Raw genomic sequence first — 72,089 nt, 5'->3', positions numbered from 1 at the left:
GGATTCAGTCGCATGTTGAGTTTAAATATCTGAAACCCATCTAAAATTTTTAACCAAACCTAAAATATATGTTTTTACTATACTTTAAACAATAAGAAAATTTGATAAAGGGATCTTGCCCTTGATTCTCTCTTTCACGAGCTTAGTTCTAGTTGGCTAATGAATATTTGCGCTTAGGTAGGCCCCCTAGTGCTTAGTTTCATTGGAGCATTGTCATAAATAAGGCCTTGCATCATTCACTTTAAAAAAAATTGCTACATTTTTGGGTTAATCTATATTTTTGAGTTAAAGTTTTAGGGCATTACAGTGCCACCAGTGACTCAGACTCTTCCGACCGAAAAAGGGAGAGAAAAAGAGGAGAGAGGGTTAGAAAAAACTGAGGAATGGGAAGGAGCCGAAGGAGGGCCCACCATCGATGGAGGTTTCCACCACCAATTTGCCCCGTCTGGCGAAAACTCGATGGACGCAGGTGAGCTGATGGTGGGGACTCTCTCCCTTGCCTGCCGGTGATGATAGAAGGAAGCAGGGTGGCAGTGGGCTCACCGTCAATGGGTCAGGCTTCTGTTGGCAATCCCCATATGGTGCATGGTTGCTAGACTTGCTGGCGTCGATGGCTAGGTTTCAACCTGCTGAAAATCGATAGAAAGAAGAGGGAGAGGTAGCTAGGCTAGGAGGAACGACCGTTATCGGCTGAATCGCCCGCCAGTCATGAGTGGTTGATGGCAGGGAAAATGGATCCTGGTCGAGCTATCTGTCACTAGAATAAATGGAGTGGTGGTAGCTGGAGGATAAAGAAGAGTAAGGGGAGGTGGTGGTTTAAGGCAGGAAAATGCCATGCCCACTCTTTTTGTCTAAGTCGTCGAACAACAAAGGGTACTTGCCACCGACAAGGGAGGGTTCAATGAGTTGGTTAGTGGAAAAAGGCACGAGGAATAAGGTAGGGGAAGCTTCGGTTGGTGATGGAGGAGAAGACAAATGGGAAGAAGAAATGAATGAAGGTGGCAAAGACAAAGGGGCAAGTGACAGTGGAGGAAGGGTCACTGGTGATGGTGGTAGTGAGTTTTATGGCGGTGGTGATGGATTATGTGACCCAATAGGTGTCGATGTCATTAAATCACTCACTTGATTTATACTCTTATTGTCGCTCCCTAGGTTGCACTCTGACGACCATATAGTCCGATCTGAACATACACATCAATATCTTTACATGCATGATAGATGCAAAAAATGTTGCATTGATTCATCAAGTGCTGCCCTCAATTTTGAGAGGTTGTCCATTGTATGATCAATATCCAGCATCGTAAACATGATCAAGATTTCGGCTCTAATACCAATTGATATAAACTGACGCAACTTTGATACCAACTAATGTAAATTGAGAGGTCTTGATTCATGTAAAAACTACCAACTACGATTACCTCTACTATAGATCAAGGAAAAACTAAAAAAATCAAGAAATAACTGAAAAATAATGAAATAACTGAAAACTCAACAAGAAAGTAACTGAGATTCTCATATCAACTCTGAATTCTCAACTGCGAGCTCTCTATTCTATATATAGCACTACAAAATAAAGAGGTAATAGATACAAAGTATTAACTGCGGATGCTAAAAGTTGTAGTTAAAAATAGTTATTAACTTCTGTTTAAATAAAGAATGTGTTCTAAAACTTTTAATCATAATCCATTAACTATGACTTCAGGCCATAATTAATACTTCTGCCAATTTTTTTTCACAGTGGGTAAAAATGAAGTATTAACTACGGCTACTTGAAGCCCTAAAAGTCAAAGGCCGTAGTTAAAAGTCCTGCCAAATGTTTAACTACAGCTAGTTAATACTCCTGACAAAAAAAACTCGCCCATTGCCTTCGCGCGACAACCTTTTTTCTCTCTCTTCTCCTCCCTTAAGAAACCCTAGTGAATCCCCACACACGGTTAGGGTTTTCGGTTTCAAAGGAGAACCCTCGATCGACCATGGTGACGTCCAGAGACCCTCTCTCCTCCTAAAGGGAAGTTCTTGATTTTGCACTAAAGTTTTGTCTTTCCAGTCAATTTCATCTTTTTTAGATAGCCATCAACATTAGCTATCTTATTCCTTGTGGTGCATGGATCGTTTTCCTTCTATTTTCTCCTCCCTTTTTGGGATTTCTGAGGTTAACTTAAAAGTCTTTTTGCAGAAGATAGTTATGAGAAAGGACAAAGCTGATTTTAGAAAAAACAGATGTAATATCATTTCAATGAAATAATTTAATGATTTCTGCTACTGATAAGATTTCTAGAGCAGAAGAATATTTTCTACTTAACACAAAATGCTTTTAAATTCTATGTTTTCTTTTTCTTCTGTTTCTAATTTCTATGTATGTAGTGACTAGCTCTCCGTATGTATCTGTATAAACAAATGTTGTGTATACACATGCACAAATGGTGTTAATAAACAAATACTATTGAAATTGCTTTTCTTGTTCTATGCACATTAGACAAGCTGTGGTACTGGTCCTGGATGTTGACACAGATTTTTTACTATAACTCTGACACACATTTGCATATGTACCATGGATTCTGTCCCCAAGTGTTTACTTTTGTGCAAAACTTGTGTTTTTGTGGTCTGGCCTTGGTCCTGACATTTTTCCTTATTTTTTTGTGATTCTAGTTTCTACACTTTGGAAATGTGTTATATGGTAATTGTAGGAGACAAACATCATGATGGGTGTTGCCTGCAAAAGTTTTAGCTAACATAGTTTTGTTTCTGTAATGAATGTATTATTTTTTGCAAGGCTAAGCCATATTTTTATCTTTCACAAATGATTAATAAGTGAAAATAAAATAGCGATAAAACAAACAGATATTTTCAGCTTAGTATAGTGGAATACTGTAATCTTTGTATCCTACCAAGATATCTATTTTGCATGGTTAAGACTCCTTTATAGCCGGTTCTTTAACATGATCTGAAAGAAATGTTTGTAATTCTTTGGTAGTCAATTGAGTAATTTCCTTTGGGGTAGTGCATTAGTTTCCTCTTGGGAAGCCATGTGGAGAGAGAAGAATGTAGCTTGAGATGCATTTAGGGAACTTATCACTCAGTATATGGTCTATGCAATGTGAGATTATATTTAGGGGTGCCCCAATGCTTTTCCGTATGGGGGGCACCCCCTGCCTCTTTGGTTTTTCCGGTAGGGGATCGTTCCCCTGCATTTCCGACATGGGGTCGCCCCCCCTGGTTTTTCGGCAGGGGGTCGCCCCCTAATTTGCCACTAGGTGCTTGGGTGCTCGGCTTCTCAACGCCTCTATCGTGCTCATGTCTGTGTGCACGGTGTGTGTTTTTTGAGATCTTTGTGTTTGCTTTCCCTTTGTCGTAGCGGAATCGTGCCCTTACTCGGTGCTGACAGCTCAACTGCAAGGTTCCTTGTGCATCTTGCCAGAGGGCTTGACATGCGGTTTGGCAGACCACACTACACTGCATCGTTCTGTGAAACTGCGAATGACTCATTAAATCATTTATAGTTTGTTTGATGGTTCCTGCTACTCGGATAACTCTAGTAAAGCTAGAGCTAATACGTGCACCAAAGCTCGACTTTTGGAAGAGCCGCATTTTTTAGATAAAAGGCCAATGCAAGATTTTTTTATTTCAGCAGGCGGTGACTTCATTTTAACACATTGTCTCTTACAGATTTCTCAACGGATCTCGCTTGTGCCCCGCCACCCGTGGTAAGTAACTTATAAAATCAATGCAAATTGGGTGAATACCCGTGGTGAGTATGTGATGTAAGCGCATCACATGTTATTTAATTTATTGGATGCAACACTTTATTGTTCACACACTCACTTAGTTGTTGATATCTAGGATTGTTTTGTTGGAGTTTGGAGAACATGCTGAGCATGATTTAAATGTATGAGAATAGAAGTGTTCTTATTTTTGGAGTACGGATTCCATGCTAGGCATGGTAGTAGTTAGCAGGATATTGGAGTGTATTTGCTGCAGGTACATGTTTGACATTTTTTTTATATGAATATTTTCGATGTATTGCAATGTTAAATGTGATTGTATCCATGTTTGCATGTAGTTACTTTCAATTTATTTATTACTTACATGTGAAATTGTATAATGAAAGCATGCTTCAAGTGAAGGTATCGTTGAATGAATAGTTTGCACATGAAAATGTTAAGTTATCAATGCACGCATCATAATTCTTGTGATTGTATGACATCATATATTGCATGCTAAATTTGATATTTTCTTCATCATAATATTCTGAGGATTCTCTTTTAACTGGTTAGGATACGATTCGTAACATCATACAATAAAATGACTGCAAATCGTGACTGGATGTACTGTAGGATAGTTGACAATGAGTTATTGCATGAATATATGGATGGTGTTGAAAGTTTTATTGAATTTGCAACAACAAGTGTTAGTACAGTGGATCCTACAGGTCAAATTAGGTGTCCCTGCAAGATTTGTAAGAACAATCGATTTGTAGAACCTCATGGCATTAGACATCACCTATACAGAAAGGGTTTTGTGAGCGATTATCAGAATTAGATGTTTCATGGTGAAGAATTTAGAAACAATTTTGATGCACGGGTGAATGTTGTGCACGATAATTCATATATGGATTTGATATTTGATGCCGCAGAAACAGAACTGGGTTATGCCATGAGTCCTAGTGATGTAACAACTGCAGTAGATGAAGAATCACCAAACGATGCAGCTAGTAGATTTTATGATTTACTTAGAGATGCTGATGAGCCACTTTGGAATGGTTGTGACAGTCACACTATCTTATCTGCAGTTCTTCAACAATGAATTTAAAGTCTGAGTATAATTTGAGTCAATCATGTTTTGACCGTTTGTGCATGATTGTGAAGAGTATATTGCCCAAAGATGAGAAATTGCTACAAAATTTCTGTTGTGCAAAGGTTATGGTCAACGCTCTAGGTATGGGATATAAAAAGATAGATGCTTGTCCAAATCACTGCATGTTGTATTTCAAGGATCAGGAAAACAACATATCATGCCTGTCATGTGGGCATCCTCGATTCAAGCAAAAAACAAGAGGCAATGATAGCACGAGATCAAAAGAAGTTTCGTACAAGTTGCTCCGCTACTTTCCTAGTACTCATAAATTGCAATGATTGTATATGTCTTCAAGGATAGATAAACACATGAGATGACATGCAAATAAAGTTTGATATGATGAAGACAAGATCACGCATCCTGTTGATGCGAAAGCTTGGAAGCACTTTGATCGTACACATCAGAACTTCGCAATAGAAGTAAGAAATGTTAGACTCGGTCTATGTACAAATGGATTTAATCCATTTGGGGGTAGATCAACTCTATACTCATGGTGGCCAGTATTTGTAACTCCATACAACCTTCCACCAAGCTTGTGTATGAAGCATCCAAATCTTTTCTTGTCTCTATTGATCCCTGGTCCGACCTCACATGGCCAAAATCTTGATGTATATTTAAGGTCATTGATTGATGAACTTAAAATATTGTGGTATGACAGTGTTACCACGTATGATGCCCACAAAAAACAAAATTTTAATATGAAGGTCGTTGTTCTATGGACAATCAGTGACTTCCCTGCATATGGTATGTTATCTGGTTGGAGCACACATGGGAGGTTGGCATGTCCGTACTGCATGGAGGATACCAAAGCTTTTAGATTAATGCATGGAAGGAAGCCTTGTTGGTTTGAGTGTCATCGTCGATTTCCACCCAGCGACCATCCGTTCCGACGACAAATGAATGCGTTTAGAGCAGGCACAACTGAAATAGAAGGTCCATCCACAAGATTGTCTGACATAGAGATTTTAAGAAGATTGTGATACTTTCCATATGTATTAACAGATGCCGGCAGTCTGACACCCTTCCTTGGATTTGGGAAGGATCATAATTGGACAAAGAAATCTATTTTTTGGGAACTACCATATTGGCCGACCCTATTGATATGACATAATTTGGATGTGATGCATGTGGAGAAAAATGTAATTGATAATGTATTCAATACAGTAATGAATGTTAAAGGGAAAACGAAGGATAATTTGAAGGCCCGTATGAATTTAAAAGTAATAGGTAAATGACTAGAATTGGAACTCAAAGAGTATAATGGTAAATTACTGAAACCAAAGATAAAGTACGTGTTTAGACCTGATCAAATAAAGCATGTATGTCAATGGTTGAGACAATTGAGATTTCCAGATGGATATGTCTCTAACATTGCTCGGGCTGTGAAGATTTATGATGGACAGTTATATGGGTTGAAGAGCCATGATTTTCATATCTTTATGCAACGATTGACACCCCTAGCATTCCATGATATGTTAGACAAACCTATATGGGGGGTATTGTCTGAGTTGAGTAGATTTTTTAGAACATTGTACGCATCAGAAGTCGTAGTGTCTGATGTAAAGAATCTCGAGGACTCTGTCATCACTATTGTTTGTCTGCTAGAAAAGATTTTTTTGCCAGTATTTTTCGATGTTATGGAACATTTGATCATACACTTGCCATATGAACTAAGGGTTGGTGGCCCTATGCAATATCGATGGATGTACCCATTTGAAAGGTATATGTTTTCTTATATTTGTTTCTTCAATGACAGATATTTAAAATTTGAAATGTATATTTTTGACAGATGCATGTTTGACCTCAAAAAAAATGTTCGTAATAAAGAAAGAGTAGAAGACTCTATTTGTGAGGCGTACACTTTAGAAGAGATTTCAAATTTCTTATCTATGTACTTTGAACCTCACATTCCAATACGTTACACATGCTCACCTCGTAACGATAATGGAGAACAATTTACTGTAGCTGACAAGCTGTCGTTATTTCAACCACTTGGGCATGCATTTGGTAGTTGCCGATCAAGACTCTTAACAAATCGAGAGCAAGACACAACACATATTTATATTCTTTTTAATTGCTCAGTGATCGACCCATATATCAAGTAAATATATGTAGACGCAACACAATTATAAATCCTTTTATGTTCTATACGTGTATACATGGTTCACTAATATAAGTATTTGTGGTTTGCAGACGATTTGATCTGGAGTTGCGAAGAGAAGTTTCACATCTCACTGATGCAGAAGTACAAAAAGAACGTGAAACTAAGTTTGTGGAGTGGTTGAAATAGTTGGTAAGTGTTGAGAAACTATGTTTTGATGATACATGATAAATATGATATGCTTTCATGATGCATATATATGATACATGATAAATACATGATATGCTTTCATGAGATATGATAAATATGATATGCTTTCATATGTGAAACTGAATATGTTATATTATGACTGAATATGATGTGCTATGTATTTAACGAGTATTTAATGCAAGGTTATTTCACTTAAGAAGAGTGAAGACAACTTGATCAAGTGCAACTATTTGATGCAATCATACTACTCTGAAGAAAAAGCTTGATGGGCCATATGCATGTCATATCTCAATTGGTCGATGAAACATTCATAGAAGAATGTGATCCAAATGATATACCAAGTGGATGGGCAAACAATGAAGAAGAAGAAGAATATGAAAGTCAAACAAGTGATGAGCAAGAATTCTCAAGCTAGTGAGCAAAATCTTGTAATACAAACCTCTATTTGAATGTATTACAATACTTGATGTGAATGATTTGAATTATTTGAATGTGTTGTAATACTTGATGCAAATGATTTGAATGTATTGTGATACTTGATGTAAATAATTTGAATGTATTGCAATGATGTGAATGATTTGCAGGTATTCCAATGATTTGAATTATTTGAATATATTGTAATACTTGATGCGAATGATTTGAATGTATTGCAATACTTGATGTGAATGTATTGCAATGATGTGAATAATTTGCAGGTATTCTAATAATTTCAATGATTTGAATATATTGCAATACTTGATTTGAATTATTTGAATATATTGAAATGTATTGCATTGATGTGAATGATTTGGAACAATTTGAATGTATTGTATGACATTTTTTATTTGTTAGAATATGGTTCGTGGAGCTTACAGTGGTCGTTCATCCAGTAGTAGCCATGCCCGACCTTCATCTTCACGGGCTCCTGTGATAGGTATATCATTTAACTAATTGGATGCTTGATTAGTTGAAATGCACATTCTGAGAATTTCTAATGTATTTTTTTACAGATGATGTTTCACCTGTACATGACCCACTGTGATCATCGCAAATTTTTTTCCTCTCTTGGTATTCTCTTTCTTCCTTTCTCTTCTCCTTTCTAACCTATGTTCCCTTTTTGAAGGGGAATAAAAGATAGAAAAGAGGAGAGAATGAGAAAAAGAAGAAGAGAGAGGAACTCTTTTGCGGGGTCTCACTTGACCTTAATTTTGAAAATATTTTAGGAAATTACTCGTCTTCATTTTTGAAATATTTGCGGGAAAATTAGGAGACAGGATTCGCTCGTCGGTACGAGGTTCGACCATTCCTAGCGCCTTTACCAGGGATAATCGAACCAAGGGTCGAATTTATGCCTTTTTGTTTTGCTAAATGATTATCTAAGAATTTATTCTAAGTCCAAATGCACAAAGAATCATGCTTGTGCAATGCAAGGATGTATGCTCTTTTGAAAAGAATGATTTTGGAAATATGAGATTTTCCAAGTAAAAATGTGATGATGGAATGAAAAAATGATTTCTGAATAGTTGAATTTAACTTAGAGCTTTGAGATAGATCAGGAAAGAGTTTTGAGGTTCTAAGTCTTATGAAATAATCAGAGTTTGGGGAAATAAATCTTGATTTTGAAAAGAAATGATTTGAAACTGAGATAAAAAGAAAGGAAGTTTCAAAGTAAAAAATGGACTTTGAATTTTGAACCTGGATTTAGGAGAGGAAATGAAATTTAAAATGGAATTGAATTCCAGATTCAAAGTTTTGAAATCAGAATGGGGTTTGAGAAATTCAAATGGATTTTAAAGATAGAATTGGATTTAAGAAGGCCAGATGTGATTTGAAAGTGGAATTGGTTTCTGGAATTTTAGAAATCAAGATAGGATTTGAATCCAAAGTCTGAATTCTAAAGGGAATTTGGATCTGAAGTCTGAGATCCAAGATGGAGTTGGATCTGAAATCTAGAATCCTAAATGGAATTTGGATTCGAAGTCTGAGATCCAAAGTGAAGTTGAATTCTGGAATCCTAAATGGAATTGGATCCGAAGTCTGAGATCCCAGATGAAGTTGAATTCTGGATCTAGAATCATAAATGGGATTGAATCCGAAGTTTGGAAAAAAAATGGGATTGAATCCGAAGTCTGAGATCCTAAATAGAATTTGGATCCGAAGTCTGGAATCCAAAATGGAGTTGAATTCTGGAATCCTAAATGAAATTGGATCCGAAGTCTGGGATCCAAAATAAAGATTGGATTTTGGAATCAAAAGATGAATCAAAAACTTTAAATTGCACTTTGAAATTGATTTTGAGATATTTGAACTGAACTTGAATTTGCATTCTGAAAATGAATTTTGGCATTTCAAAGTTGAATTTGAACTTTGATTAGAATCTGAATTTTGAATATACAAATAAATTTCAAAGTCAAATTGGAACTTGAATTTGAAGTTTGAATTTGGAATCAGAAGATGAATTAGAAATTTCAAAGTTTAAATTGAACTTTGAAATTTGATCTGAGATGTTAAGTTGAATTTGAAATTGAATTCTGGAAATGAATTTGGAGTTGAGTTAAACTTTGAATTCTGATTTGGAATTTGAAGTGAAATTTTGAATATATAAAAATGGATTTGAAATTTTAAAGTCAAATTGGACTTTGCAATTGGGTTTTGGACTTTTGAAATGGGATAGAATTAATGAGTTTGAAATAGAAATTTGAAGAAAAGATATTCCAAATCACTTGGATTTTGAAAAAGAATTTTGAAAATATGATACAATTCTATCCTAAATGATGAATGAATTTAAAGAATTTGAAATTGGATTTTGAAAATCATATTTCATTCTTTAAATGAATGTAAATAAGATTGAGGATATAATACATTCCTGACTATGGGGATAGGGTAGGTGTAGTGAAATGCTGAAGTGATAGAGATTGAGTGGTGTTTGTGACACTATGTAACAGTGGGAAAGATAGATGGTATACATGTATTGGAAGTGCAAGAGAGGTGCACAAATGGAGTGTAGTGGTGACAATACAATCAGATTGCAGGAGTCTAACACAACTACTTGGTAGCAGCAATATGCAAGGTGAAAAAGGGGTGACTGGGTGATAACAGTGGTGAAGGCTGTGCTACAGGAAAAAAGGTGTAAGGTTATAGGTGTTGGTGACTTTTGTAAAACAGGTGGGGTGTAGCAGTTATAGGGACTGCTACAGATGTTGACAGTGATGTGACAGACTGAAAAATGACACAACCGGGTGAAGGATGTGGTATAATGTTTAAAACAGAGAATGAAAGGTGAATATATCAACATGAATGAGATGATTTATTGGAAGATGTGACAATGAACAAGGTGCTGCTAAAGAAGTATTAGTGAGTGAAGAGGCTGTGGTATGAATGAAATGAAGGCCACAACAGTGTTGGGCAAACACTACTATAGGCGTGTGGTAGCCTTGGCAATACCACCACTCCTAAACAACAGATGATCATTGAAGAAACTGTAACAAACCTCTGATTCGAGGCTCTCAGATGGAAACTGGATCCTTAGTGTTGGGAGAGTTCTTTAAGTGTCCCTTTCTCAAACACTTAAGAAAGATAAAGGAGACACAAGAGGATATCCTGAACAACTCTCCTCTGCCTCAATAGCATGCCTTGCTGCATTTTTTTTTAGATGCTGAACAAGAGTTTCTTCTGTTGTTAACTGACAGATCACCATTCATCAGGTACCAAAAGTATGCTGCCATTTAAGCCCCTTTAGTACAGGATTGTTATGGTGAGTTTTCTGAAATGAAAGTTTGTTAAAACACAATATCTGTATATAGAGAAGGGACCAACAATCAAGTGGGTCAATAGTTGGGCTTGATTATGATTTACACAGTGCTGACTGGAAACAAAATTTATTTCCTTTCTCTATTTTTAGTGGTATATCCCATTCCTGATGAAGCCATTATTACAAAAAAAAAATTACTATCATATACTATGAGTCGTAGCCATATCCACATGACAGGATTCATGAAAGATAGAGGAACAAGAGCCTCTCACACAGTTCTGCCGAAAATAAATCAACTGAGGAAATCATTACCTTTTCAAGCATTTGTTGTTGGTACTGCGAAGAATATCATGGATGCGATGAAGAAAGTCATTGCTTCATCATTGCCTCGATTACTATTCAAGAGCTTCTATTTTCACCCTGGGCTGGAGCTTCTTAATGTTAATATCACAAACAGGAAAATGAGGGGAAAGCTACAAATATCTCTCCGGGATGCAATGAAGAAGTTAAACTCGTCAAAAGATGCAATCGACATAAACAAAGCAACCAAGACATTATCAATATAAACCCTTCCCTAAATTTCATAGCAGCGGCACGCATCGATGTGAGGCACAACATCATGAGTATGATAAATTAAGAGCAGGACATTATATCAGTAGATACAACAGACGTCATTACAGGTTCTATCAGGAAAACACAGACGCAACATTATAACAGGGTGGGACAATGGTTCTGCTATATACACCACTGAAATATTGTTAAAACGATAGCAATGAAAATGGGATGCAGAAATGATATTGATGCTATATACAGGTGGGATGATACTGATTTAGACAGGATTAGGCCAAATACAAATGGGTAGATTGATGGTGATATAAGGGAAAACAAGATGGAACGGGGAATCAAATGTAAATCAAGAAATGGAATGAACATGAGAAATTAGATATGCAAATGCGTACTATATAATTGAAAAATAAGACAGAAGATCAGGTGTTCCAAATCTGTGAAAATCAGAGAGGTTCAGAAATGATAAACTGAGCTTCAGGGCAGTTACCTTTATCAATGAAAACATAGTAAAAAAAATGCTGAAGTATTAAACAAACTAAAACAAAAACAAAAACTGTAACGAGAGGAGAAAAGTGTTGGAATCGTTGGTATTGCTCTATGTAAGCTGATACTGCTACAAGCAGGTCAGCACCACGCATGGGACTTATTGTGTGATGGAAATCAAAGAATAAAAAAAAAATGAATGAAAGAGGAATGGCATGATGCGGAAGAAAATAAAACTGAGAATCCATTGTAAGTTGAAAATTAGAACAAACAAGAGAAACCAACGAGAAATACAGATAAGAAATTATATATGACTGGGTAATGAAGGTGGAAACTGAAATACAATATGTAAATGAATGAACCCAGATAATGGAAGGTTTTAACAGACACGCAGGGATAATGACCATATGCCGATAAAAGCAGAAATCTAACAGGAAGAAAATCTCCTATTAATGAAACAACATAACAAGTTAACAAAGCAATCCCCAGTAATCGTAAGTAGATATTAAAAGAATGACCAATTGTCAATGATACAACAAGCTACGGAAGAACATGAAAAGAAAATTAATAAAGAAGAAGAAAAAAATGATGGATAAGAAAAGAAAAGAACAGAGAAATTAATTTTTGTTGCAGGATGCAAATCGATAATGCCACTAAGCATATCAACATTGCATATTGTGCATTGTTGGTGCACGGACATGAAATCAGTGCTTTATGGAGGAAAAAAATGATAATAACTTATGCAGAAAATCAAAGGGGAGGAAGGAGACGAGGCACTTACCTTCTGCTGCCTTTGCTGGGAGCTGAAGGTCCTTCGATCCCTTGCTTCACAGAAATTCTGGAAAGGGGGGGGGGAGAGAGAGTCTTCTCTTTGCTTTGCTGATTGTTCGTGAATCAACAGAGGACCCGATTGTAGAAGGAGGTAGCTAATCTTTCGACGCTTTTGATTTTCTGTGAGTCGATCGAGAGGGAAGAGGCGTCACTCTGGATTTGTTGATTGAAGCAGGAGCTTTGAAGGAGAGATGAAGAAACGGTTTGATGTGGGGCTTTTGTGGTTTGATCGTTCAGGAGCCGATTGCTGCATGGGGTTGATCGACCTCCTTCTGTTGAATGGGCAAAACCAGAGGAAAGCGGAAGAAGAGGGGAAAAAACAAGAAGAAGAAGAAGAAGGAGATGCGTATGGGGAGGTGAAGACGGGTGAAGGAGAAGGCCTCTCGACAGTTGCTTAAATAAGAGGAAGCCGTTAGGCTAATTTTAAAAATTGGTTTTGTAATTTTAGGGATTTTCATAAAGAGAGCCTATTTTACAAGCTTTTGTCAAAATAGTGTAAATCTACAAATTTTGGAAATCTTTTTTGTATTTTTTTAAGAGAAATTCTAAAAATAAGAGGGAAATACGAGGAAAACTTGAGGATTTTCAAGAGATGTGATCCGGACGAAGCTTTTGAAAGATTTTTATAAAATATTTGTTTTGAAATTATAAGATTGTCTAAAAATCAGGTTTCTGGAAAATACCAGGTTAAATTTGGAAATTGGATTTCAGGGATAGATCCGGGTTCAGAAATTTCGATAGAACTTTAGAATTCAGATCTCGAATTGAGATCGGACCCTGAGTTTTGAGACAAACCTCTGAGAAAATATAAAGAAATCGATCTTTTTGATTTTTTGAGAAATAAGAAATTCAGGATCATAATTGGATCCAGATATCCGATTTGGATTAGAAATTGGGTCAGAAATGAAAATTGAGTCTGGATTCCAGCGAATTCGAGAAAGGAATGGAAATTTTGATTTAAAATTAACTTGATTTATTCAAAGAAAGGGACCCAGAAGCAAAAAGGGAATTTTTTTGAAAAATTTGGGGTGTTCACACCCACCTACACCAGTTGATCATACAAGTCAGAAGCCAACACAGGTTGCAGAGTTTTTTCAGTCTAGCACAAGAAGACTCATTCGAATAGTGTATATCGATAATCGACCGTAAGTATTTTGTTTTCACTTATTGCATATCTTATAAATATTTTATATTGATATTTATTGTATACCAATTCATGTGCAGCATGAGGTTTGAGCCACAAGAAGTAGTACGCGAGATTATAAATTCACTTCTTCAACATCTACCAGGACCCGTCGCTCAATGAAAAGAGTATCCAAAAGAGGTGATAGACAGATTGTGGTCCTTATTCACGGTATACAGTTGTTTGTCATAGTTAATGTGTTTCATATTTAATTTTTTGTTATAGTCATGTCTATAAACTTTCTAAAAATATATATAGGCTTTGAATCGCTTTGTGACTACGATGGAGGAACATGATGCAAGGAAGGTGTGGCAGAGGGTGACTGCCAATCGATTTGCAGATATACTGCACAATATGAAGACTGCAACAAAAAAAACATCTGGCGGAATAGATGATCCACTACAGTGGAAGGGCCATGACCCTATTACTATCAGGAGAGATTATTGGGAGGAAATGTGCGACAAGTGGGTGGAAGATGTATTTCGAAATCGCTCTGCGAAGGCTGCACAAAATCGAGCGAAAATGCCCGAAGCCCATCTATACACAGGTGAATCTAAGACTTTTGGGAGCCACCTGAAGAAAATAGTAACTCATCAATATATATATTGTCAATTTTAAAAATATTGTTGCAAACCTGTTAACTAAATCTTTTATCATTTAACTTCACAGGAAGCAGAAAAATGAGGCATTGTACCATATAAGGATGTGTTTGTTGAAACACATAAACAGAAAACCACAGGAGACTTTGTATCAGAGAAGACGAGAACGACAACGGTATGTATTTATTCTATTAATAATCATTGTAATATACAAGTTATCATAAACATTGTAATTCTTAATTATTAATGCATACTGTAAACATTATTTTGTAAGAGGCATATGAGCAACAGATGGTAGAGCGATATGGCGATGACTCTACTCAGCATCCATTATTTGATCTTGCAGCATGGGTGACTGCAGTAGGTGAACCCAAAAAGGGTCGTGTGTTCGGGTTTGGGAGTAATATGAACACCTCACCTGTCGTTGCTTCCTCCAATCATGGCTCACAGACTTCTCCCATCGACATCAGCTTCAAGCATCCTATTTTTTCTGGTGATGATGTACGCCAGATCATTAAGGACACAATGCATGACTACTTCCATGAAACTATCGTCGACGTTCTCCGAGCTGAGTTCAACAGTTTTTTGTTAAACAAAGAAACTTCGATTACAGGTGCCTCTCAGGTATGAAAGTTTCATGCGATATATTGCATGTCGTTAGATTTCATATAACTTTGATTGCCTTAACTTAGGTGCATTGGATATAATTTATTTCAGTATATTTTGTTTATCAATACTGACCTTTTATATAATATTTTAATATAATATTTTTACTACTTTTGAACACATATGGGCACGATAGAATCACATATACAGTGTTTTTACTGCCTTAGAACACATATGAGCATGATAAAATCACATATACAGTTTTTTTACTGCCTTTGAATGCATATGAGCATGATAGAATCACATATAAGTTTTTTTACTGCCTTTAGAATACATATGAGCATGATTGAATCACATATACAATTTTTTTACTGCCTTAGAACACACATGTGCATGGTAGAATCACATATACATTTTTTGGCCTGCCTTAAAACACATATGAGCATGATAGAATCACATATACATTTTTTTGCCTTCCTTAGAACACATATGAGCATGATATAATCACATATAAGTTTTTTTACTGCCTTTAGAATATATATGAGCACGATTGGATCACCTATACAACTTTTTTTACTGCCTTAAAGCATATATGAGCATGAAAGAATCACATATCATATACAGTTTTTTTGACTGCCTTAGAACACATATGAGCATGATATAATCACATATATAGTTTTTTGCCTGCTTTAGAACACATGTGAGCATGATAGAATCACATATACAGTTTTTTGACTGCCTTAGAGCATATATGAGCATGGTAGAATCACATATACAACCTTTTTGACTGCCTTAAAACACATATGCGCATGATATAATCACATATACAATTTTTTGCCTGCTTTAGAACACATGTGAGCATGATAGAATCACGTATACAGTTTTTTGACTGCCTTAGAGCACATAAGAGCATGATATAATCATATATAAAGTTTTTTTGACTGCCTTAGAAGACATATGAGCATGATATAATCACATATTTAGTTTTTTGCCTGCCTTAGAATACATATGAGCATGATAGAATCACATATACAGTTTTTTGACTACCTTAGAGCATATATGAGCATGGTAGAATCACATATACAATTTTTTTGACTGCTTTAGAACACATATGAGCATGATATAATCACATATACAGTTTTTTGCCTGCCTTAGAACACATATGAGCATGATTGAATCACATATAAAGTTTTTTGCCTGCCTTAGAGTACATATGAGCATGATAGAATCACATATAAAGTTTTTTTGACTGCCTTAGAACACATATGAGCATGATATAATCACATATTCAGTTTTTTGACTGCCTTAGAACACATATGAGCATGATAGAATCACATATACAATTTTTTGCCTACCTTAGAGCACATATAAACATGCTAGAATCACATATAGAGTTTTTCTGACTGCCTTAAAACACATATGAGCATGATATAATCACATATAGAGTTTTTTTACTGCCTTAGGACACACATCATTCATGATGGAATCACATATAGTGTATAATTTATTTCAATATATTTTGTTTATCAATACTGACCTTTCTTTTCTTGTGTAGGTTGCTGGCGATAATCAGCGTAGTGGAGCTGAAGGGACAGATCAAGGCAATGAAGAAAAAGACGTATAAAATCTTGGCGATGATTAGATTAATGTGTTGAATTTGTTCTACTTTCTTTTTGTTTCGAAAATGTAAATGGTGAATTGTAAATAATTAAAACTTGCGAATTTTAAAGTGGAATGATTAATTGTTTTAGTTTCCTTTTATATGTATTTTTATGTGTACTTTGTTTTTTATTCACATGAAATATAAATTGTACAAGAAATAAAATTGTAGCACGAGAAATTTTTTCTCGATATTTAATTTTCAAATAATTTTTTTTCCTTGTTTGTGATAGATTAGCGATGGATATATCTGCCACTATTTAATATTACCGTTGAAGGTAGCGACGGATTAGCGACAGCTATAAAGCCGTCGCCAAACCGAAGTCGTTGTTTAATAATGACGGTCTTGCGATGGATGTTGCATTCGTTATTCACGCAATTTAGTGACGGAACAGGCGACAGATACAGTATGTCGCTACTTAGCGACGGAATGGGCGATGGATATATTTCGTCGCTTATTAGCGTCGAAAAATTTACGATGGAAGATATCTGACGCTAAGTTGGTTAGCGACAGATTTAAGTCATCGCTAATCCACTGGATTAGCGACGACTTAAATCTGTCGCTAATCCACTGGTTTGTTGTAGTGCATATGTAGGGTCACGTTTGCAAAAACAACCAAAAAACACGTATTCACTAGTGGTAGTGGTAGGTTTAAAAAGTGGTTGGGAGCTAAAATTACATATAATTAAGATAATCAAATAAGTATTAAGAACAAGCACAACTACACAAGTTCAAGCTCTTACTAGACGTAAGCTTGATTTTACACAAAGACATTGCTAATTGCTTTAGTATGAGCAATTATAAAATAATACATAACAAAATATCTTTTCTACAATTGTGATGAAAAATGAGCTCTCATGTACAACTATAAAACCTTCAAAATGTCCATTGTGCTTAAAAAAACATGGATGAGAGCAAGAAAGAACAATTATGTAACATGGGTAAAATGGACAATAAAGTGAAACAAGGATATGAGATTTCTTATCATGTTCTTGGTTACCATGTCCTTGTTGGTGTGTCAATCCCAAACTCTATGAAGGTGAAGGAGTGTATATACTAGGCATCGGATCAACCCATAACTTTGTGTGTGAAGATCTTGTAAGTCATTGGATGTGTTAAGAAGCAACCCTACTTTAACATGATGGTTGGAGATGAGAGTTACCTCGTGCGTGAATGTATGCCATGACGTGGATATGATCTTTAAATATTCAAATTCAAAGTGGATCTTTAAGTTCATGAAAGGTGCGGATATGGTGCTAGGGATGAGTTGGCTTCAAACCTTGAAAAAAAGCCAAATAAATTTTTTATAAAATAGAGATATGTTTTAACAAAAACTGAAAAACAATTTGTCTCAATGGTCGTAAACCTAAGGAAGGCGATAAAGAAAGCTCAAGTTGAAGCTCTTTAAGTTTATAGAGCTACTCAAACGGCTTTCCTTTGCATGGTCAATGCTAAAGATCAAATGGGCGTAATAGAAATAGATGAAGTTCTTTTCAATACGAAGGAGATGGATCCCTACTAAGCATCGTCTTTCAAGTACCTTCAACTCTCTATACATCACCGACAACCCTGGTGCGTGCGTCTGTTGAAAACAACCACCCTTCTCTAACCATCTGATCCAGAGGGCCAATTCTCCTTGAAGATTATTATTTGGTTCAAAATTTGATAGGGAGACAATACCTGAGAGTGTTCGTTCATGACAGGGGAGCCAGTGCAAAGGACTTCTTCGAGGTCACCCATCATTTTTCTCACCTCACGTGTGCTGATTTTTTTGCAAGCACCAGGATTTAAACTCTCGTCATTCTGCGGTTTTCAACTGTGATTCATAAAATTAAGGAGCAAGTGTAGATACTTATAGCAGTGATTAACAAGGTTGGAAGGTCGACTTACATGAAATAAAACTCCATTGGAAACCCACCTGTGAAGTGAAGTGCTTCTTGGGTGAGGAAGCTGTGATGGTTGGAGGTACCAATCATAGTCATGCCATTAGGGCTGAAAACTATCCAGAATGGAAGCTTTGCATCCCACCTGAAGATCCGTTGATCAAGTGACATCTTACCTCTTCAGCCAGTCGGGCGTCTGGTCTTGAACAACATTAATGGCTCGGAAGTCATTATTCAGAAAACAAATTGCTTCAAATGAGTTTTCTCATATATACATACACTCAGACGAACTGTCTTCGACCAAATTATCTGATGCTTCTAGCAGATGCACAAAAAATGTGCACACCACAGTAATCACTATAATGGATTTCATGCATGGAAATGATGAAGCACCGACTTGGGAGATCAACTACAATCTTTAGCAAGGATTCTTTGGCTAGTTGATTAGGAAATTCTCAAGGATGACATGAATTCTCCTAATCCAAACTCAAATACCCAAATGATTGAACTGATGGGGCTCACTCAAATGGGGCCTTTCTTATTTTTGGAGCTAAAAAAAAAGTTGTGCATGTTATTTTATGAAGCCCTTAAAGATGAAAGAAAGTATACCAAAGATTTGGTCTATTTTTGGGATGCATGACTCGATAAATAGGCTAGTCCAAAAAGAGCTTAAGAAGATTTAGCCTAACCCTTTAAAAGATTTTATCTAGGATTTATGTATGCATTTAAAAATATTTTGTGATTTGTGTCTTTACGAAGCCCCCCTAGCTTATATATATATATATATATATATATATATATATATATATATATATATATATATATATATATATATATGCCTTGTTTTTTGACGTGAAAGATATAAAAAATTAAGTTGAATCCTCTTTAACTTTCTCTAAAATCTCGCGTCCTCTCTATCTATCTCTCTAAGGATGTCCTTTTCTATCTCTATTTTTCGCAAGGGCTTGGCTCTCTTACTCTCACTTTGATAAACAAGACCTCTAGCAGTTGAAGCTGCTACCCAAGGTCTAACCCAACAAAATGTGTGTCAACTTGAGTCTTGGCGGTTTGCTTCTTCCCCAATCAAACCCTGCTGGATCTGACCTCTACCAACCAATCCCAACCTTTGTAGATGACCCCGTCTAAGTTCCCCTGGCCCAAATAAGCCAGTCAAGTTTGTTGCCTATCGTAAACCTAGGTGTGAACCTTCCCAAACTCAATTCAGCCCATCTTGAATTATGTCAAACTTAGAAATTCATTAGATTTCTTGAATTTACCATCGTGAAGGATTTAAGTATGATTTTTGGACCCAATATTTTTTAGGTTGTCTAGAACTAAACCCCAAAATTTCAGAATTTATAGAGTTTCTAGCTTTGAGAATTTTATTTTTCAATTCAGGTATGTCAGTGCTCAAACCCAGTCTGTCCTGCATAATTCTGAAATTATTTGTCACTCCCAAAAATCAAATCTTCTTGCTCTCGTGTTATTTAATCCTGAAATTTTAACCAAACCTAATTTAGGGTGTTCAGAATCATCCCTCAAAATTTGACTTGAGAATTTTGATTTTTCTCTCAAAACCTGTCAAAACTAAATACCCTGTCCACCCGAATTAGCCAACTTGGACTTTGACTCAACCAAACCAAATCTACCCCCTTTCCCATTTTTCAAACGAATCCCAAGCACACGTCACCACACCACTATTTTAAGGGTGCCAAATAGAGCCATAGTTTCACCATCGTGATAGAAATTTGGACCTAGCCAGGTCCAATCCTAACTAGACCAGTCTTATGAAAAATCCAAACTGTATCACTAAGTCATACAAACACACTTAAGAGTGTACCTGGATTCGGTCCAACCCAGTTGGGCTGTTTCTGGATCCTTGGTTTGGACTAGAGGTTTGAACCCTCTCAGATCCAACCCTATTCAGGAGAGGTGTGATCAACATGTTGGGTTTGGTTCGGACCCAGGTGGAACCAGACTTGGACTCTATTTTCAGGTATGGACCCAAATCTAATCGGGACAAATATAAGAGAAACCATAATCGGACCCGACAAGAACTACATGAACCAGACTCGGACCATAATATTTTTTATCATTTTTACATTAAAAAATTGTGGGTCTTAATCAGAACTCAGGTCGGGCCCGAGTTTGGTTTAAAATTTCACAAACTATACCCGCATCCATCGGACCTTTGGGTCTGAACCCGGGTCTTCTTATTTATCACCATACCCGGACCCTATAAGGTTTAGTTCGGGTCGGGTCCGGGTAAACCCGACCCGTTGACATCCCTTACCACCAAGTGTTTTTGTCTTTTCCCAACAGCGCCATGCTGTTCCTCCGTCTCAAGATGAACGGTTCAACAAAGCGTTGAATAAAGAAATATAACACAATTTCTAATGAATAAAAAACAGTAGAAAATTCCACTCTTCTTCTTCTGCCATTTCTTTCCCTCTCTCTCTCTCTCTCGTTTTGGTGAAGAAAAAAACTGAAGAGAAAGAAGAAGATGCTAGAGAAGATAGGGTTGCCTGCAAAACCCTCCCTTCGGGGCAACAATTGGGTGGCCGATGCCTCTCATTGTCAGGGATGCTCTTCCCAATTCACCATGTTCAATCGCAAGGTATTCCTTTTTTCTCCCAAATTTCCTTCTCTGATTTGGCGATCGAAATTCCGTCGATTTCTTGCCTCGATTTAGATCTTCACGGATGTAGTTATCGACACAAAGAAACGATTGGCATCACGCTTGATGCCGCGCAACGTCGGAATTAGTTGCAAAGTGTTAGAAATTTCGGTGTAGTTCATTTCGATTTGATTAATTTTCGTTTTGGATCAATGGATTTGATGAAATGCCTCCGGAAATTTAGAGTTCTTGAGAAACTTTTTTTTTCGTGTTGAATTTGTGTTTGATTCTAGGGTTTAGAAGATCATATTGGAGGGTGAATTGGGGAGGTTTGTTTTTCGAGTTTCGAACCATGTTGCATTTGTATTCTTCGTTAAATTAATCAGTGAATATCAGTAATTTGTGAATCTGGTTGAGTATTCAAATATTGATTATCCATTGGATGTTTGCTGTTCGCTGATCGATATTATTCGTTCAACGCATATGGATCATAGGGATCTTTCCTAGTTTTTATGTTTCTCTGGGTTCAGCATCATTGTCGCAGGTGTGGAGGCCTATTTTGCAATAGTTGCACCCAACAGAGAATGTATTTACGAGGGCAAGGAGATTCACCTGTGAGAATATGTGATCCTTGCAAAAAACTTGAGGAAGCTGCACGATTGGAGGCTCGACAAGGGCGCAGAAATAGAGCTGAAAAAGGTAAGTTGGTTGGCTTATGGAAGAACAAACAACCCGGAACCTACTCTGACTCTTATTGACTATTCAAGTTTTATCTCAAGAGTATCCAAATACATCATCCCATTCCATGAAATATGAGCATAAAGTATACAGAAGTGTCAATTGGCATCCATTCTTTGGAACTATTTTTCAGTAAATAGATTAGATGTAAGAGACTCATTTCACAATAAGTTGTAGATGTTATTTTTTCTCATATAAGTCATTCTCAGCGCCTTTATGGGTTTTAAGGAGCGGGCGTATGCACATTTTGGAAATAAAAAATTGTTAAAAGACTCAAATCCTTTGGTATGATTTATTTTTTAGCTTTTAGTATGTAGATACTGGCCATGAAGCTTTAATTATTGAATCACTTCCCAATGGCATGTTCTGGGTTCACTTAGATAATGAAGACCTGGTTCTAGATTATGTTTGAGGACAGATACAATGCAGTTCTATGCCAACATAATTGAAGACCTGGTTCTAGATATATCTGAGGGCAGATACAATGCAGTTCTATACAAACAGTATTGAGAGAATACAAGTAAAAGATCTGGATAAAACCATCCTTTTTTATGGTTTTATTCTTGAGAACAAAGAAAAATTTATGTCTGAAAAGAAAATTTCCATAACTGCTGATATATAAAAAATTTGGCACCTTTTAGATGCATGTTTTGAACTTTACATGAAGATTAATATTTGTCTTAATGAAAGCATGAACACTGAACAAAGTGGGTGACAAAATTTTCATTTCTCCACTTAATAATTTTTCTAATGAAAATTATGCTGGAATATGCTAGTACTCTGTTAGATGTTTAACTCTCTTTTTTTTCAAGCCATTGATGTTCTGTACGATTATTGCTTTTCAAGTGCATCTGTTCTTTTACATAATTCTTGGGACAGGATGATGCACTGTCACAGGGATACTTTAACTTATACCTGTGTTGCGTCCCCATATAAAACTATTTCTAATGAAAAACTGCAGCAAAACAGTGTGTCCATGTCCATTTGGGCATTTCCATGTGACATACGACGCACATTAGTTGTACTAAATCTGGAATTGTAATTGACATGAAGACAGGCATTCACATGCATGCATGCACATGGGCATGTATATGTATAGACTTGTACATCCTATTTATCACAAGGTTGCCAGACTAAAAAGCGGAAGCGGGAAACGATACGGGAAGCAGAAGCGAGAATCGATGCATTTTAAAATTTATAGGAAGCACGAAGCGAGGAATAAAAAAAGAAATTTAAGAATTGAATGGGAATTAAAATGAAACACAAATAAAAAGTGACTAATATCAAATTTCATGATTTTTTAGTGTAAGAATTAAATTTTTAACAAAATCTAAAAATGATGACTACCAATTTAGAGAAGCACATGGAAGTGAGTGAGAAGAGTGAGAGAAAGCACATAAAAAACATGAAAAGTTGAGTAAGAGAACATATAAGAAGAATAAATGAAGTGTGTGGAAAGCATAGGAGAAGCGTGGGGGAATCAAGGTTCTCATCAAGTTTCGAAAGCGAAGAGTATCGAGCTTCCAAAGCGAACTTCCCACCTAATCTAAGAAGCTTCCAGTAACTCTGATTTATCATGCATCTATGTAGGTGGGTCGAGACCAGCAGCAAAACCAGAGGATGAATTGGATATCATCATTGGTGCTGATAGAAAGCAGAACTTATTGTTGGATCAAGAATCTGTCGAGGATATGGTTTCTGATATTCAAAGATTTGCAACTGGTGCTTCTTCTTCTTCTTTTACACAGAAAATTGATGCTACGACTGATAAGGAAGATGATCCCCATGGAAACAGCTCTACTGGCATTAGCGTAGATGAAATGGAGTCATCTAGCCCAGAGGAATTGCGCAAGAGAGCTCAGGAAGAAAAGAAAAAGTTCACTATTCTAAAACATGAAGGAAAATCTGATGAAGCACTCTGTGCCTTTAAGCGAGGAAAGGAGTTTGAGAGACAAGCTGCATCATTAGAACTTACATTGCGGAAGAGCAGCAAAAAGCCTTCTTCTGTGCCCAGTTCCTTTAGCTCTGTTAAAAAAAGCGATCATCCCTTAAATTCTGCAAGAAAGAGCAAGTTAGATAAACAAGGTAAAGAAACAGATGACCTCACATCTGAACTAAAAGAAATTGGATGGTCTGAAGCAGATTTGCATGATGTGGATAAGAAGCCAGCGGCAATGACTTTGGAGGGTGAGCTGATTAGTCTTGTTGGGGAAATTTCTCAAAAGTCAACTCCCAACAAAAAAATGAATGGTGTTGATAAGTCCCAAGTAATGGCTCACAAAAGAAATGCTGTAAAGCTCAAACGTGAAGGCAGGTTTGCAGAGGCAAAAGAAGAACTAAAGAAGGCTAAAATCTTAGAGAAGGAACTAGAAGAGAAAGAGTTTTTGGGCCATGATGAAGAATCTGATGATGAAATAGCTGCTCTTATCCGTAGTATGAATGATGACAACCAAGAAGAAATGACCATGGATTTCGACAGTGATGCTGGCTTTAACTTAAGCTACATTACAGACCAGGGGGATGAGATTGCTATTGATGGTAATTTTGAGGCAACAGATGATGATATGAATGATCCAGAGATAGCTGCAGCCTTGAAGTCATTTGGATGGGAAGAAGAAGCTGAAAAAGAACTTGCTGTGCCACCTTCTTCTCTAAAGCATGAAGCACTAAGAAATGAAGTTCTTTCTCTGAAAAGAGAAGCACTGAAACTAAAACGGGAAGGAAATGTTGCAGCAGCTATGGAACAGCTAAAGAAAGCGAAGTTACTTGAGAAGGACCTTCAAGATGTTGAGTCTGAAGGTAGCTCCAACATCCAAAGGGAGACTGATGTATTAAAATCTTCAGAGGATGACCATGAACTCAGAGTTTATGCTGAAGCTACTAAAGCTGCAAAAGATCTTGGTCTCACACGGCCAACGAAAAGCAAATCAGAAATTCAGAAAGAGCTATTGGGATTAAAAAGGAAAGCCTTTGCACTTAGGAGGGAAGGAAGAATAGATGAAGCTGAAGAAGAGCTGAAGAAATGCAAAGGCTTAGAGATTCTACTAGATGATATTGAAAATGCTCCGAAAATGGCAACTGCTGTTGGAAAGGGCTTAGGCTTTGATGATAAGCATCATGGTGTTTCTGGGACTTCCGTGTTACCTGAGGAAGACACGGTAGAGGTGTCGGAACAAGATATGCATGATCCATCCTTATTATCAGTTCTTCACAGTCTAGGTTGGAAGGATGAACATGAGCAGTCTGTGAGTGGCCCACTGGAATCTTCTGAGAGAGTAAACCATTCAATGGGTCCTGGTAATCTCACTTCTGAACTGGAAGTCAAGGTACAACAAAGTAGAGCAGAAATTCAGAAGGAATTATTAGGGATCAAAAGGAGGTCTCTTGCCTTAAGGCGTCAAGGAAAGTTGGAGGAGGCAGAGGAAGAGCTAAAGAAAGCTAAGGTCTTGGAGGCTCAGATTGAAGCGATTGATTTCTCACAGGTGGACTCAAAAGTTGGTCTAGAAGGTCCAGAAGTCAGACACATGAAACAGGTCGACGCTGGACCTTCGGATGTGACTAAGCAGCAGAGAGGAGCTGGAAAAATTGGAGAAGAGATTAGCTCGTTTCCTGCAATGTTTCCACTATCAAAGAATGTGGGTTTGGGAGATGATTTGCTCTCAGGTGTGGAAGCTAAGGTACAGAGAAGTAGAGCAGAAATCCAGAAGGAACTATTAGGTATCAAAAGGAAGTCTCTTGCCTTGAGACGTCAAGGAAAATTCGATGAGGCAGAGGAAGAGTTAAAGAAAGCTAAAATCTTGGAGGCTCAAATTGAAGAGATTGATTCCTCAAAGCAGAGTCCTCCTGTGGATTCAAAAGCTAGTTTAGAAAATGGAGAACTCGGACACCCTGAAAGAAACCTGGCAACCGTAGCACCTGTAACCTCTCAACTTGAGCAACATGTATCTCAATCGGTTGCCAAGATACATGATTCATTTGAATTAAAGCATAAAGAAAGCTACAGTCATGTAGTGCCTGTGCCAGATTTATCTCAAGCAGCAAAGCTGTCTTACGTACCAGATTTACTAACAGGAGAGGGCTGGGGGGACGGTCATTTAGCTCTCAGGCAATCAGAAATAAACGGAAACCTTGCTTCTAGTCCTGAAGGTGGAATGTCATTTGTGCCACTGCTGCAAATCCCTGATGTTGATGCAACATGGAACCCTCTGAAGGGAAAAACAGATGCCAAGGCTGGGAATTTTTCTGGTGATAGGCCTGTTGCTAAAGAGCAAGAAAAAACACCGGGTACCTTTCAAAAGGTTCTATTTAATGAAGCTGAGAAAGAAGTAGAATCTTATGTTAATAATACGTCTCTTCAGAAGAAAACAAACCGAGTTACATCTCAAGAGGAGGTTCTGGCTCACAAAAGAAAAGCACTTGCTTTAAAAAGAGAGGGGAAGCTTGCAGAAGCCAGAGAAGAATTACGGCATGCCAAGATCTTAGAGAAAGCCCTGGAAGGTGGAGGAGAAGATAGTGTTGGCAATAATCCTGCATCCGTGTCTGATCCTGACAGCAAACAACATTTTCAGACGATTTTTAGCAAGCAAACTGTCAGTCTGCCCCTTGATTCTGCTTCCAGTCACACTTCAACGTATGTTGAAAGTAAACACCAAGGACAAGCTCACAAGCCAGTTTCTGCTCGAGATCGCTTCAAGTTGCAGCAAGAGACCCTTGCTCACAAGCGCCAAGCTTTGCAGCTAAGAAGAGAAGGTCGAATAGAGGAGTCTGAAAAGGAGCTTGAATTGGCAAAAACGCTAGAGAGTCAGCTGGAAGAATCAAGTGGTCATGACACACAGACCCAAACTCCTCTTGGCGGTGCAGAGGCAACAGATGATGTGGTTGTTGAGGATCTTCTTGATCCTCAACTTCTGTCAGCTCTGCAGGCAATAGGCTTGCCGGGCCTTGAACTTCATGCACCAGCCCAACAAAGGCAAGAAGCTAAAGGTAAGGTTACAACGAGGCAGCAAACTAGTTCTAATGTTGGCTCTAGTAAAAATCCAAATCAAGAAAGAGCCCAGCTGGAAGAGCAGATTAAAGCAGAAAAGGTGCAGGCTCTTAACCTGAAACGAGCTGGAAAACAAGCTGAAGCAATGGATGTGCTTCGGCGGGCTAAGCTGTTGGAGAAAAAGCTTAATGCATTATCTTCTTAGTAATTAAATGCCAATTTGGGCTTTTTTTTTTCCTTTCCCCATAGATGTTCTTATATCTACGGTAACAGATTGAAAGTGTGATTTGTAAGTTGAGTTATAGATATATTCAATTATGAATGGTATCTGCACATGATTGTTGTCAATTCTATTTCAGATCATTCGATCAGGATTGTCCTGTATGTCTACAACCTGATGTGAACATGTTCTGTTCCCAAATTTTTGAAAGAAAACTGTTTTGGTTGAACTTTAGATGATTGTCATCTTTAAGGGACCTCTTATTTCACATCTGGTGTTCATGAATGAGATAAAGAGCAATCTTCATCTGTTATGCATGAGGCCAGTTGAACTGTCTTCGACATACATTGTTGATCATGAGCTCATGATTTGCCTTACTGTAGGAAATCTTTGAAGTGCATGTTAAATGCTTGCTGCTGTAGAAATCTCACATCGATTAGCGTGCTGCGTTGACTCGCGGCTGTGGGGAAGTGTCGCGTGTGACTTGCATGGGGGACTTTCTTTTTCTTTTTAGAGAATGCTTCGGCCTTGCCGCAAAGGAAGCATATATGATACAATCCCCAAATATTGGTAATATTTCAAATAGCACAGTTTTATCATGGCATTTTCAAAAGCCAATACAACCTCCAAATTTTGCAATATTTTCAAAGCACGGCTTATTTCAAAATATCAAAACAATTCTTTTAATTTTTTATGTTTTTATATTTTTATTTTCATTTCTATATAATTTTCTGTATTTTTTGATATTATATGCACTGATAATTTCAAGAGAAAAACAAATTTCTATGCTGTTTTTCCCTCAGCAAGGAATCCGGATATGGATGTTCGTGACATTGATCAAGGCGTAACCTGCCTCACCATTAGCATCATCTTGTAAGGCGATCATCCCTTCCTCTTTCTCAATTACATACTGCAGAAGGCAGCTGCATAAATTGCAGGATGAAAGATTAGAGCCAAGAATCTCTCTCTCTCTCACTAAGGTGCCCACGTGTGTCCAATGTTACGATTTTATGGTGAGTTAGAGTTTTTTTTCGTTTCTTTTGTTTTATATATTTGTTAATGATTAAGTATGCCAACATTTTCTAGATATTTTTCAGTTTAACACTAGATTTTTACTTGCCAAGATCCTGACACAGACGAGTTTTACAATAGAAGCTTACTCGTCAATTGTTAACAAAATGATGAAACAACAGTTTGAAATGGTAGAATAACACCATCTTTTACCAGGTTTGGGTCATGCTCAGGGTCTATTGCTCATGGTCCTCTAGTTCTGAATTGAGAGCAGAAATTCAGGCAACCTGATCAATTGACTTCCTTTTGGGGTTGAAAATATGGTCGAGGTGCATTGGTTCTAAGCATTTTTTTTTTAAAGGCAAGCTGGGGTTAGGCATACCCCTACCAGATATCACTTAAGCCCCATCTGGCAGAGGGATTCGAACCTGGGCCTTCAGCTTGGCACGTGACCCCGTGGGATACCACCTCAGTATTTGTTCTAAGCATCTTGAATGCACTAAAGTCTAAAGATCAGAATTAAAAGGCAGGACTGTCAATGGGTCGAGTATCTGACCCTTCAGGTTGTACCAAAACCCGCACAAAACAGTAGTTGGTGGATTCAGGTGTTGTCTGGCCAAGACAATGAAATCTCAAACCTGGAGTCACATACTCTGAGGAGCTTGTTCTCACCAAAAAGACATAAAATACGGAAAATGATTGTACTATAGGACAAATATGATGCATTTTCTTAAATGCTCTACAATTTTCACTATTCTCATGTTCAAAATCGCAAATATCTTGTTTAAAAGAAGACCTTTTTACCCTTTACACGTGATTTCCTAAATATATGTGAATTTCTTTTCAAATATGTGATCGTATTTTGCAAAACAGTCACTGTTCTCGTATATGTATCTCTTTGATCAGATGTCAAAAACTAATGTTTTTATTATCGTTGAAAAGTTGAGATATAGGCCAACAACTTCCCTGTTTTGAGTCAGAACCAAAAACCCCTTTAGGGTTCCCGTTTCTACATTCTAAAATCAAAATAAAAGCATGCTCTATAAACTGGAACAGGTGTGGTGGCTCTTTTTCTGTCTGTTCTATGATATTTTCAACCACGTGCGTTGAAAATCAAGAAAAATAAAAAAATGAAAGAGATAGATCAAGACGTTAACTTTTCAATGCCACCAAGATCACATTGCTCTCATGAGTGATTGAAGAGAAACATCATCTAGAAGATAGACTATTTGGTTGTTCCAGTTTGCAGAACATGTTTCTATTCCGGTTTTAAAATTAAAAAATGAGAACTCTAGAGGGGTTTTTGACTTTGACTCAAAACAGTAAAATTATAAGCCTATGTTTTAGCTTTCCAACGACTATAAAAACGTAGGTTTTCGATGTCGGAGCAGAGAGATATAGACTTGAGAACATAAACTCTTCTGCAGAAAATATATATACAATTTTCGCATATATTTTCTGTTTGCATATATATTTTCTGCAATTTTTTTTAAATATATGTGATTTTTCTCTTATATATGCGATTTTTATCCTAAACATGCGATTTTCTCCTAAATATATGTGATTTTTCTCCTATATATGTGATTCTCTTAAATATATATAATTTTTCTCTTAAATATGATTTTTTTCCTAAATATATATGATTATTTTCTTTATATGCGATTTTCTCTCAAATATGTGATTTTTCTCATAAATATGTTATTTTTGAATATATTTTTTGTGATTTCTTAAATATATACGAAGTTTCTCCTATATATGCAGTTTTTTCCTAAATATATGCAAAGTTTCTCTTATATATGAGATTTTTCGTTCTTGAAAATCATATATATTTAGGATGAAAATCACATATAAAAAGAGAAAAACCACATACATTTAAGAGAAAATCGCATGTTTAGGAGAAAAATCATATATAGTTAGGAGAAAAATCGCATATAGTTAGGAGAAAATCACATATATAGTAGGAAAATCGCATATATTTAAGAAAAAATCACATAAAATATATGCGAAAATCACATATATATTTTCTGTAGAACGGTCTATGTTCTCAAATGCATTTTTAGTAGTTGGAAAGCTGAAACATAAACCTATAACTTTCCTGTTTTGAGTCAGAGCCAAAAAACCCTCTAAAGTTTCCGTTTTTTAACTCCAAAACCAAAATAAAAGCATGCTCTGCAAACTAGAACAACCAAACAGTCTATCTTGCAGATTTCTCTCCAACCACTTATGAGAACAATGTGATCTTGATGGCGTTGAAAAGCTAACATCATGACCTATCTCTGTCATTTTTTCTATTTTTCTCAATTTTTAGCACATGTGGCTGAAAAATAGCATAGAACAAACAGAAAATGAACGGCTGCACATATTCCAGTTTGCAGAGCATGCTTCTATTTCGGTTTTGAAATGTAAGACCAATAACCTTAAAGGGGTTTTCAGTTTTGACTCAAAAGAGGAAATCTACAGTCTTATGTCTCAGCTTTCCAATGATTATAAAAACACAACTTTTCGACGTTGGATCAAATAGATACAGATCTAAGAACATAGACTGTTCTGCAAAAAAAAGATCACATATTTGAGAAGAAATTCACATATATTTAAGAAATCGCATGTGCAAAGGGTAAAAAGGTTTTTTTTAAAATAAGATATTTGTGATTTTGCACATGGGAAGAATAACGAAAATTATAGGGCATTTCAGAAAACACATCATATTTGCCATATAGTACGGTCATTTTCCATATAAAATACTCGAGTCAAGCTGGGACCCATCAGATATCCAATGAAATTCATAACCCAAAGCCAACTCGCATATGTGTGGGTCGACTCCAATAATATTCAGATTGGCATTTTTTATGCCCACACCAAAATTTGTTAATAACCAGTAAGCTGGACAAAACCTGACCTGATCCAAGAGGATGTTGGCTTGCCATTCTTTTGTGGAAATGCATATAGAGAGAAGCCAGGTTAACAGAGCTGACATAGATTACCTAAAACATACACCAGTAGGTGGACCATGTGCTACTAGCATCTAAATAATCAATCACCTCAATCAGATCATTCACATTTTAATCACTAACATATCTGGATAAGTAATTACTCAGCATCAAGCAATAGCACAAATCTCTGTATTAGAATTTCTCCGCAAGGGAAAATCTCATCATAAATTGAAAGCTTTTGCGTTTCCTGGGAAAATATCCGCAAATATACAACATTAAAGCACAGAAAATATATATAAATAAAAAAGAAAACGTAAACAATTTAAAAGTATTTAATCACACATATGCTGACATCATGATATTTTGAAACACTACATTTCAGACATCTGATATGATATTTTTATTGCAGTACTTTCAGGTATTGGCACGCTCAAACAAGTTTGTGAGTTAATTGCCTGAGAGAGAGAGAGCAGTGAGGAAAGAGCAATACCGTGCCACGGAGCATTGTCAATGGTTTTGAAAATTCAGCTCAACGGCAATGAAAATGCATATTCTACAGGTAAAAAGTAAAAAGAAAGAAATAAAATGGAAAAAAGAAAGAGGCAGTGCGTTCTCCATCATCTATATCAGAAGAAAAATCAAAATGCATTATTTAGAACAAACCCCCATATATTTATAAATCAGTGTCCTTAGTTTATTATTTCATTTTCACTCGTGCACTTGCATATCAGCAACTAGAAAGTTTCATCCAAACAACACTTGTAATTATGAATCAATATCCAGTCTTATTGGACATAAATATAGCCAAGCTTCCTAATTCTTATTATTTTCTTTCACTCTTCTGAACTCCAAAAACTTCTCCATCATAAACCAACAATCTGCTAATCATGATGAAGCATGAATGCCGAAGTTAACCAGTAACTAGAAACAGTATAAATAAGTAAATTTCAAACCCATGTTCCTTTCATCAATTTCACCTTACAAGGAACCTGATGCAGATTCATTAGCAGGAAAGGGTGTAGGCTGTCTAGGTTTCGCATATTCTGCAAATATAACCCAGCCATCGAGAAACTGAAAAGAAACAACCAAATAATAAGTACGGAAGTGTCATGTACATCTTTTGCAACTAGCTGAAATGTGTAAATCTTAAGAACCGATTTTAGAGAGAAGGATCGACTGAAAGGAGCATAATTTAATATCGCAATTTGAACAGAGAAAAGGATTAAACAATTAAATATGTTAATTTCTTTTTCAAGTCTAACTATTTTCTTTTGATCTGTCAAGAAGAACCATTCACCTTTTCCTTTTCTTTTTATCTTGACAAAAGTCACAAAACCCTTGAAGCATGAATGCTTAATTTCATTATGAGCTCACCTTGCCATCCATTCCTTTAATTCCTTCAGCAGCTTCCTCTATTGTGGCATATGTAACAAATCCATATCCCTTAGAATAGCCAGAGACCCTGTCTGTGATAACTCTTGCTGCAAAACCCATACGAAATTAACATTATTAACCTCAAACATCCTAAACGATTTCTAATTATCACCGTAGAATAAGGAAAATGAAAACAAACCATGGACTACTTGACCAAATCTGGAGAATGCTTCTCTAAGCTTCTCAGTTGTGGTACGCTTGCTAAGCCCTGCATATACAGTGATTGAAGTTAGGAAAGAGCACAATGATCAACCAAGAACGTGAGCAGCTATACCAATTTATTAAAGCACCAAAACTAATTGTATCATCAATTGGCAGGAAAAAAGTACATGCAAGCAACACAGTTCTCACAGACTAATCCGAGAAACGAAAGACCATTAAAAAATAGATTGATCTGAAAAACATAGTTTTCATTGTCTACGAAATAAAACATAATTTGATAATAAAAACAGTGAAAAATATTATTTTATGCAATAACTGGATGATATGAAATGATAGACGAGACGACCAAACAGCGCATATATGTTTGAGAAAGGTCAATCAACTGATTTGGCAGCCAACCATTTCAACATATTAGAAGAGCAAGTAATAGAAGGCCATCAAATTGTCAGACGTGGAACATAATGAAATATTTTTATTGGAAAAACTTGTTACCAACTAAACTCCAACTTGACTGCAAACTTGGACAATGTATAAGTAGTATGCTCTTCCAGGTTACTTCAGTTAAACTTCACAGGGAACATATACACAAAGCAGCCAACATATTGCAAGGTTCTGCTTCTTATAACGGAAAAAATAATCCAATCCATTTACTACAGTGCATCTTAAGAAATAATACAATCCCAATAGAATCAAGAAGGTTCCAGTTACAACTCTCTAATGAGATCTGACATCCGATGCAAACATAGAAAAACAAAAATCATTGCACACACACACACACACACACACACATACACACACAGAGAAACACACACACACATACAAAACTTTCAGGATTAATCGATAACTTGAATGAGTCAACTTTAATCATTCATTCACTGGGTCAACACAGTGAATGACATGGGATTCACAAAAGACAAAGCTGAGTCACAGGTTGACTCAGCCAAATCAGCAAGAGTTTTCACATGACTTGGCTGGAAAATATATGGGAGTTTTGTACCATGATACCATACGGTGGTACACTCTTCTTTGTATGGATCTAACCACCAAATGTCAAATCTGACCATACAAATGTATTTAGCATGGTATTTACTATGTTAGAAGCTTTTATCATGTCTAATACACCACAACCTTATGTTTTTTAGATGGTGAAAAATCAATCTTGCACAATTTATAAAGATAAAGGTGGTTTTAAAATGGTGAAAATAGTAAATAAAATATGCTAAACACGATCCAAAGGTTAGATTTTGCTTTTGGAGCTTATATATATGTTCTCATGCCCTAGTGAAAAACTATAATATTTTTAATTTTTTCAGTTTTTTTTCTTATCAGACCTGCCAGATGTGGTCTACATATTATGTTTAGGAGAAACTAGCCATTGGATCATGTTTTTCTGATGTATATGTTAGATTTTATGAGGCTTGAAAAAACAACGGCCTATAATGTATCAAATTTTCAAACGTAAAAAAAAAGACATATATTTACGTCAAAAAACTCTGATCCAAGGGTCAATTCCTACTATTTTGACCATGCTAGTGTTAGAATATGGGTTCTTATTTATATATATATATATATATATATATATATATATATATATAGGAAAATGAAAACCTCCCTAATGGAAAACCCTCCCAAGTCTCCTCAATGGACGTTTTATTGGATTTTTGGTGTTTTTTTCAAAATTTAAACCGTAAAGATGTGATCTATATGCTTGTTTTTATAGGAATCAATTCTTGGAGCATTTGATTCCGATGCATGGATAGGTTAAGTTTCAAAATCAATGGCGTACAATTTTCATAAATTTGCGAGGCTCCAAATACCACTTTTTCTATCCAAAATTCATGTTCCAAGTGTCGATTTATAGTAAATCAATAATGTTGAACGCATCTGTACAATCAGAATTTTGAAAAAAAATATCAAAAAATTTCCATTGGGGAAGTTTGGGAGGGTTTCCATTGGGGAGGTTTTCATTCCCCTATATATATTTTGTGACTGTAATAAGTATTTTACTCTAGGGATATTTTGGTCTTTTGACAATTGTAATAGGTATCACCATTAGAGGCTTTTCTTATTTTTTATTTTTTTGTCCTTTGTTATATTGTCAAGGGCATTTTTGCCCTTGACAATATAACATTTTTATAGTTGTCAGGAGTTCCCAACAACTAGATTTTTAGCCGTTGAGGAGCCCCCAACAGCCATATTTGGGAGCCTCTCATTCCCTCCTTTGTCTATAAATATGAGCCATGAGCCCCTTGTAAAGTAATGCATTTTGTGTGCATTTACCATTCAATAAAGATTATGCTTTTATGTGTTGTGTGTTCCTCTAAGCTCCTAAGTGGCTATTGTGCTTGTACCCTTTTTGTGGGTTTGTATTTGCCTCTTGTTTGAAGTGTGTGGAGACTTCTTGATCTCATTACATGGTATCGGAACCATCACAATTTTGATCATGGTAAAGCTTGTTCGTGTGGACGTGAGATTGTGGATCATGTGACTGTGGACTCGTGGTGCCCAAAAGAACTCCTTTTTCATTATCTTCTTTTCCCTTTCTATCTTTACCTTTCTCTATCTTTCTCTTCTTATATCTATGGAGAATGAACGAGAAGTAATTGTCAGCATGCCCATGAGACTCAATGACACAAACTATGTGATGTGGGCATTCATAGTGAAACATAAAATTTGGGAAAAGGGTCGGGGTTTGGTAGATGGATTTGAGAAATAACCAAAGATTGTAATTATAAAGAATGAAAAACAGCAAAAAAGTTGCACTTCAAGGAGAAGAAATGAATAAAGTCATTGCCGATTACGAAAAGAGATGGAAGGAGTGGAAGATGAATCATTCCAAAATCATGGGATGGCCTATTAATAGTGTTGAAATAAAAAATATTCTTGTTTAGCAAAGTTTGAATTTGCTAGTAATGCAATGACAACATACAAGTATAATGCTTAAATCCTCACTCATCAAGCATTCATAAGCTTCATAACACATTCTATAAGAGGAAATACAATAACTTCATATGAAGTTCTATATGCAAAAAGATGCTTTAATACCAAATTCTCACAAATACATATGATATCATCAAGCGATCACCCAAAATGTTATCATGCATTCGTGATATATTTAATAAAACATGTATGTAATATGCTTATAAGACCATCACAATCACACAATGAGTTCTAAAGAAACACGATCAAGAAGAGCATATGCTGCCTACAAGTACAAATCCAACAAATATAATATTCACACATCCTCAAATTAGGACCCATGTAACATGGACTCTTCTAACAGGTCACCGCACCCACGTCGCACCCACACCCATGTGGGTGTGACACTTGGACATGACTTCCTTTGTGTCAGGTGAAGTCAACCATACTGAGGTTCAGTTCTGTTCAAAAGTAGATTCAGTTAACCCTAACCAAGTCCAGTTTTATCAATATTATATATATAAATACATAAATGCACACACACACACACACACACACACACACATATATATATATATATATATATATATATATATATATATATATATATATATATATATATATATATATATATATATATATATACACACGCACCTCCGCACCAGTGTGGTGTTATTTTTTATTGATGAAGAATAGCAATTGTAGATTGTTAATTTGGTTTATTGCATGAATTTATGCATGATGATATGCTAATTGTTTTTATTTCATTAGTATTAACTTAAAACTGTTAAAAATTATATATATATATACACTCTCCCCGCACTCCCGCACTCAATTTTTTTTAAAATGCTGCACCGCTGCATTTGCACCCACACCTATGTGACATTGATTAGGACACTAATGTTCTCATACAAAATAGATCACACAAATTTCAAAAATTTTATACAACACATGCTTGAAAATGATCATTTGCATACATGAATACGTGATCATTCCAAGAACTCATAGATCAATGCTATACGTGAATAAACACATGCATATACTAGTGAACAAAGAATACAAAAATATCATGCATCCATAGTGTATACAAGATACAAACACATTTCATGCTATAAACTAGAATTACCAGAAGCGTCACATGAAGTGGGGAAGCGCGCTTCCCCGAAGCGCGTTTCGGAAGCATGAAATGTCACGCTTTCGAAACGCACTAGGAAGTGCAAAAAAAAATGGGAAGCTCGCTTCCCCTCACTTCTCCCTTTTTTCTTTTTTCTTTGTATTTTTTTTCTCTTTTTTCGCTTTCCCCTCGCTTCCCCCACGCTTCCTAAGTCGCTTTCGGTTCGCTTCCTAGGTCGGTTCCGAGACAATTTCTGGTTCGCTTTTAAGTTGTCACACGCTTTCCGCTTCCTAAAATTTTGAAAGTGCCTCGCTTTCCGCTCTCGCTCCCGCTTCCTCGACATGCCACTTTGCTATAAACCCAAGATGCATAAATATTCAAGTTGCCTATAAGTAAATAAAGAATATCATCATGCACTCAAAACTTCAGAATATAGGAAACAAAATCAATATGAGCATGTTTGGAAGTGATAAAGATGGAAAAGTGATACAAAGTGGGAAAACCGTACGTATGGTTTTTTTGACCCTTCCAAATGAGAGAGACTTCTTCTCTGAGAGAGTTTTTCTAAAAAATACACTTTTTAATAAGAAACATTCCTCCAAGGGGGTGGAGGAATGTTTACTACCAAGAGAAAATGGTGATTTACATTCCCCACCACCCATCTCACTATATCTCACCACCACCCATCTCCCGAAAAACCGCCCACCCCATGATGATTTTTCACCATCCATCTTACTACCACCCACCATCACCCACCTCCCGAAAAAACATGCCGGAGAAACTCCACCACCACCACCTCTTCCCCCCCCCCCCACCCACCCACCCACACACGATGATTTTCCACTACCATCCATCTCACTACCACCATCACCGACCTCCCAGAAAACTGCCCTCCCCACCATTCATCATCACCCACCTCCTAGAAAACCGCGCTGGAGAAGCTCCACTACCACCACAATCCATCTCACCACCACCACCACCCACCTCCCAGAAAACCGCCCTCCCCACTATCTATCACCACCATCCATCACCACCCACCTCCTGAAAAACTGCACTGGAGAAGCTCCACCACCACCACCAAGTGAAATTTTTCTCATGCTACCAAAACAAGTGAAAATTTCTCACTTTAGAAAAAATATCATATCAAAAGTTTTCATAGGCAAAATTTTTTTTAAGAGTTTTTCTTGCTTCCAAACTTGCCCTATATCCCATGTCAACATGCAAAACATGATCATAAACTCCTCAAGGATGAGTGCATAATTCTCATAAAAAACGTAATGCATGAAGAAAACATGTTTAAAATTTTATGCACCAATAAACACATTCATTCATTAATGTGTATGTAAAATATAAGGCAATCACAAGTGCACAAAGATCATATATCAATAAGGCAAAATCATATATACAAACTCAAATTTTCAAAAAATAACAAAATACTCATGATCACAAAAAAACAACCACATATAACCTTAATACTTCTCAAATACATAAATAAAGTATCAAGATTTCACACAAGAGTATATCAAAGAAAATTCAAACACAAGTTAAGCAAGATCTCATAAGATCATACCTGTGAATAACACACAAAACCATTATACAAAATTAAAATAAATATTTCAAATCATATTAAAATATTTAACAAGATTGAGAAACAATACTAATACGAGTTTAATAAAGTCCAAGGTTAGGACAAAAACACAATACATTTTTTAAATCTTAAAAAAAGAAAACAAGAAATCATATATAAAGATGATTCCAACAAGCTCAAATATGCACTTATAATCAATCAAGAATCAAAGAATATCATAAAATAGTTAAAAGGGAACAACAACAAAAATTTCAATAAATTTCTTAAAAATCCATGAAATACTTTCATGTACATAATAAATGAGATAGGCAATATAAGCAAAATTAAACACGTATAGAGTTTTAAAATACATACCGGATCAAGATTTTCTTGAATCCAAGCCATATCTGGATCAAGATTCCTCACAAAGCACATACTCAAGCAAAGGGTCTCAAATCCACCACCAAAAGCCAAATACCAAGATGATTATTCTTGGCTCTAATACCATGTCACGAAATGACATGGAACCCGAGACACGGGGAACTAAAAATACGTAAATAAAATGAAATCCAAATGCATTATAAAAAAATGCATTTGGCTAGATACAATAGATCATGCAAATACAAGATATAAAATAAAATATTTTATTGATGTGAAATAAACACAACAATATACAAGAAAAACCTCACTACAAACACACTCATACACATGGCTAAAACTACCCATCACTCTCATTCTTTACAAATGCACACACCACCCATATATATAAGAAGAAAGAGTGGGAAAGAGAGAGACTAGCCTAACGGCTAATCGGGAGAGGTCCACCGGCTAGTTGGACCTATTCCAACTAGCTCTTGGGACTAGTCCAATGGCTAGTTGGTCACCCTAAGTTGACTAAACAAATAAATAAATGAAATTACAAAAATAGTCATTTTAAATAATGACTAATAAAAATATAAAAAAAAACTCGATTCTACTCTTAAAGTATACAATATGTATATGTATCCTAAAAACATAAAATATTCCTTTACTAAAAACCAAGTCACAATAAGTATACTTTAGTATACTTAGGTATTTAATATAATGCATACATACTAACACAACCTAGGGAGTTCCTTACCTACGAGGTTAGCAAATGCTATCCCATATATATAGTGATTGCTTCCTCCTAACAGTAGGAACGTGCAGACGGTCTTAATTATCTAATTTCTGCAAATAATTATGATTCTTGTAGAGAAGAAGGAAATATAGATAAGAAAATTTTGCAAAGCATAGAAGATTTGGCATGCAATGTTTGTTACGACAATGAAGCCGTACATGATACTTCAAGTACAAGGTTTTGATGATGAACAAGTGAATCAACTGCATTTCAGCTAAGGCGATGAAGAAAGATGACAAGAATTGAAGAATTCGATGAAGAATCTTTGAAGACTAGTGTGCAAATGTAAAATTCATTAAAAGTCTTAGATTATTGTAAGAGCCTTACTTAGAGTGCATATTCGGTTGCATTTCACCTAAAAAGTCTTTAGAAAAACTTTTCTAAAAGAACCCTTTATGAAAATCTTTTTAGAAAACTCTTTATTTAATTTTTTGTGTTTATTAGTCGACCAATAGACTCACCAGTCGACTAATCCTTTCGCGCCCAATTTTCTAAACAAAATGTCATTTTTGTCAAATTAGTCGACCAAAAGTTTTATCAGTCGACCGGACAGAATGTCTGTTTTCTGAAAATTTAGCAGCAGTCGACTAATGATTTTATCAGTCGACCGGACAAAACATGTATTTTCAGAAAAATTTAACAGCAGTCGACTGAAAGGTTTTTCAGTCTACTGATGATATTATCAGTCGACTAACTTTTTCTCTAGTCGACTAAGTTTCAAAACTTCAGATTTTCAAACGGCTTGATAAACACATTAGTCGACCGAAGATAACTGTCAGTCTACTAATAGCTAATTATCAGTCGACTAACTACTGTTCCAGTCGACTAATTTTGTCATTTTTCCTGAAACTTTTAAAAGGTGTGTCTTTTCATTTTTCAAACGTTTTGATCGTTCAAAATGGACTGTTTTGACACCCTTTCATACCCTCAACGTATGAAATCTTTCAACTATAAATATGAGTGCATTCTACACTCAAAAGTACTGTAATTCAATCGAATTACATTGAATTACTCTTTGCTTTTCACTCATATTCATTTTCTCACTCACTTGATATTTTTCACTTCAGTTTTTCACTCAAATTCCTTTGAGAGAATGAATTCGTGAGTAGAGTATTTCAACAACCTCAAAAGCCAATTGCATCTCATTTGCATTCATAAGGGCTCGTAGGTTATTTTGTAAGTTGTTACTTATTTCAATTTTCTGTAAAAGGAAGGACTTATTAGTTTAAAGGAGTTGTTTGCTTTCAGTAGGTGTGTTACCGAAAGTGGGACCGAATTTGGTCTATATGATCTTATAGTTACACAAGGTTGATAGTGAAAATCTCAAGTTGGTTTTGCTTGGGGACTGGATGTAGGTCGGGAAAGACCAAACCAGGATAAATTATTGTGTTCTTTGTGTGATTGCTTTGTGAATTGCAAAATCCGTCAAAATTCTGAAGATATTTAAAAGCACTATTCACCCCCCCTCTAGTACTCGTTGCCTCGATCCTACTGCACTTTCATTTGGTATCAAAGCAGGTTAGCTATATTTTGATCTTACCATCATCTAGCATGACAACAACATCATCTCATCACAAAGAAGGATGCTCCTTTGTTTGTCCTCCTCTCTTCGACGGAACAAACTATGGATACTAGAAAGTGAGAATGACAATATTCTTACAATCCATGGATCTCGAAATTTGGAGAGTTGTTTCAGAAAAGTACCAAATGCCATCAACTGATTTCAGTCAATGGACCGATGAAGAAAAGAAGACTGCTTCACTTAATGCCAAAGCTATGAATGCATTGTATTGTGTCGTTGACAAGGTAGAGCTCAATCGTATCTCTCAATGCTCTATAGCAAATGAAATCTGGCATACTCTTCTCGTGACTCACGAAGGTACGTCAAAGGTAAAAGAATCTAAAATCGCTTCTTTAGTTCATAAATTCGAATTGTTTAAAATAAAGCAAAATGAATCTATATCGGACATGGTAACAAGAATGACCGATATCACTAACACTCTAAAATCCCTTGGAAAAGAATATTCACAAGTCGATTTAGTCAGAAAAATTCTAAGGTGTTTAACTCCTGAATGGGAGAGAAAAACTATAGCTATTGAGGAAGCAAATGATTTAAACACTCTCACTCTTGAAGATTTGGTTGGCAACTTAATGGCATATGAAGTCCAACTTCAAGACAAATAAGAAGAAGAACCCAAGAAGAAATCTCTTGCTTTTAAGGCTACTTCTGACTCTGAAAATTCAGAAGAAGATGAAGATGAAGATATTGCCCTCATCACAAGACAATTCAAAAGATTCATTAAAAAGGGAAGATTTCAAAGAAAGGTAAAGAAAGCGGATTCTTCCAATCCTAATGAAGTCAAGTGCTTTAACTGCAAAAAGGCAAGACACATCAAGAAAGATTGTCTTCTTCTCAAAATCAAGCCCAAGGACCAATTCAAGAAGAAAAAGGCGTTTCAAGCATGTTGGGATGATAGTGACACCTCGTCCGATGAAGAATCAAATGAAGAAGTCGCCAACATGTGTTTTGTAGCTCATGAAGACTCGGTAAGTCAATTTGAATATGATGATTTATTAGAAGCATTTAATGATTTATATGCTAAATTTAAGAGTCTAAGTTCTAAAAACAAAGAGTTAAAAACTGAAAATTCAACTATTGACTCTCAAAACAAAGTGTTACTTCAAAAGATAGAAGATCTCAAGAAGAAAAACTCTTGTCAAGCATTTGAGATAAAAGAAATTGGAATTAGAACCAATCTCTTACAAAAAGAAATAACGAGTCTAAAAGAAAAATCAAATGATCTTCTTTCTATAGTGACCAAATTCACAAATGGTCAAGAGAATCTAGAAAGACTTCTTGGTTCTCAAAGATGCTCGGTTAATAAAACCGGATTGGGATATAGCTTCTTTGATACTCAAAATAGACCAAACTATGTGGTGAAGAATCAAAGACAATATTCTCAATCATTTGTTCATAGAACTAAATTTTCTAGTTCTAATAGAAATGCATCTAATCATGAAACTTATAATGCTTATAAGCCTAGACATGATTACTCTAGAAATGCTAAATCTTTTTATAGAAAGAATATTTATTATCAAAGGAAACAAAAATCCAAATGGATATGGGTTCCTAAGACTAACTCTCATGAACCCGAAAATAGAAAGGGGTCAAATGCTTTGTCTTCTAATTTTGTTGTAGGCATACAAAATAAGGAGCAAATGGATCTTGGATAGCGGTTGTTCCAAACATATGACTGGAAGGACAGAGTTATTTTTCACCCTCCAAAGTAAGGATGGAGGAACCGTCACCTTTGGTGACAATAATAAGGGAAAAGTAATCGGTATTGGTAACATTGGTAATCCAAAATTTCCCTTGATAGAAAATGTTCTTTTAGTAGATGGTTTAATGCATAATTTATTATCCATTAGTCAATTATGTGATAAAGGTTTTCTTGTTTCTTTTAAACATGATTTATGCTTAATTTCTGATTTTCAATCTAAAAAGATCATTTTTAAAGGTAAAAGAAGGAACAATGTGTATGAACTTTATCTAGATGAGTTACCCACTTTTAATGAAAAATGTCTTATTGTTTCAAATGAAATTCAATGGTTATGGCACAAAAGACTTGGACATGTTAATTTTAAAATTATCTCCAAGTTATCCAAGAATGGTCTTGTCAGAGGTCTACCTAGAATACCATATAAGAAGGATCACTTATGTGATGCTTGCCAAATGGGTAAACAAATCAAGAGTTCTTTTAAGGCAAAAGATATAGTTTCAACAAAACGTTCTCTTGAACTTTTACATTTAGATCTATTTGGACCATCTAGAATTCAAAGTTTGAATGGTAGCAAGTATGCTTTTGTTATAGTAGATGACTATTCTCGATTTACATGAGTGATTTTTCTAAAAAGCAAAAATGATGCTTTTTTCTGAATTTTCCAAACTTTGTAGAAGAATTACAAATGAAAAGTCTACATCTATAATTAAAATTCGTAGTGATCATGGTGGTGAATTTGAAAATGAATCTTTTCTAAAGTATTGTGATTTACATGGTATATCTCACAACTTTGTTTTTCCTAGAGCGGCTCCACAAAATGGAGTTGTTGAAAGAAAGAATAGAACTTTGCAAGAATGTGCTAGAACCATGCTTCAAGATAAAAATTTACCAAAATACTTTTGGGCTGAAGCAATAAATACAACATGTTATGTTTTAAACTGTGTTCTTATTCCACCAATTTTACATAAAACATGTTTTGAATTGTATTATAATTGTATACCAAAGATCTCATATTTCAAAATTTTTGGTAGTAAATGTTTCTTGTTAAATACCAAAGATAATCTTGATAAGTTTGATTCAAAATCAGATGAATCAATATTTCTTGGATATTCTTTTAGAAGTAAAGCTTATCGTATTTTTAATAAAAGAACATCTTGCATTGAAGAATCTTTACATGTTGCATTTGATGAGAATTGTGAGCAGGTTATACCTCTAAGCGAAGGAGAAGAAGTCATACTTCAAGAAGAACCTTTGATAGAGAGTACTTCTCAAGAAAATGTTCATCTTCAACCGGTTTGGAAAGAAGTTCTCAATCATCCACATGAATAAGTTATTAGAGAAATAAAGAATGGTGTCCAAACTAGAAGGCAATTGCAATATATTGCAAATATTGATTTCATATCTAAAATAGAACCAAAGAATATCAATGAGGCTTGTGATGATGAATTTTGGCTTTTGGCCATGTCTGAAGAACTTAACCAATTTACCAGGAATGATGTATGGGATCTAGTTGATGTAATGAAATATGCGAAAAAGAAAAGTATGTCCTACAATGGACATTCACACATAGAAATCAAAGAACAAGTCCAAAAGAGGATATACACAAAAGCCAATAATGGCTAGAAAGCATAAAATCTTATAAATGCACTAAAGGGCTTGTAGAAGCCACACTTTACAAAGGGGGAGACCCCACTTATTTATAGGCAAGAGAGGAGTGAGGGAGAGTTAGAGAAAAGCAAGAGAGAGGGACCATTGGGAGTCCCAACAAGGAGTCGTTGGGCTCCCAACGGTCACAATTGTGACCGTTGGGGGCCCAACGACTCTTTGTTGGGGCCCCCAATGGCTGTGCATTAAATGCACAAAAAGTACACAAAAAAACAGAAAAAAGAAATAAGGAAAAGAGAAAAAGAAAAAGGAAAAATAGAAGAAAAAGAAAAAGACTAAAATGCCCCTATTGGGCGAGTTTACAGAACTACCCCTTATCGGGTAGTGTATGATAAATAAATATATATATATATATATATATATATATATATATATATATATATATATATATATATATATATATATATATATTTTAACACCCTCCCTCAAGCTTTACGGGGATACAACGGAAACTTGTTGAGAAAAAACATGAAGCGACGAGCAGCAAGAGCTTTGGTGAAGAAATCTGCCAACTGGTACTCGGATGTGACATAGGGCAGTGCTATGGTGCCTTTTAGGTACTCATCTCGAACATAGTGGCAATCCATCTCAATGTGTTTAGTACGCTAATGGAAGGTGTGGTTGCTTGCAATATAGATAGCACTCTTGTTATCGCAACACATCTTCGAAGGATTTGAGATGACGATGCCCATATCACAAAGGAGACTTCTAAGCCACACAAGCTCCATGGTTGTAGTGGTCATTGCACGATATTCTGCTTCAGTTGAGGATAATGATACTTTATGCTGCTTCTTGCATCTCCAAGAAATCATAGTCACCTAGGAAAACACAAAAACCAGTAGTTGAGACTCTATCATTGGGATTTCCTCCCCAGTCAGCATCTGTATAAGCAATTAAATCAAGGGATGATGAAGAGGAAAGAAAAACTCCCTTAGTTATGGTGTTTTTAATATATCTGACAATCCTTAAGACTGCACTCATGTGCACAGTTGTAGGTGCATGTTGAAATTGACTGACGGAGTGAACTGCATGAGCTATGTCTGGCCGAGTGATGGATAAGTATGTCAGAGACCCAACGAGTTGACGGTAGGGAGTAGGGTTCTCGAGAAGTGTCCCATCTTCCAGCCTTAGCTTTGCATTGATAACCTCAGGGGTTTCTGTCTTCTTATCATCCGAAATTCCAGACTTGGAGCAAATGTCAGCAGCAAGTTTCATCTGAGAGAGAATATATCCTCGGGGAGAATATGCAACTTCAATACCTAGAAAATATCTTAAGAAACCAAGGTCAGACATGTCAAAATTTTCTTTTAAAATTTTCTTAATATCATGGATTCCTTGCTCATCACTTCCAGTGATGATCATATCATCAACATATAGTAGTAGAATAACTACAGAAGACCCTGCACTTTTCACAAATAACGCAGTGTCAGTATAACATGAACGAAAATTTAAGTTAGTCATTACATTGCTAAATCTGTCATGCCAAGCCTTTGGAGCTTGTTTTAACCCATATAGAGCCTTTTTTAGTTTAAGAATTTTGTTTTCTCCAATAGATACTCCTGGCGGAGGATCCATATAGACCTCTTCACTTAGTTCGCCATTAAGAAATGCATTTTTAACATCCAATTGATAGATAGGCTATTTTTTAACAGATGCAACCGCAATAAGAGTCCTAACACTAGTCATTCTGGCTACGGGAGCAAAGGTTTCTTCATAGTCTATTCCGTACTCTTGAGCATATCCTTTGGCTACCAACCTAGCTTTATAATGTTCTAATGACCCATCACTTTTAGTTTTAATCTTGAAGACCCATCTACATCCAATAGACTTCTTCCCAGTGGGTAATGAAGTTATTTCCCAAGTTTTAGCTTTTTCAAGGGCACTAAGTTCTAGTTTCATGGCCTCAACCCATTGAGGAATGTTTTTTGCTTCATTATAGTGTGATGGTTCATGATAAGAGTGTAATGTTATTAGGCATGCCCTATATTTAGGTGTTAGTGACTCATAGGAAACAAACCTATTAGGAGGATTGGAGATTCGGCTAGATCTCCTTAAAGAGGTTTCTTCTATGTTGGAATTTTGAGAATATTTTTCTAAAGCGCTTATGGGAGTTTCTTGACCACGCCTAGTATAGGTTTGAATTGACCTATTTTCAAAATAATTACTTTCATTTTCAACATTACTAAGAGGAGTATCCTCTAAATCATTAGAAACATCCTCTACGTGAGGAGTCACATCTTCTTGAGAGAGAAGATCAAATAAGAAAGCATATTCGCTTTCATCAATATCTTTATTTTTCTCAAAACCATTCTCATTTTCTAAAAAGGTAACATCTTTGGATACATATAGTTTGTTGCTTTTGGGGTCGAAGCACCTAAAGCCTTTTTTATTTTCTCCGTATCCTAAAAACACACATTCGATAGCTTTGGGAGACAACTTATCTCTTTTATGTATGAGGACAAAACACTTACACCCAAAAATTCTTAATCTATTAAAATCGGGTGTTCTTTCAAAGAGTTTTTCATATGGAGATATATTTTGTAAGGATGAGGATATCATTCTATTTATTAAATAAGTGGAAGTTAAGGCAACTTCAGCCCAATAGCATTTGAGAATTTCTTTGGAAATGAGAAGAGTCCTAGTGGTTTCCAAGATGTGTCTATGCTTCCTTTCGGCTAGACCGTTTTGTTGGGGAGTCTTAGGACATGACCTTTGATGACAAATGCCATTGGTTTCTAAGTATTCTTGAAATTCATTTGATAGATATTCTCCACCGGAATCGGATCGAAGAATGGAAATATTAGTTGAAAATTGATTTTTGACAATCATATGAAATTTCTTAAAGAAATTAAAAACTTCGGATTTTAGGTTGAGAAAATAGATCCACACATATCGAGTGAAATCATCAATGAAAGTAACATAGTAAGAATATCCTCATTTTGATATGACCGGAGAAGGACCCCAAACATCTGAATGAACTAATTCAAAGGGTCTTTTGGATACAAATGTTCTCTTTGGAAAAGGGGTGGATTTCATTTTTCCAAAAATACAACTTTTGCAAACAAAATGTTTCTCATTACAAAATTTATTTCCAAAAGGAAAGGAGTACATTTTTGAGAAGCCAAGTTTCTATATTTTTATCTTGGACATGATTACAAAATGAGTTGATGGGAAGTTTCAAATGGTTCATGTAGTAGAGATCTCCCCTCATATGGCCTTGCCCAATCCGCTTCCCGGACTGGAGATCCTGTATAGAGCAACCCTTGGTTGAGAAGGAGATTTCACATCCATGATCACATATTTGAGAGACGAATAAAAGATTTAAATTAAGTTGAGGTACTACTCTTACATTTGGCACAAAAAAAATCTTTTTAAAAATCTAAAGTTCCAAAACTTTTAACTTGTAAAGAGGTACCATCGGCGGTTGAAACAAAAGAATTTTTGGAGTTGCTACATACATTGGATAGTCCATTTTCAATAGGGGTCATATGAAAAGATGCTCCAGAATCAAGAATCCAAGAGGGCGTACCTGGAGGAGAAGAAGAGGCAATGGCGGCTCCCGAAGTTGATGGCGATTTGAGTAGAATTTGAAGTGCTTCGGATAGTTGAGCAAGAGAAAAGGACTCTTTCCCTTTCATTGGCTCCTCCTTCTTTTGTGGGATTTCTTCAATAATAGCAACTTTCCCTTTTGGAGGTTCATTTATCTTTGGACAATTAGGTCTTATATGACCCGGTTCTTGACAATGATGGCAAATGGCTTTCCTATAATTGCCATTATAGTTGTTTTGCCTCCCAAAGTGTGGAGGCTTATATGCTTTCATATGATTGTCGGGTTTAGATACGGCAAGAACTTCATCTCCTCCTTTAATCATGCCAAGACGTGTTTCTTCTTGGCATATTTCGGCTATGGCATCTTCCAATGGAAGCGGTTTTGACCTATGAAGAAGGGAGGACCTAACTTGTTCATATTCGGGCCTAAGCCCATGTAAAAATTGGAAAAAGTGTTCTTTTTCCATTTGTTCTCTTCGCATCTCCACATCTTCACTAGATACCCATTTGGGTTCAAGAAGGGATAGCTCATCCCATAAAGGTCCAAGAGTGCTATAGTAATCTCTTACACTCATTTCACCTTGCTTAATGGTACGGATTTTTTCTTGGATAAAAAATTGACGAGCAAGGTCTTTTTGGGTATACATACCTTTCATAAAGAACCATGCTTCATTTGCTAGGCGGAATTTAGCAATGTTGGCGCAAATCTTTAGCTCCACGTTGTTCATGAACCATGCAAGAATTTTTGCATGCTTACTTTCCCAATCTTCTACCTTGGATTGGTGATCTTCAATAGCCTTCATGCGAGCATTTCCTTCTAGAGCTTTTTCTTGATCACCATCAATTTTTGTAAGTTGAAGTTGAGGTTCCCTAATGGTGCCCATAACATATCTCCAAAGCTTTTTACCTTTGAGGTTGTTCTCCATGGCGACGGCCCACATCATGTAGTTAGTACCATTAAGCTTGAAGGAGAGATCAATCTTTTGTTCTCCTTCCATTATATAATCAAGAATGGAGGACAAACAAAGAGAGAGATAAAACAAGACAACTAGCTATATGAATCAAGAGCACAACCAAGGCTCTGATACCATGTAATGAAATATGCGGAAAAGAAAAGTATGTCCTACAATGGACATTCACACATAGAAATCAAAGAACAAGTCCAAAAGAGGACATACACAAAAGCCAATAATGGCTAGAAAGCATAAAATCTTATAAATGCACTAAAGGGCTTGTAGAAGCCACACTTTACAAAGGGGGAGACCCCACTTATTTATAGGCAAGAGAGGAGTGAGGGAGAGTTAGAGAAAAGCAAGAGAGAGGGACCATTGGGAGTCCCAACAAGGAGTCGTTGGGCTCCCAACGGTCACAATTGTGACCGTTGGGGGCCCAACGACTCTTTGTTGGGGCCCCCAATGGCTGTGCATTAAATGCACAAAAAGAACACAAAAAAAACAGAAAAAAGAAATAAGGAAAAGAGAAAAAGAAAAAGGAAAAATAGAAGAAAAAGAAAAAGACTAAAATGCCCCTATTGGGCGATTTTACAGAACTACCCCTTATCGGGTAGTGTATGATAAATATATATATATATATATATATATATATATAATATATATATATATATATATATATATATATATATATTAACAGTTGATACACCAAAGGATTATCCAGTAATTGGAACAAGATGGGTCTTCCAAAATAAGCTGGACGAAAATGGCGAAGTCATTCGAAACAAAGCAAGACTAATAGCACAAGGCTATAAACAAGAAGAAGGCATAAATTTTGATGAAACCTATGCACCAGTGGCTCAATTGGAGTCAATTCGAATGATGTTTGCTTTTACTAGTTACATGAATTTTAAGTTATATCAAATTGATGTTAAGAGTGCATTCTTAAATTGACACATCAATAAAGAAGTTTATGTAGAGCAACCTTCAGGCTTTGAAAATGAGAAATATCCAGAAAAAGTCTACAAATTGAAAAGAGCTTTGTACGGACTTAAACAAGCACCAAGAGCATGGTATAAAAGACTACGAAATTTTCTAGAACAATCTGGTTTTTCCATTGGTCGGGTAGACTCCACTTTATTTATTAAAAATATAAATTCAGATATTCTTATTGTGCAAATTTATGTTGATGACATAATATTTGGTTCTACTAATGATTCTCTTTGTAAAGAATTTGCTAAAGTTATGCAGGAAGAGTTTGAAATGAGCTTGATGGGCGAATTAAACTACTTCCTTGGACTTCAAATAAAGCAAACTGAAGAAGGAATCTTCATCAACCAGACTAAGTATACAAAAGAACTTCTCAAGAGATTTGGGACGGACTCATCGAAATCAAGAAGAAATCATATGAGTACAACTACTTCTCTTGATAAAGATGAAAATGGTAAAAATGTAGATACTAAGCTTTACAGAGGTATGATCGGATCTCTATTATAATTAATTGTTAGTCGACCTGATATAATGTTTAGTCTTTGTATGTGTGCTAGATTTCAAGTTAATCCAAAGGAATCCCATTTAACTGCAGTAAAACAAATTCTTCGTTACTTGAAAGATAATTCAGATTTTGGTTTATTTTACCCAAAATCATCTTCCTTTGATTTAGTTTCATATAGTGATGCAGATTTTGCAGGAAGTAAATCTGATCGCAAGAGTACTAGCGGAACTTGTCATTTCTTAGGAAATTTCTTAGTCTCTTGGTTTAGTAAAAAGCAAAATTCAGTGTCACTCTCAACAACTTAAGCAGAATATATAACGGCTAGTTTAATGTGTTCACAAATACTATGGATGAAACAGACCTTAAAAGATTTTGGTTTGAATTACTCCACAACAACTATTTATTGTGATAACACTAGTGCTATAAATCTTTCGAAAAATCCTGTTCAGCACTCAAGGACTAAGCATATTGAAGTTAGACATCATTTCTTAAGAGATCATGTGTTAAAAGGAGACATTTCATTAAATTTTATTTTCACTAATGAAAAACATGCCGATATCTTCACTAAACCACTTAAAAATGAAGATTTTATGAGAATTAGGAGAGAACTAGGCATTTGCTCATTTTTGGATTTATAAAATGCTTATTTTTTGAACAAAATCTCAAAATCGCACCTTATTAGTCGACTGATAAACTTCTAGTCGACTGATGTTTTTAAAAAAAAATTTACTAAAGGAATCACACCTTATTAGTCGACCGATAAAATTCTAGTCGATTGATATTTTTTTTAAATTTCAATTGAAGGGACCCGATACCCCTTGGATTTTAACACCCGATTTTTTTAAAAAGGGCACCGTTTCATTTTTACGCCCATTCATTTTTAAAGGGTTTCTTTTTAACAAAACCCTCTCTCTCTCTCTTCTGTCTCTTCTGAAAATCCCTCGGAGTACTGTTCGAACCCCTTTTCGCCAGAATCCTCTTGTCGTGACCGGTGCATCTTCAGTTCTCGTCGGAATCCTCGTGTGGCAGCCTCTTCTCACCTGCCGTCAGCCACTGCATCACTTTCTATTTCTGTAGCAGACGGACTCCTCCTCGCCTCTTCCTTCTTGCGTAAAATCCGTGGAAAATCGACATCCCTTTTTGGTGGGTTGTAACTGTCGATTATTTTGGCCACTAACAACGATCTTGATCGAAGAAGGCACATCGTTCACTTTGCACAAAGTGTTTCTGTTGCATTGGTTCTCCGCCTCGACGCCGAACAACATCTTCCTTCCGCCGGACGTCATTTTTAAAGCATTTGGAAGCCGACATCAACACCATCTTCAACTGTTCCTCTCAACGGCTGTGTTGAACAACCACACACTGCAACTGTGATTTTTTTAGGTAAATCTGTTCCTCTCAACGGCTGTGTTGAACAACCACACACTGCAACTGTGTTGAACAACCATGCCTCGTCAGAAGACTGCATCTGCACAAAGTTCTCCTCCAACTACACCACAAGCACGACATGGATTTTCTCTCAGACTACTCAGAAATCCTCTTTTATATTATACTTTTGGATCGATTTTTGCACTTCCTATTTTACCAGGCCGAAATGTCCTGTTTCATCTATTTTCTCGTTACAAAATCAGAGAATTATTTCCAAGTATTTCATATCTTTTTTATGCCAGTGCAGATCCCCTTCATTATCCTTTTCTGATCCACTTGTTTTACACAAATTTATAAATTGATCATGAAACTAGAATCCTTTCCTATCTTGTTCGCGATGTTGAAATTGAGTTTGATTCTAAACTGCTTGGACAAATCCTAGATATACCACCTTCAGACACTCTTTTCAATACTATTGAACTTAATGATGAAAGGATTTTTTGAACAAATTCTTCTTCCCGGTGCACCTCATTGTCCTCCTTTCAAAAATACCAATCTTTAAACTCGCGCATGCATTGCTGGACGAATTCTTGCCCGCAATGTTCTACTTAAAACTTGATCTTTTGATTACTATTCCACAGATCTCTCTACGGCTCTTTATGTCTTATTTGAAAATATTTTTGTAAATTGGGCCAACGTGTATTTTACTAATTTGTGGAAACAAAAACCTTTTCTTCCGTATGGATGTCTTCTTACTCGTATTTTCAGATATTTCAAAGTACCTTTAACCAATGAAAAATATATTAAACAAAAGGAGTTCTTTGATCAAACTATTTTTAAACGTATGAAAATCAAATATCTGCCTCTTTTAAATTGGTATATTGATCAAACTGAACCATCACTCTCTGAACCCTCACCATCTTCTGTAACACCTTCATCTCAAGCAAAACGAAAGAAATTCTCTACTAGTCAAGACAATGATGAAGTTTTGCAGCGAATGAAAGCTTTGAAGCTGCATCAACACACTTTTCGTGAAGATGTGACTCAACAACTTTCTTCAATTCAGAAAGATATTGCTGAACTCAAGAAGATGATCAAGCAACATTTCTCTTTATCTTTGTTTATTGTCCTTACTGAACTTTGATACTTTATGGGTTGTAATATTTTGAACTTGAATTTGTATTTTGCTTATGCTATGCCTGCTCTTACTCTTTTTTATTATGACAAATGGGGAGAAAAAGATAGAACTTGCATGAGAAACATGAGAAATTAAGAGAAAAAGATAGAACTTGTATGAGAAATTAAGAGAAAAAGATAGAACTTGTATGAGAAATTAAGAAAAAAGATAGAACTTGCATGAGACACATGAGAAATTAAGAGAAAAAGATAGAAAATGCATATTGCATCATGACATGGAAATTACATCATGTGAAAGCATTGAAAATTGCATTTATGAAAAAGTTTTAAAAATGCATGAAGTAATGATGGAAATGCAAACCAATCAATATGTGATATATGTGCTTTGAATGTACTAACTTTTAATGTTTTGCAGCATATTGATAGGGGGAGTAAAATCTTCATCTATGCATCTAAATGCTCCATCTTTGATTAGTTTGTCATCATAAAAAAGGGGAGATTGCTACGACAATAAAGTCGTACATGATACTTCAAGTACAAGGTTTTGATGATGAACAAGTGAATCAACTGCATTTCAGCTAAGGCGATGAAGAAAGATGACAAGAATTGAAGAATTCGATGAAGAATCTTTGAAGACTAGTGTGCAAATGTAAAATTCATTAAAAGTCTTAGATTCTTGTAAGAGCCTTACTTAGAGTGCATATTTCGATTGCATTTCACCTAAAAAGTCTTTAGAAAAACTTTTCTAAAAGAACCCTTCATGAAAATCTTTTTAGAAAACTCTTTATTTAATTTTTCGTGTTTATTAGTCGACCAATAGACTCACCAGTCGACTAATCCTTTCACGCCAAATTTTCTAAACAAAATGTCATTTTTGTCAAATTAGTCGACCAAAGGTTTTATCAGTCGACCGGACAGAATGTCTGTTTTCTGAAAATTTAGCAGCAGTCGATTAATGATTTTATCAGTCGACCGGACAGAACATGTATTTTCAGAAAAATTTAGCAGCAGTCGACTGAAAGGTTTTTCAGTCTACTAATGATATTATCAGTCGACTAACTTTTCTCTAGTCGACTAAGTATCAAAACTTCAGATTTTCAAACGGCTTGATAAACACATTAGTCGACCGACGATAACTGTCAGTCTACTAATAGCTAATTATCAGTCGACTAACTACTGTTCCAGTCGACTAATTTTGTCGTTTTTCCTGAAACTTTTAAACGGCGTGTCTTTTCATTTTTCAAACGTTTTGATCGTTCAAAATGGACTGTTTTGACACCATTTCATACCCTCAACGTATGAAATCTTTCAACTATAAATATGAGTGCATTCTACATTCAAAAGTACTGTAATTCAATCGAATTACATTGAATTACTCTTTGCTTTTCACTCATATTCATTTTCTCACTCACTTGATATTTTTTACTTCAGTTTTTCACTCAAATTCCTTTGAGAGACAGTGAATTCGTGAGTAGAATATTGTAACAACCTCAAAAGTCAATTGTATCTCATTTGCATTCATAAGAAGGGCTCGTAGGTTGTTTTGTAAGTTGTTATTTATTTCAATTTTCTGTAAAAGGAATGACTCCTTGGTTTAAAGGAGTAGTTTGCTTTCAGTAGGTGTGTTACTGGAAGTGGGACCGAATTTGGTCTGTATGATCTTGTAGTTACACAAGGTTGATAGTGAAAATCTCAAGCTGGTTTTGCTTGGGGACTGGATGTAGGTCGGGAAAGACCGAACCAGGATAAATTATTGTGTTCTTTGTGTGATTGCTTTGTGAATTGCAAAATCCGTCAAAATTTTGAAGACGATATTTAAAAACACTATTCACCCCCCCTTTAGTGCTGGTTGCCTCGATCGTACTGCACTTTCAATGTTGACAAAGACCACGAACTTACTAAAGTGTATCTCGTGTTATACGTACTACACGTATGCATGCTCAGGGATAAGGAGCAGGGGCCGCAAGAAATGGCCTTTTCAAGAAAGGCCACTACATATTCAGACTCCTGTGTCTAAGGAAAAAGGGAAACAACTTCAACCGTCTAACCAGCTTCTCTACTAAGCTGTGTTATACTGATATTCCACTATTATTCTTGTACCATATCCCCTTATATACTAGAGGTACTGGAAATTTTCATAAGGCCGTATCCTCATATCCATACGATATAGCTACTAAGTTGTCCTTAACTAAACAAAAAAAGTAGCAAAAGGACTTCATTCTGCTGCTGGTACAATTGAGCTATTTGCATCACTGATCTGCGTGAAGCCATGTCCAAAATGCTACAAAAATTTCAGACAAGCCATCAAAGATAATCACCATACCATCAGGAAAGCAGAAATAAGAAATTCCAATGTATAGAATAACGCTCATTAGACCTCTTTCCTGTAACAACTGCATTTGCATTTCCTAAGATAAACAGGAATTTGCAAGCAGACCCTAAATAAGATAACCGTTTTCCCAATTTAAGTGGGTAAGAGAAAAGGTGTAAAAGGCATGCCTCTATAAGTTTTGCAACGAAAGTGGGACAGTTGATTAATGACATGCAGAAGAAGCAGACGATGGAAAAAGGGCATACAATGACAGAAGAACTCTCATTTCTAGCTTGAGCCGATTGCATTAACGTATTAGTTGAAGACAAGAGAAGAAGAGTCAGACGGCAGCCATTTGGAATTTGCATCTAGAACCTTCTGCAAAAATGTAAGACCACAGGCAAAACGAACTAAAACAATAGTGTAGTCCAAGGATACCAGCTACAGGCAAGAGTCAAAATATATTGAAGTATTTCATATGATAAAATTAGCTTTCAAAGGAAAACCAAAAGCTTGAATTTAGATCCCAATGTAAAATAACATTACATAGAAACCATATCAAAAATTTCATTAAAAAATCAAGCTTCCGAGAAGAACATCCAAATATGGTGATGAATTTTACTCAATTGTTCTTTTCTGGCACTGAAGTCTGCTCGAAATAACCTGTGGACAAAGGGGATATTTTTTCATAACTACAATTTCACAACAAACCAACAAATACAACCAAAATATACAACAAATAAAGGAAACACCATCTCAAATTTGAATCCCGACACACCGACAAAAAAGAAGAACAGAGAGAGAGAGAGAGAGAGAGAGAGAGTTCAGCATCAAACACAACCATTACCACCATTCTAAATCATCCATATACTTCACAATCAATAAAGTACAGATTTCCCCCCACAACAAACGTCCAGAAAACATACAAGGAGGCAACAACTAGAGCCTTAATCTACACACAATCCAAAATGGCCACCAAACACCGACGAACACAAATCAGAAAAAAAATGAAAGATGGTATTCATTTTTTCGCTACAGTTTTGCACAGAACGGAAATAGAAGAGAGGGGTGAGAGAGAAGAGTGCCTGAGACGAAGAGGTTAGTGGACGGATCGGCCGGTGGCGGGGGAGGGGAGGCAGGAGGCGGTGGAGAGAAGGCAGATATGGAGAAGAGACGCCGGAAACCGCTTGTCCTCACCGCTGCCGCTGCCCGCATCGCCATTGCTTCAGAGGGAGAGCCGGACTCTCTCTCTCTCTCTCTCTCTCTCTCCAAATTCCTGTTTTTTGGGGATTAAAGTTAGGAAATTTACTTTTCCAGGATCTTCTATTATCTTGATTTACAAAAAATGGCCAACACTGATAATGATGAAAATTGATCAGATACCCCACCCAGTCCGAGTCCGTTTAGTCGTACTTGGTAAAGAAAACCATGTCCGATTACTAGTAATAAGGCTCAGTTTCGGTATTAATGTTATTGTGTCCTAGTCCGAACATGAATCCGAACTCACCGGTCTCCAGAAGATCCGAACTGTTTATACATACCGATTGAGGTAATACTCTAATTGGATCCGGTACAAGACCGAGCCCAAACCTGATTAACCTACTCTGATTATATCCGACCCGAGTGACTCATTTACATCCCTAACCCAGGTTCCTGGTATAGGGTCCATACGGATCAAATAATAATGGCATATAGTTGATCCGAAATTGATATCATAACTTGGGATGCAAATGGTTTGGATTGGGATCGGCTCTAAACGGATTCAAATTCTAATTCAGATTCTGACAATGAAAATCTCATACCAAATCCGCTTTTTTTATATGTAAACGGATTCAGATTAGGGGTGGCAAAATCTGACCCGATCCGTCAACCCGCTTCTTAGCCGGGTTAGGGTTTGGCTTAAACGGATTCATGTCATAAACGGGTCGACCTGTCTAACCCGTTTATTAAACGGGCCGTGTTCGTGTTAGGGGTATGCCAACCCGTTTGACCCGTTCCCGTTTGACCCGTTTAATAAACAGGTTAGGCCGGCGGGTCATTTCTGAGAAAAGTTTAATTATTTATGTTTATTTTGATGATTGTAAGACAACTTGGTGGATATGTCTGTAGTATGGTTGGAACTTGTAAGACAATTATGTTGACGTTGTCTTTATGTTTATGACTTTATGTTGAAGTTTTAGGTTGATGTTTTATGTTAATGTTGGTAGTACAATTTCATATTGAGATTTGCAGAAAAAAAAAAGTATAATATCTTTTTTTTTTTGTATTTCTAATTGTGTTATTCGGGTAAGACAGGTTATTGTGTCTATGTTATTGGGTTGACCGGTTTAATAAACGGGTCGCCGTGTCGTGTAATCGTGTCGTGTCGACCCAACCCATTTATTAAACGGGTTAACCGTGTCGTGTCGGGTTATCCATTTAATAAATGGGTTGTGTTCATATTTGACACATCCGACCCGTTTAATAAATAGGTCGTGTTTGTGTTGAGGTATTCTGACCCGCCAACCCGTTAACCCAACCCGCCGACCCGACCCAATTGCCACCCCTAATTCAGATATCCGTCTTCATCGAATTGGGTAGCAAAGAGTCAAATCCATGTCTGCATCCGATTATAATAGGATATGGTTTTGGCTCACCAAATGAAGCTAAACCGAGTTGAATTTTGGTTGAACATCAGATAAATCCCATCCATTGACATCCCTAAGATTGATAACAAAGGTTTGAAACCAGATCCTAGTTTTTATACGGTACACTAAAGAAGAGTTGAAAACATTAACTTTACACGCAAAACTACGGACAGATCAGATTTGATCAGATAAAAAAAGTGTCAATCTGAATCCGAGCTATGGGTGCAAACCGATCTGATTTGGGCTGGATCATGCTAAATTTGAATCCAAATTGGTATCCATATTCAAATCAGATTCAATGAGCTAAGATCGAGTCCGAATCAGAAATACATGTGGTAATACTGGATCTGAAAAAAATAGATAAAAAACAAGCTATTTACATGTAAAAAAAATGCAATCGGATCATATTTTGATTTGAATCAACTCCAGATCCTACTTAAAATTCTGATTTGAATCAAACCTGAATCCGAAAGTAATTCGACTAAACAGATTCAAATCTGATCTGAATGCACATTTGGATTTTGCTTAAAGGATCCACACCTGAAAATAATCTGTCAGACTCTGACCATATCCTATCTGTTTGCAGCGCTGATCTGAGCCCAAATCCAGTGGATCCGTCAATATATGTCTGAACCAGTGTGATAAATATCTAGGATATTTTTTTTTTAATATCATGAAAAAATGCCATATTTTAAGTTGTCATTTTGAACTCCGATGTATCACGATTCATGAAAATATAGATATCACAATTTTATCTTGATATTTACGTTTTTATGGTACTTTTTCATTAAAAAGTTCACAAATATATACATTTTTAAAATTTTTTACTTTTTAGACATTTTAAAAACAAGAGAAACATGAAATTTTTAAATTTTTCGTGGGAGTTTCAACGCATATTTTTAGCCGTTTTAGACATTTGTCATTACGGTCCGAACTCTATAAAAAAAAAGATTCGAATTGAAGGTCAGATAGACCATTTGTACTTCCAGTTGGTTGCTTCCAGGCTGAATCATGGTCAACTAGACCCAGGCCTCCATTCAACAGGATTTAGTAACGGGCTGCGTGGTTGTGAGGATGCTGGGATGAAAGCACTGAATCGAACCCCACTGGCGCCAGTCTGTGGCTTTTATAAGAGGTAGGTCACGGAAGGCAGGGTGATCGTGGGTCTTACCCCGGGTGAGGGTTCCTCATCATTAAAAAAAGATCATGAAACATGACATCTATGTCACAAATATTCAAGTCTTCTCGACTCGAGTCCACCATGTGAATTTGAAACTCTTTTGCTTAAAAAATTAAAAAGATGATGCCACAAAATTTCAATTTTTAACCAATAAAAAACTTCTTTTTAATATTTTAATGCATCATCCAAATATTATTAAAAAGTATTGTATGCACTTTGCATATATCAGGTTCATGTCCACGTCTCATAATGTGTCAAGCTCGTGTCACCATGACACACTGTAGATTGAGTGTCACTGTGACATGTCTTTGATGCCATTCTCGTTCTATCATGGGATGGGTATAGTTTGATGTAGACACTAAATTTGGTGATTTGTTACTCTCTCTCTCTCTCTCTCTCTAAGAAAGTGTGTACTACTACCCCCAAAACCGCCTCAACTGAGGCAACACAAACACAAAAGCACAACACGTCACTTCATCATTGTGGGCATAAAGCAGGACTCGGCAGGTTCGCATTTTTCTGTAAATACGAACATAACATATTGGAGATCTATGTCACACAAATACGTCGGCAAGGACATGTGACACGAGTTCGACTCACAAGTTTGAATTTTTGGCGTGAAATTGGACACACGAACGTGTTTTTTTTTTTTAATCTTTAATCAATAGAAACTATTTTTTAACATTTTAATCATAAAAATGCATTTTATATTGAACTAATATGATGATGAAGTATTAAAATATTATCTCTGTGCCATTGTCGGTGTCAACATGTCTGAACGTGTCCCCTCATCTCACTAGTGACGCATAGTAAAAAATAGTGTGTCCCTGTGACACCGACGAAGTATCATTCTCAATGTAAACTCATAAAGTGCAAGGCAGATGGTCTCAGTGGGCGAAAGAAAATGGAGAACAAAACTCAAAAAGGTGATCCTCTTTTCCTTGGGGTGCTGTCAGTTTGCCTCTTTTCCAGGTTGCGGCCATCCTTCTCTTTCTATTGTATTGTACCAAATAAGAAAGTAGTAACCAACAAGATTTGAACCGTCGCCACCTTTAATTTGCTAGTGTTAATCCTGCTCTATAAATGTGTTTTTTTTCTCTTAATAAAAAGTAGGAAATAATGCATGCTAATACACTTACCATGCACGCAACCACCAATGTAGCTCCCCGTATTGCCCCAACAAAATTGCATTATTTTCTATGAACAACCCAAGAACAGAGTATATAAGGATGTGATTTATATGCATGAATTATTCATTGCAAGATCAAGTCTAGATTTGGCTTAATCACCTATATATACCACCTTCTGCAATGGCTACACGCCATGTCTTCCTATCCTCTCCATCTCTTGTTTGCAATCAGCCCAATCGCATTGCCAGCTCAAAGGCAGGGTTCAAGCCATGGGACAGTACAGTTGTGAGAAGGGGCACTGTGTCTCAAACATGTGGGCAGGCTGCCCCACAGCAACCAAGAAGGTACCAACCAAGCAGATACAACTACGAATTCATTCAGTCGATGACAAGCACCTATACTGTGAGTTATATCTCATAACTTTGTAAATAATTTATCAGTTTTTTTTTGTTTTAAATCGGGGAGAAACCACCGATCTTTTGAGTCGCCAAGAGGTGCAACATCGACCATGCCCTGTCAGTGGCGTTCCCCCCCTCCCCCCCCCATCCCCCCCCCCCCCCCCCCCCCACCCACCCCACCCAAAAAAAAAAAAAAGATCAGGTGCAATCAGATTGCACATCTGAAATGTGCTGCTGCACCTCAACACCCATCTGCTGTTGGGTCCTACAGCTGACAGGCTGTATAGAAAAGATGGATGGTGCTCAGGAGCAGCAGCACGTGATCACAAATGTGCGATGCGATTTCACCTGATCCTGCTTCGGCATGCGCAAGGGATGCACCCTTCGGGTTTTGAACTTGAGATGTCCCTTCATCTGATGACAAATTGAACAGCCGACTAGCCAGGTGTGCGGAGCCCTTGTGGAAGAAGAACTTATAGTGTTGGTTATAATGAAACTGCAATTGTACTGAATTTGAGGGTTCTTGTCTAGGTTGAATCACATATGAGCAGAATTGAGGAACTGAAACGAGAAGTCAAGCAGTTCATGCAGGGCACCACCGACCCTTGTGCTCAGTTGGAGATGATTGATGCCCTTGAACGTCTAGGAGTAGCCTACCACTTTGAGAGGGAGATCAGGAGCTCCCTAGACGTCATTTCTAGGAGTGCTAAGGGGTGTGAGGATCTCCATTTTGCCTCCCTTCGGTTTAGGATTCTAAGGCAGTATGGCTACACTGTTTCTGCAGGTACAGAAGATGGACCATTTTTCTTTGATGTTACAAAATAGTGGTCAATTTTATGGGAAAATTTCATTTAGGGACCAACCTTTTGCCATTAATTTCAAATATGGCCCTCACATTTCTGAAATTTCAAATATAGACCTCTGTTTTTTTCTGAAAACTGTCAAACAAGAGCCTACATTTATTATTGCCCTTTTAACTCACGTGGAATCATGAGTCAATTTACAATGATAGCTTTTCTTATCTGTTTGCCTTTCCATTTAATTAGAACAAATGAGTATTTTTTCAGTTTTTAAAAAGATAATACAGGAAATCAGAAAGGAATGACATCTTTCAAGATGACAGATGCTGACCAGTAATCCCTATTTGACAGTTTCCAAGAAAAAAACAGTCATATCTGAAATTTTAGAAAATGTAAGGCTCATTTTTGGAATTAAGGGGAAAAAATGGCCATAAATGAAATTTCCCTTATTTTTTAAGCCAACAATGAACCAAAAATTTCATGGATTTTCAACAGTTATGCTGTTGAGTAGAAACTTCTGGAATTGTGATCTTGCAATGTGCATTGGGGGCATAAGGATTGGTTTCCATTAAACTCAAGTGGTGTTCACGATAATTAGATATTATGCACATGATATCAGTGACAATTATTGCGAGGTTTTCGATGCATGAAAACCTCATGATATTTAGTAAGATTTTAATTGGTTAAAATATTGTGATATTTGGAAAATATCATGATATTTTTCAATTTTAAAATATTAGGATTTTATCATGATATTAGTTATGCCTTTAATTAATGCTTGTATAAGTCATGTTTATATATTTTATTTTATTCCTTTTACATATATATTTTTAATTTTTTAATTATATATATTTTCGACCAATACTTTTTCAATAAAAGGTGTGAAAATATGATTTTTTTTTATATTTCTGATAAGATGTTAGCTGCCGTTATTTTTGCGTTTAAAACTTTTGTTACTGCGTACATGGTATACTTTCGGGTATAACTGGAAATATGGACTTTTGTGAATTATAAAATTTATGCTAGTAGCACCATAAAGGTCTACAATATTGAAAACTCAGATCCCAGCAGTGTTAGGAAATATGACATTCTTCTTAAAAGTTGGAATTCTCAAGAAAATCTAGAAAAATCTTCTTTGAAAGAAAATATAGAAAAATCTGAAATTACTGCCTTTTTGCAAGAGCAGGCTTAAAGATGTTTTCATTTTCATTATCTAACTCTTAAAGGGTGTCATGGCACAGATGTGTTCAGTAGATTCAGGGATCAATCCGGCCGGTTCATGGGAAGCATGTGTGAAGATGTGAGGGGGATGCTGAGCTTCTATGAAGCTTCACACCTTGGGTTTGAGGGAGAGACCATACTAGAAGAAGCAACATCCTTCACCTCTGAGCAACTCTCTGCTCGGATCGGGCAGATGAAACCGTGCATGGCTCGACGCGTCCAGCGTGCCCTGCAGCTACCAGTTCACATGAGGATGAGGAGAATGGAGGCAAGAGAATACATTGAAATTTTTGAGAGAGAGGATCGCATGAGGCAAGCCATACATGAACTAGCCATACTAGATTACAATGTGGTCCAGGCCATCCACCAAAGGGAACTTAGGCACCTCTCTAGGTAAGTACTTGAAGTGTCTATCATATGGTAAATTGGTAATACTTTTTTTCGACGACGAAGTTCCTCACTGAAGCGAGTATTCTCGGGGCAGGGTCTATCATCAATGCCCGAGCCCTTACGGATTGTATAATGTGAGCTCTTCTTGTTTGATTTATAGATGGTGGAAGGAGATGAGCCTAGGTGAGGCCATCAGCTTTGCAAGGGATAGACTGGTTGAGAATTATGTTATGACAGTAGGGAAAATGTATGAGCCACACTTTTCACAGTGTAGAATGGCACTCACCCGAGTCAGTTATTTTATGGCATCAATGGAGGATGTGTATGGCATGCATGACTCAGTTGAGGAGCTAGAGAGGTTCACAATGGCTGTTGAAAGGTAAGCATGCTAGTTGATGCCCAATTTTTATGTTGGTCATAAGTTTAGGCACTTTCTGCTATATATGACATGCTACTACAAAATGTGGCTTAGTTGGGAGTTTGGGATATCCCCATGCATGCATACTTTACTATCATGGGGTTCAAAACGTCTCTTTCAGTAATTTTTTCCAACTTCTTAAAGAAAAAGAAAAGTAAAACTTTGCAAACAAAAAATACAAAAAAATAATGTTTTTTTCAAAACATCAGCGAAAAACTTGTTCTTTTGACAGAAATATGTAGAGCAAGAAAGATTGTAATTAGAAAAAGTCAAATATAAATCCAATTTTACCAAATCTCAGATTCAGATCACATTGTCTTAAATATGCGAATCCTGAAGTTCCTATACCCAACCTTGATTTTCAAGGAAAAACATCACACACACACACACATATATATATATACATGTTTTTTTACCATGCTTATAAAATTATAATAAATTGAACATTTTTAATTCATGTATTCACTATTTAATGATATCTTACCATTTCACGTATTGCTAAACTTTTAGATGGGATCTTCAAGCAATGGAACAACTCCCTCAGTTCATGAGAGTAATGTTTATGGCTCTCTACAACACAACAAACCAACTTGCATACCAAATCCTCAAGACTCAAGGCCGGGATGTCACAGTCCAATTGAGGAGATCAGTATGAAATCTCTTTCTCTCTCTCCCTCTCCATATATGCATGCAAAATTAAATCTGCTAAATGAAGCACGCTAAAAAGGGTATTTTTTATTTTGGTTTTTTGTTTAGAATTTGACGCTACAAATGTGATCTACATGCTTGATTTCATACAGATCAGGTTTGAAGCATTTGACTCCACGACACATGGGTAGGTTTTTATAAGTTTTGAAAAATCAAAAGTTCAAAATCTTCATAGAATTTTAGGGCTCCAAATATCATTTTTTATTAAAAAAATCATGACCTGTGTGTCAATTTCTAATAAATCAACCATGTCAAATACATCTATGGTGTTAGAATTGAAAAAGCCTCAGAAATACCGAAAAAAACTTTTAGCTTGTTTCATTTAGCATATTTCATCTCTCTCTATATGATTTCTTTTAGGGTGTGTTTGAATCACGGAAAGCACCCGAGTGGGATCTGACAAGTTCCTGCATGGGCGCCATCCCGTGTTTGATACGCAGGAACCAACTGGTTCGGCTGGTACCAGTTGGTTCATGCCGCTTTGTATTTAACGTCGGCTGGAGGGAAGCAATGAGTCGCACCCGCGGTTGCGACGTGCCCAGGTGGAGTGAGTCAAACACCCCCTTAGGAATTACAATTTTTCAACAAACTAGCATCTCTATAAATTGTTTGTTTGCTTGTTGTAGTGGGCAAGAATGTGCAGGGCATACTTGGTGGAAGCAAGGTGGTACCGAACTGGACATACACCAACAGTAGAGGAGTACATGAGCAATGCATGCCCGTCCTTTTCGCTGCCCATGATGTCTCATGCTTACTTCTTCTTGAGAGAAGCAACAAAGGAAAACATAGAGGCTTACTCTAACATCATCAACTTAACCTCAACCATTCTCCGGCTGTCTGCTGATCTGCAGACCTCAAATGTATGCAATTTTATGCTCTTTTATTTGAAAAATGAACTTCATTCAACTTGAAGACTCCCAAGTCCTCCCCCACAAATCTCGTTCTCCGTAATTTCCCAACAAGTTTTTTCTTAAGAATTTTGTTTTTCAAAAAAATCTTGGGTATAAAGAAAATTTTTATAAAATAACAAGTAATAGATTTAGCAGTGCCCCAAGGTGGGTTGGCGTAGTGGGGTGGGGCTTTGGCTGCTAGACGGGCAGTCAAGGTTTGATTTTCATGGGCTCGCCATTCTGCGCAAGCCAATGCGTAGCATAGGCCCCAGGGGTAGGATTCCTAGCCTTGGAGTTTTATGCTGCCAGCACGACAACCGTAGGTATGACATGCTGAGCCAACTCTACCAGGTCTTCATGCCAGGTGTGGTTTCTTCGGGTTATAAATTTAAAAAATAAATAAATTTAGAAATATTTTATGAAAAAATAAAGATGCAATTACATGGGTTTCTGAGAATGAAAAAAACAAAACACCAAGAAAATATACATACTTATAATATTTTTTAAATATTACCATATTTTGCTATTAATATCGGCTGCAACGTTTCCTTTTTTCATAGCAAGTATTGCAATATTTTCAAAATATAGAAGATATTTGTAGCTTAGTTACAAGGAGATTTTGATGATGTGATATTTCTTTGGGTGTCTTGAAGGTTGGATTTGGAAGAGTATGCATGCCAAGGTCTATCCAGTGCCACATGAGGCAAGCAGGAGTGTCAGAGGAAGCTGCACGCCAACACATAAGGAGAATGTTGAGGGATGCATGGAGGAGGCTGAACAGAGAATGCACATCTCAAGCCCTTCCTCAGCCTCTGATGAACGTCTCACTCAATCTTGCAAGGATGGCACAATCCATTTACCAGTATGGAGATGGGTTTGGGGTCTTTGACATGGAATCCATGGATCCTGTCATGGCAATGTTGGTTGATCCCATACCAATGGCTTAAGGGAAGAGGTTCCACCATGATCCTGCAATAACCATACATAGGGTGCAGCCTGTGGTGTCAATGTTGTTGGCTATCACTTCATTAGGCCACCTTAATAGTATCAATAATAAAACATGATTTTTTTCTCCCGGTCTGCGCCTCTCTCTCTCTCTCTCTCTCTCTCTCTCTCTCTCTCTCTCTCTCTCTCTCTCTCTATATATATATATATATATATATATATATATATATATATATTCACTAGAATATGAGATCTTGAGAACTAATGTGTGAATCACAATTTTTATGAACTTTTTATTCTTTTCTCTTGAATCTAACAATATGGATGTGGTCTACATGCTTGGTTTCATAAGAACACACTCTTGAATCATCTAATTTTGATGCATAAATGAGATTTTTTTAAGGCTTTAAAATCAATGGCTCATATTCTTCATAAATATTCAAGCATTCAAAAACCATATTTTTCATTGAAAATACAAGATCCAATGGTTGATTCCTAGCAAATTGTTGTGCCAAGTACATCCACAGAGCCGTACCTGTGTTTTATGGGGCCTGAGGCGGAGGGAAAAAATGGGCCCCCTATTAATAGTAGGAGTTCGGGGGGGGCAGCGCCTCCAATTTTTTTTTAAAGAATCAAAATAACAATAAAATTTACATTCACATTAAACAAATATAATATTCCAAATATTTATATTATATTAAATAAAAATGTATAAAATATTTATATAAACTACCTAAACAATACTCGTCTGATTGTTTTAGAGGCAAAAATAGTTATCAAATCAGTTTAATCAATTGTTCAACATTAATTAACAGAGAATAACTAATACAAATATTTATATTATTTTTATATTTAACTAGTAATAACATCAATTAACATAAATTAACTAACAATAATTAATAGTAATTAATTAACAAAAATTAACTGCTAACAAAAATTAGAGATTAGAAATTAGAAATTAGAAATTAGAAATTAGAAATTAGAAATTAGAAATTACAGTGAAACAAGAAAGTCAAGAGAATAAGACACAACATGAGTTCAAATAATGATAAGATTTATATTTTTACTAAACAAATATGATATTCTAAATATTTATATTATATCAAATAACAATGTCTAGAATATTTATATAAACTATTTAAACACTACTCGTCTAGCTATTTTATATGCAAAAATATTTATCAAATCAGTATAATCAAGTTGTTCAACCATTTCTTTCTCAATTGACAACATAGCCAATCCATTCAATATGTCCTGAGACATAATTGATCCAATATAATTCTTGATTAACTTCAATTTTGAGAAACTTCTTTCCGATGATGCAACGGTAACTAGTATTGTTAGCAAAATCTTATAAGCAATATAAGCATTTGAGAATAAACATTCAGTTTCGCCAAATAACGTAGTACATCAATTGTCATTCTTTCAGTGGTTAAATAACACCTCAAGGTCATCAACTCTGTAGATAAATCATAACCATCAATATTTGAACGTCCATCATGACTTAAAAATTTATCAAGCTTCTCACAATACTTCTTTAAGCTATTTAAGGGATTGGCTTCAGTCTTTAACTTCTCTAAGTTTAACAAAAATCCAAGTCTCTTCATATTGTTTACATTGTTCAAACCGGAGTTGAAGGAAAGATCGAGCTTGATCAATTATAAACAGAAAATATTCTACTCTAAAAGATTCTTCACTTGATAGTATTACATCGTCACTGCCACTTTCATCAAACTGTTTCTTTCTTCGGGTTATGCATTTTTCTCGAAATTTAGGTTCAAACCTCATGTCACTTGCTAGTTTCTTAGCTTCATCCATGACACTGGAAAATGGGAAACTCCGGGAGCGAATGCGAAACTCCCCACAATGGCCAAAGAGGGAGATTTCATGCACAAATCCTCTGAATATGGAAAAAACAAACTAATATTTGGTTTCAGCACCAACCCATTTGGTTTCTCAGAAGATCAAATGGAGACTCTTTTCAATTCCACCACAGATGGGAACCACCCTTATGGCAACACGGTAGCACTATGATCATACACAGCACATTCCAAAGAGTAAAATGGTAATTTTTTATTGACAATTTCCCTTAAATTTATAAGAACTGTAAGACATGAAGAAAAAAGTGCATGGTGGTGGCAAAATTAACCAGAAGAATTGCCTTTTTCAAGAAAAAAAGAAAAAAAAATTAGTAGCAAGTAAAAAGCCATGTAAGCACGCAAATGGGCACAGACCAATAGAACCTAATGGTGGAAAATTGACTAAAAGAACACGAGAAATCAAGAAAGATGGTGAGGGTAGGGAAAAAATAAATGGAGAAATGTGAGTGGTTAGTGGTGCAAACTCCTCAAAGGACAAAGGAAGTTCTAAAACAAGAGAACATTAGAAAAGAAACACAGCATGTAAGGAAGGTCTAATTTGAGAAACAATATGCCCAACATAGGAGCAAGAAACCATCAAGAGAAGAAAGATGAAAATTTGGTCCAATAAAATATCAAGGAGACGTGATGCTAGAGATTGTAGGTGAAAAAGAAAATGAAGAACAAATTACTTTGAAGCAATGTGGTAAAAATTGTCATAAAAATGACAAGATTTATGATCATATCTTATGATACCGTAACATATAGATCATTGCATTGCATCTATACATATCATACAACACAGTGTGTCGTACACTATCACCAAAAAAAGTATGTTCTTTTAGTATCTGGACATTTTAGCTCGGATCCATTATAGGGACTAGTAAATTGGAAAAAGAATTGATTCCTAAAAGAATTGATTGTTCTTTTTCTAAACAAAGGGGGGGAGCTCGGGCCTTAAAAATGGGCCCCTAAAATTTTTTTTGGGCCCAGGGGCCCTGAGGCCCAAGCCTCATTGGCCTCTTTACAGGTCCGGCTCTGCACATCCATTTGGTTGGGTTTTGCAAAAAAAGTGTTGGAAATGCCCATATTTTCAGTACATGGGCTGAACATCCCCCCTATGTATGCCCAACCCAAGGTATCTCCTATATTTAAAATATATATAATAATAAAGAAAGAAACTAAGATATGAAAATTTTTATTAAGGAGATTTTTCTTAAACCTAAGCTTATAAATTTCAAAAGTTTCCCATTTGACAACTAGAAAAAACTTATCTTATAGTTAGACTTGAGATTTTTTCCCAAGCCAAGGTTTTAGAAAAAAAAACCACCATAGGGTGGGACGTCCTACCTTAGTGGGCCTCCTTTAGGCAAGCCACTATAGAAAACAAATATATATATATATATATTAAGTGGTATAACATTTAAAAGCTAGATAAATAATATGTATTTTAATAGAAAAACTAGAAAGGATAATTAAAATAACTTTGAAAGGTTTGAGCTGGAAAAAAATAGCAAAAGGAAAGTTCTCAAACCTTGTTTTTAGGAAAAAATTTATATATGTAGAGAAAGGGTTCACGCTCCCCTCTTGGTTGAACTTTTTGACGTGCTATTTTTAAAACATTATTTTTGATAAGATCTTTTGGAAAATCGCCAACCAAAGATAATAAAAACTAACTTTTCATGAATGTGGTAAGTACGGGTCAAATCCTCATGGAACGGGATACATTCACAATTATTTCGAAAATTTTCAATTCATTAATATCAGAAATGTTAACAACTAAATTAAACAACTACAATTAAATGATAGAATAAAATAAAATCCTAAACTAAGTTGCTCAAGCTTCTCCAGGTCGAAGGGGTATTTTTGTTATTTTATTAATTCAAGCTTTCTCGTGCTTGACAAAATTACCTTCAACTTGTAGCTGCTTGTCAACCTAACGCACAGAAAAGAAAAGACAGTAACAATTCAATAAGTACTTCTAAAAATTAAAATAACACTAATTATAAACTAATTACTAAACTAAATTATAATTAAGTAGAAATAAAAGAAAATGCAAAATCAAAGTAAACTAGCTACTGATATTAATCCTAACTAAGCTAACTACTATTAATAGACTAATATTATGCAGAAAACCAACAAAACTACCCTAAATCAATCGACTAGCTAAAAGACTATTTTGCCCTCAATGAAGTGCAACATTGGATTCTGACAGGTTTTCAAAAATAGTGAGTTCGAAGGGGCAAAAGGAGTTTGATTTTTAAGATTTTTCTTTAGTTCTCTTTATGACAGATTCAAAAATCTATCAGACTTTACGGATTTGAAAAACTCATCCAGAAGCTCCGGATATAAGTGTTTTGATTTTATTAGAAAATTTGGAACTCGTTTGTCCCAAAATTTCAAAGCGCGAAAAACCTGATTTTGAAAATTGCTTAAAAGTCAAACCAAATCAACTCAAAATGAACTGATTTTTGGTTTGCAAACAGTTAACACGCTAATGAATAGAATAAAATAATAATTTCAGAAAAACTTAGAAAAATTGCACATAAAATAATAAGCAAAAATCGATGCAAAAATCAGGTTTTTACTTTAATATTCAGTGGAACGAATGCAATGTTTGCATTTTTTCTTAGAATAACAGTCATTTACAAAATTAAAACCACTTATTTAACAGTAAACAAACTTAACTATGCTAAGGAATTGAAATCTAAAGTAACTACTTAAGTTATTCACACGAAATATGAATTAATTCTAGGCTAAAATTCTAGAAGACATGCAAGTGCTAATTAAATTAGATTAATCATACAATTAAAAGTTAATATGTTAAACTAATGAACTCGACTAAGCTAAAATAACTGAACTAACATCAACTAACTAATCACTAAGAATACAAAAATTAAATCTAAATCTAACTCTAAGTTAACACGAATGAAGACATATAATACTTACCTAAATTGCTAAACTCGGTCTTGAAAACCTAAGGCAAATTAAAACTATACTATATACTATCTAATGCAGCGAATATCTAACCTAGATGCATGGACTAAACAGGAACACAACAGAAAAATCGGCTACAACTATTTTAATTAAAAACACAAATCTAAATCAATTATCTAAATGCTAAAACTTACCAAAAACAAAGTACACTGAACCTAGACTCACCTAGACCGGAAGCTTCAACCATGGCTGCCTTCCCAGTGAGGAAGACGACAACCATTACCAAATGTAAAACAATGTTACCAAACACACAAGAATAAATAATTTTCATTAATAAAATGAAAACCGACCAAAAGTTTAATGTAAACTAAACTAACACACAACTAGGACTTGACTCTAGACTGTTAAACAGAACACATCACCTAATTAACATGTTGTTAACTAAAACAAAAGACAGAAAAGAAAACTTTGGATGCACTCTACAATCGACTAAGCTATGCTTAGCCGATCTTCACCATTAGACTCAATGCACTTCACAAAAAAAATGATTGAACACCTACACTCGACCTAAACATGTAAAGGACAGTGGGTTGCAGACGTGACCTGAGCAACAGAATAAAATTAACCAGGATTACTCCCGAAAAAGCACATAAATCGGCTAGACAAAATCTAGCCAATTTGACAATAGGACAACAACGAGACCAACGATTGAGTTGGCATTCGGACTGGGACTCGATCTAGATGCTGGTTTAAGCATCAACATATCTACACTATCAATAAAAAATGCAAACACAAATAAAACAGAAAAACAAATGCACGTTGGGATTGAACTACAAGAGAGGGGTGAGAAAAGACTTACCAAGCGCATCTTCGGAAGTACGACGAATGAAGGGATCAAGAGAGGTGGTCCAAGCTTGGGAGATGCATCTACACAGCCTCGATGATGCTTTCTAACCCTCCATTACTGCAGAGTGCTGGAAACTGCAACTGGAGGTGGTCCGAATTTGGCGTGAAGTCCCGGCGGCGCGGGTGGAGCAGAGAGCCGGATGGGGATAGAGTCGGCTGGCTGTGGAGGGGCAGACGTCACCCCTTTCACAGTTGGTTCATCACCATGGTTGTTGTTACTTGCAAAACACAACAAAGGAAGTTAGCTTCAGCAAGGAGGAGAAGAAAAGCAAGATATGGAAAAGAAGAGGAAGGGAGGAGGAAGAAAACAACTGCCATGGAAGCTTGGCAAAGCCAAGCAGACCCAAGAAGAAGGTGGGGCG

At 36.0% G+C, this 72,089-nt stretch overlaps 3 protein-coding genes across 4 annotated transcripts; 2 read left to right on the top strand and 1 right to left on the bottom strand.

Annotated features, from left to right (window-relative positions):
• The first annotated feature begins 21,119 nt into the window (after positions 1 to 21,119).
• On the top strand, positions 21,120 to 27,370 carry LOC149834719 (uncharacterized). The gene is made up of 3 exons (XM_090011524.1): positions 21,120 to 21,324; positions 21,855 to 22,023; positions 23,653 to 27,370. The coding sequence occupies exons 1-3, from the start codon at positions 21,211 to 21,213 to the stop codon at positions 27,249 to 27,251; spliced, it is 3,882 nt and encodes a 1,293-aa protein (XP_089867650.1). The 5' UTR covers positions 21,120 to 21,210; the 3' UTR covers positions 27,252 to 27,370.
• A 3,680-nt stretch (positions 27,371 to 31,050) lies between these two features.
• On the bottom strand, positions 31,051 to 56,586 carry LOC149834718 (organelle RRM domain-containing protein 2, mitochondrial-like). Of its 2 annotated transcripts, XM_090010276.1 has the most exons (5): positions 56,404 to 56,586; positions 32,781 to 32,849; positions 32,582 to 32,688; positions 32,185 to 32,278; positions 31,051 to 31,454 (listed from the first exon to the last, which is right to left on the bottom strand). In XM_090010276.1, the coding sequence occupies exons 1-4, from the start codon at positions 56,537 to 56,539 to the stop codon at positions 32,186 to 32,188; spliced, it is 405 nt and encodes a 134-aa protein (XP_089866402.1). In that variant the 5' UTR covers positions 56,540 to 56,586; the 3' UTR covers positions 31,051 to 31,454; position 32,185. The 2 variants fall into 2 exon arrangements, with proteins under 2 accessions (XP_089866402.1, XP_089866401.1); XM_090010275.1 differs by lacking the exon at positions 31,051 to 31,454 and having other exon boundaries at positions 31,859 to 32,278.
• A 3,849-nt stretch (positions 56,587 to 60,435) lies between these two features.
• LOC149834717 (alpha-thujene synthase TPS3, chloroplastic-like) lies at positions 60,436 to 66,066 on the top strand. The gene is made up of 8 exons (XM_090009435.1): positions 60,436 to 60,657; positions 60,925 to 60,984; positions 61,185 to 61,437; positions 62,695 to 63,067; positions 63,225 to 63,443; positions 63,993 to 64,131; positions 64,817 to 65,050; positions 65,734 to 66,066. Exons 1-8 carry the CDS (start codon positions 60,436 to 60,438, stop codon positions 66,025 to 66,027), a joined length of 1,794 nt encoding a protein of 597 aa, XP_089865561.1. The 3' UTR covers positions 66,028 to 66,066.
• The last annotated feature ends 6,023 nt before the right edge of the window (positions 66,067 to 72,089 follow it).

This window comes from Nuphar pumila, chromosome 6 (assembly GCF_984573655.1).
Source record: "Nuphar pumila chromosome 6, dmNupPumi1.hap1.1, whole genome shotgun sequence".
NCBI lineage: Eukaryota > Viridiplantae > Streptophyta > Magnoliopsida > Nymphaeales > Nymphaeaceae > Nuphar > Nuphar pumila.
Note: the sequence above shows the minus strand (reverse complement) of the source record. Positions and strands in the feature narration are given on the sequence as shown.

Bases quoted from the DNA above. Each gene is read 5' to 3' on its own strand.
- LOC149834718 (XM_090010276.1), bottom strand. From the start codon at position 56,539: ATGGCGATGCGGGCAGCGGCAGCGGTGAGGACAAGCGGTTTCCGGCGT. The intron at 32,689-32,780 runs GTTTGTTTTCAT...TGGGTTTTGCAG, and splicing joins ATTTGGTCAAGTAGTCCATG to CAAGAGTTATCACAGACAGG. The intron at 32,279-32,581 runs GTGAGCTCATAA...GTTTCTTTTCAG, and splicing joins TTAAAGGAATGGATGGCAAG to TTTCTCGATGGCTGGGTTAT.
- LOC149834719 (XM_090011524.1), top strand. From the start codon at position 21,211: ATGCTAGAGAAGATAGGGTTGCCTGCAAAACCCTCCCTTCGGGGCAAC. The intron at 21,325-21,854 runs GTATTCCTTTTT...CTCTGGGTTCAG, and splicing joins TCACCATGTTCAATCGCAAG to CATCATTGTCGCAGGTGTGG. The intron at 22,024-23,652 runs GTAAGTTGGTTG...GCATCTATGTAG, and splicing joins CAGAAATAGAGCTGAAAAAG to GTGGGTCGAGACCAGCAGCA.
- LOC149834717 (XM_090009435.1), top strand. From the start codon at position 60,436: ATGGCTACACGCCATGTCTTCCTATCCTCTCCATCTCTTGTTTGCAAT. The intron at 64,132-64,816 runs GTATGAAATCTC...TGCTTGTTGTAG, and splicing joins CAGTCCAATTGAGGAGATCA to TGGGCAAGAATGTGCAGGGC. The intron at 65,051-65,733 runs GTATGCAATTTT...GGTGTCTTGAAG, and splicing joins CTGATCTGCAGACCTCAAAT to GTTGGATTTGGAAGAGTATG.